The sequence below is a fragment of the Molossus molossus genome, unplaced genomic scaffold (genome assembly GCF_014108415.1).
Source record: "Molossus molossus isolate mMolMol1 unplaced genomic scaffold, mMolMol1.p scaffold_m16_p_2, whole genome shotgun sequence".
NCBI classification, from domain to species: domain Eukaryota; kingdom Metazoa; phylum Chordata; class Mammalia; order Chiroptera; family Molossidae; genus Molossus; species Molossus molossus.
The window spans coordinates 131,854,185-131,926,273 of NW_023425355.1; the positions used below are offsets into that span (position 1 = coordinate 131,854,185).

The window sequence follows — 72,089 nt, forward strand, 5'->3', positions numbered from 1 at the left end:
ATCAACTGTAATTAAAAAATACAAATTCATTACACAAATATAGTTTTGTTACTTTCAGGTAGTATAACTGTTCAGAAAGTAGAGGTGTTTTGAGATCTACTTAATGAATAGCTACCTGGAATTTACTTAATAACATATTAATTTTACTTAAATTAAGTAAACATTAAATTTACTTAATATGTTATTAAGAATTTACTTAATAACAACCGATACAGCCTGCATGGAATAAATGCTTTCCACATGTCCTTGTGAACCTTTTTGTCAGGGGCAGGGGTGAAAGTGTAATGGTATGTTTATCACATTAATGGTTGTTAGTGGACACGTAAAGCTTGAAAGCGGGATGTAAAGGAAGACATGTGGCAAGGTGACCTATTCATCTAAGAAAGAAGAATGTACTTAAATGTCAAAAGGAATTAGGGTTCTGGTCAAGTGGGCTGAGGTTTAGAGAAGTGCTCAGTACTTATGTGGTACTAAGGTAAAAACTCAATGCTATAAGATCAACAAACACAGTAACAGTGAGGGCAAGATATTGGGCACCCAGGACTCACCTCATGTATCCCTGCTATGGAGCCTACAACAGGACTAGGGTCCAGATGGTGGGACTGATGTTCCTTCCTTGTGAGAGGGAACGGTTTCCAGGAGAAAAACATGAATGAAGACAGGGGCCTAATTTCTGGCTAAGTTTTAGGCTCACTTCTATACTCTCATTAATGTTGCTGTTATCTAACTTTATTTACCCAAGCTCTTTCCTTGGACACTGAGACACTATGCTTAAATTGGATTTCTGGGACCCAAACCCTTGGTTTGATTTGACAATAATGGGTACTCTAATTCTTCATTTTCTTTTTCTTTTTTTTTTTTTTTTATTTATCCTCACCCAAGGACATTTTTCCATTTTTTTGTTCAGGTAGAGTGGGAGGGAGAGAGAGGAAGAGAGAGAGAGAGAGAAACATCAATGTGAAAGGAACACATCGAGTGGCTGCCACCCGCACATCCGACCAGGGCCGGGGACAAACTGCAACCGAGGTACGCGCCCTTAGCGGGATCCGAACCCGGGTCTCTCAGGACCGCAGGCCGATGCTCTAACCGCTGAGCCAAACCGGCCAGGGCTAATTCTTCATTTTCCATGCTTCATCTGAATTTTGTCTATTATACTGTGAGCTTCTCAAGAACAGGAAAACATCTTCCTGATCTTTGAATCGTGAACCTGTACTTTGTGCTGGATGTCATAGAGGTTCAGCAGATATCTTTGGGGTGAAGGAATAACCAAATCTTCTCCCAGGAGCTGGCTCAATAAATCTTGACCCTCTTTTTCCTTGTGTCTTAATATGGCTATCTATTTGGCCGCAGATGGCTATTTGAAGAGACAGTATGGGTAAAACAATGTTACAAACAAATATGAATCCAAAGTTACAGCACAAATAACGAAGCTTTACAAATCAGATCTTGGCAAGATTTTGAGAAGAGGTTTCAAGTAGCCTTTGTGATTTATTCAGTGGTGACTAATTTTAGCTTATTAGGAAGGTGAAATAAATTTAACTTTTCTTTTTCTTTTTCTTTTTTTTTACAAAGTCTTCCTGACTGTCCCTAAATCCATCGTGTACTAAATGTTTTTTCTTTCCCATTATGTAACTGCCTGAGGGGGGAAAAGCCAACATTAGTCAGTCCCAACACCTTCTGTGCTCCAGAGGCCACCTAAATTCTTACTCTGGTTTTCTCCTGGATGTTTCAAGCCTTCTTATTAAAAAAAAGAGATCACCAGGTGTATCTAGAATGCCTTTTGGAAACTCCAGGCAATACAGTAAATGCTTTTATTTTAAATCCTACAAATTCTTTTGTGAATTTCTCTCGTTACAGGAGCAGGTTCAAACAGTCATAGGAGTAGACCAATAGTACCAGGAGTTAATGCTTTTGGAATTGGTCCTCAACCAGTGATGCACAGGGAGTTGATTGATCCCTGTCCAAAGTGTTGCTTAGCAGTCCCCAGCAGTTCCTTCTTGAGCCCAGTTGCCCACAGTGCATGCTGTAGTTGCTTCTTTCCCTTCCCTGCCTTATGTCTCTACTCAACACCCAAATAAACTATTTATATTCAAATCCTTGGCTCAGGGTCTGCTTCTGGGGACCTCAAACGAAGACACTAACTAGAAACAGACATGGACAATCAATATAGTTTCCTACTGCATATTAATATGTGTCCATGGAGGTAGAACCAATATTCCCATATTTTAGTAATCAGGTAGAACCCATTTACATAGCAATTGGTTGATAAACTGGAGTAGGATATAATGAGCCAGTGGGTCATCTAAAGCAGTCTACACTGCTACAATTTAAATCAGTATCGTCTTCTTTGAGGTTATATCTTCCATAAAATTATAGTCACCATAGATGATAGGTGTCCCCCCCCCTTTTTTTTTCTTTTTTAAAAATAAAATTACTGACCCTGCCGGTGTGGCTCAGTGGTTGAGCATCGACCCATGCACCAAGAGGTCGATTCCATTCCCGGTCAGGGCACATGCCCAGGTTGTAGGCCCAACCCCCAGTGGGGGGCATGCAGGAGGCAGCCAATCGATGTTCTCTCTCATCAATGTTTCTATCTCTCTCTCCCTCTCCCTTCCTCTCTCTCTAAAAATCAATAAAGGAAAAACAAAAAAATAAATAAATAGAATTACTCCACGAATAACAGGTTGACAAATGTGTATATGCCCAGCAACCAACAGGGCTTTTGTTTGTTTTTAGAATTGAACCTGTCCGTAAAAATCCCAAAGTCTTGGAACACAGTTGTCGTGGAAGATGCAAGGACATAGAAAGTGTATGGGTATTCTCTTGATTACTGACTACATATTTGTGAGGAAATCCATCAAACCCTTTGGAGTAAAACATGAGTGTCAGTGAGCTCAGAGGCTTCTTCTAAGTTCTAACAATCATTGACTTCTCTGGCTACAGGGTCTCTCTGACTATAAAAGTGCAAATGGGGTAGGCAAAAGTAGGTTTACAGTGGTTCATGTGGGAAAAGACATGCAGACTGTGATTATTACAGTAGCTTCAGTAACTCAAAAGAATATCCAATGACACGGTAAACCTACTTTTCCCCACCCCTGTATTATCTTTGGTAATCTCTCATTTCTCCTCACCTCTTTCTGCTTTTCTAAGGCCTGCCAGAAATGCTGTATAGGTCTGTTTTCCCTAATAAATCCATTCTCAGGGCATGCAGCATCTCTCTTTTTTTTTTTTCTTTATTGATTTTAGAGAGAGAGGAAGGGAGAGAGAGGTAGAAACATCAATGAGAAAGAACATCAATTGGCCACCTCCTGCACGTCCCCCACTGGGGTTTGGGCCCACAACTTGGGCATGTGCCCTGACTAGGAATTGAACCGGCGACCTCTTGGTGCATGGGTTAATGCTCAACCACTGAGCCACACCAGCCGGGTGCAGCATCTCTTGATTATCATTTAATCTGTGATATTGGGAGGAGGGAGTATTTGTTTAATGTGGAATAATTATGGATTTTCAGATTGTGTATCGAGTCATTTGGTAGAGATTATCTGAGTTGGTGAAGAGCTGGGTTTGGCATGGGTCCCAAGGAGAACTAGTGCTCAGAAGTTGGTTTTAGAACAGAAGGAAACTTGAGACAGAGAAAATATGAGCAGAAGCCAATTGGTCTAACAGATAAGATGGAGGCAGATTATGTAGATTCAGCAAAGGCTCCAAACTAGAGGTGTTCTGAGGCCTGTCCACTTTTCCTTACATAGTAGATTGACCTTCAGAAACCTAAAGCAAAGAAACAAAAGAAGTATATCTATAGACTTGTAAACGAACAGGTAACACAGTGTCCTGGGAGTCTACCAGAGTTCTAAACCACTGCCTCCAATATGGGAGGAGGAGGAGGCAAGTGGTGACCTGCTTGCTCTCCTAGAATAGAAGAGAAAGGGATGCCCTGACGGAGACCTGGCCTCAGGCTATTGGCCCAAATAGGGGAGAAAAAGGGGAGCATGGGTCAGTGTCAGCAGAGAAGGGATTACAGGATGGTGGCTTGAGTTGGTGCGTGTATCGGACCCTTGACGTGTTTCACCTTTTATTCTTGTCCGTGGTTGGTGTTTCTATGGGTCTGACAAACTTATATCCTTTCATCTTTTAAAGACTATTTTAAAAAGTTATACATGTTAATTATTAAAATTTAGGTAAATATGGATAAGTGAGAACAAGTAAACAAATAGCCAATAATTCAATGATTTTTAGTTAATTATTTTTTATTTTTTCTCCTTTGATATTTGCATATCCTTTTTGTGGGTTTTATAACAGTAGAAAATAAAATTTATCTATCTATTTGTCTATCTATCTATCTATCTATCTATCTATCTATCTATCTATCTATCTATCATCTATCTATCTTATATATACCCTGATTTGTTTCACTTATTTTTATGTTGTGAGCATCTTCCTAAATCATTATGTTTGGAAAACATAATTTTTCAATTGACAAAATATATCACTCAGCCAATTTTTACGGGTCTGGCACTGTGTGAGGTGCTGAGGTTACAGATATAAACAGGACTGAGCCAAGTCCAGCTTTCCTGATGATTATGACATTAGGATGCAATCTCATAAAAATTATTGGAACCAGAGGTTGTTCCCAATGATGTCTCATTGACCATGCCTTCATGCTTGAAGTAAGCATTGTTTGTAATTTATATTTTTATATAAACACTGGGTACAAAGAGGTACATCAGAGATGCTCTCAGTTTTTTCCTGGTCTGTGCTTTTTAAACTCCTGTGTAAACTGGAATAATCCAAAGAGAGGACATGCTAACTTCCTGATGACAGCAACAGGCAGAAAAGATCCAGCATAGAGGAGTAACTGAGTTCCTTTCTAAAGTGATGTTAAAACTGTGATGGGAATACCACTCCTCCTTCTACAGTTATTGTTTATAAAGAAGGTCCTTTTGACCTCAGCCTTCCTTAGTTCCTAAGGCAGCATATGGGTTTGGAGTGGGGAGTCCTTACATGCGCCCTTCACATCACTGTGCCAGTAGGTATCTACATGAGGGCCCTGTGGCTGTGTGGATAAATTCATTAAAATTATTAGATTGATTATATTTTTTCTAAAGTAGCATAGGACTTCTCAGACAAGTCCCCAAACAGCATTACCAGCACCCCAGAAGCCCCATTGTAACCACTTCTAGTCACTAATTGCCCTACCCAGGTAACTAATATCTGACTTGTAACAGTATAGGTAGATTTTCTATCTTTTTCAAACTTTTCACGATTTATTTTCTTTTATGCCTGGATTGTTTATTCCAACAGTATGTCTGTGATATTCAACCATATACTTTGGTGCAGTTCTGTTTGTTTGTTTTTAATTGTCATTGCTGTGTACATTTCACCATAATAAATATACCACCATTTTTTTTCCACTGTTGAGGAACATTTAGTATTTTTTCTGGTTTTGAGATTCCCTTTTTGGTTATGGTGCAGTACAACTTTTATTTAAAAAAACAAAACAAAACAAAACAAGCAATGTCCTGATTGGCCTGTAGGCCATTGACCACTACCCCCTGACCTATGTGCTCTCTGGAGCAGGCCTAGAACACATCCATGGACACCACCAACATTAAAAGGGAAAGCCCACCCAAGAGATGGAACAAGAATAACCAAAAATGTGGGAGAAAAATTATTCCTACTGCTGAGTCAAATTGTCCCTTAAAAATACAAATTCAGACCTGACAGGATTTTCTCAGTGGTTAGAGCATTGGTCCACAGACCAAAGGGTCATGGGTTCGATTTCAGGTCAAGGGCATGTACCTGGGTTGCAGGTTCGATCCCCAGCCCTGGTCAGGGTTGTGTGAGAGGCAACCAATCAATGTGTCTCTCTCATATCAATGCTTCTCTCTCTCTCCCCTCATCCCTTCTTCCCTCCCTTCCACTCTCTCTAAAAATCAATAGAAAAAATATCCTCTGGTGAGGATTAACCAAAAGTTACAAATTAAAATTTATTTATTTTTATTAAAAATTTTTTAGTGTTGTCATTATTGCAGGAGTCCCCCTCCCCCAACCAGCCCACCTCTACCCTCAACCGCCTACCCCTTCCTTGGTCTTTACCAAATTATTGTTGGTGTCCATGGGGTATGCATATATATTCTTTAGCTAATATCTTCACCTTCTTTATTCAGTCACCCCCAACCCCCTTCACTTGGGCACCAGACAGTCTGTTCCATGTATCCATACTTGTAGTTCCATTTTGTTTGTCAGTTTATTTTGTTCATTAAATTCCATATATTAGTGAGATCATGTGGTATTTGTCTTTCTCTGGCTTATTTCTCTTAGAAAAATACTCTCCAAGTCCTTCTATGCCATCTCAAAGGGTAAAATATCTTCCTCTTTTACAGCTGCATGGTATTCCATTGTGTAAATGTACCACAGCTTTTTTATCCACTCATCTTCTCATGGGCACTTGGGCTGTTTCCAGATCTTAGCTATTGTAAATAGTGCTGCTATGAAAATAGAGGTACATATATTCTTTCTGATTGGTGTTTCGGGATCCTTAGGATATATTCCCAGAATTGGAATTTCTTGGTCATAAGGCAGTTCCATTTTTTATCATTTTTAAAATCCTCACCTGAGGATATTTTTCTATTTGTCTTCAGATAGAGTGGGAAGGAGAGAAAGGGAGAGAGAAAGAACATCAACATGAGAGGGACACATCAACTGGTTGCCTCCCTCATGACCCTGACCAGGGCTGAGGACGAACCACAACCAAGGTACATGCCCTGACCAGAATCAAACCCGAGACTCATTGGTCTGAGGGCCAACACTCTACTGCTGAGCCAAACCGGCCAGGACCATTTTTAATGTTTTGAGTAAACTCTATACTGCTTTCCCCAGTGGCTGCACTAGTCTGCTTTGCCACCAACAGTGCACTAGAGTTCCCTTTTCTCCACATCCTCGCCAGCACTTGTTTGTTGATACTGATGGTAGCCATTCTGACAGGTGTGAGATAATACCTCATTGTAGTTTTTATTTGCATCTCTCTGATAATTAGTGACCTTGAGCATTTTTTCATATGTCTCTTGATCATCTATATGTCCTCTTTATAGAAGTGTCTATTCAGGTCCTTCGTCCATTTTTAATTGGATTGTTTGTCTTCTGATGTTGAGTTGTATAGGTTCTTAATATATTTTGTAAATTAACCCATTATCAGATGTATCATTGGCAAATATATTCTCCGATACAGTGAGTTCTCTTTTCATTTTGCTATGTTTAAATGTAGCCCAGATTTCTCCAGGTGATAGCAACCTGGGATTTTTTTTTTCATTTTCTATTTCTATTTTTTAATTAAATGTATTGGGGTGACATTGGTTAATAAAATTATACAGGTCTCAAGTGCACAATTCTATAATACATCATCTGTATATTATATTGTGTGTTTACCACCCAAAGTCAAATCTTCCATCACCATATATTTGACTCCCTTTTAACCTTTACTATGGCTCCACCCCTTTTCCTCTGGTAACTATCATACTCTTGTCTGTTTCTATGAGTTTTTGTTTGCTGAGTTTGTTAAGAATAATGCTGCAATAAAAATGCTTTTAAAAGTTTTTTTAATAGACAATATGCATGTATTTCTGTTGAGTATATACTAGAAGCAGAATTATTGAGTCATAAGGAACCACACATATTCAGCTTTGGTAGATACTAGCTAACTGTTTTTCAAAGTGGTTATGCCAACTTACATACCCACCAGCAGTGCATGAGGATTCTAGTTGCTCCACTTTATATTGAGCATATAGCTTTTGTTTTTGTTTTTTAATCAGAGTGTTGACAGTAAATAATCAAGCTTCAAAATTTGGGCAGTATGTTCTGAGAGCTTTTAATCATCTTTTTGTTAATAAAGATTAATGAGAGGACGTAAAACTAGATAATTAATATTCCATTCTTATGAAAGATGCAAAAAGTTATTTCAAAAATTAATAGTGTTTGTATAAGTTTGTCTTTTTTCATTTTCTCTGAACAAAATTCAGCCACAAATATTAGTTTTCCCCATGTTCACTTTACAAATAGCTAATAGTGACAAATAAACAGCTGCAATCCCTATTGACTCTTTGGAAAATGGTTCACCTTAGCTCTGCTAAGAAAGCATGATGACAAAAGTCAATTGAGCAGTGAAATTTACATATCTGTCACTTATCTTCCCCACAATGATAACCTGTGACAGAAAATCATCAATTGCATTAAGCTCGGTTCTGAAGCGACATTTTTCTGCTGTGATATATTTTTCCTCTTTGACTCAAGTTCTTGAAGTGATTTAAAGGACCCAGTCTCCAGACCTAGCTAGAAATCCCTACCTGGGAGGTGTTAGAAACACAGAATCTGTATTCTAGCCAAAGCTACATCTGAATCTGCATTTTAACAAGATCCCTAGGGGATTTGTGTGCATCAGAAAGTCTGAGAAGCAGGGTTAGCACTCCATGTACTACATTACCTTTCTTTCTTTCTTTCTTTCTTTCTTTCTTTCTTTCTTTCTTTCTTTCTTTCTTTCTTTCTTTCTTTCTTTCTTTCTTTCTTTCTTTCTTTCATTTCTTTCTCTCTCTCTCTCTCTCTCTCTCTCTCTCTCTCTCTCTCTCTCTCTCTCTCTCTCTCTCTCTCTCTGCCAAAGACTCAGGCCTCAAAGGTCTTTCATTAAAATAGATGGAGGGGTCATCAAACCTTTCCTGTAAAGCGTCAGATCCCAAATATTTGACGCTTTGCAGGCCACATGATCTGTGTCCCAGCTACTCAACTCTGTAAAGTAAAAACAGCCATGGGCAATATGTAAACAAATTGGTGTGGCTGTGTTCCAATAAAAATGGATTTTTGGGCACAATTTGAATTCCATATATTTTCTAAGTTTCATGAAATATTCTTCTCCTTTTTACCTTTTTTTCAGGGATTTAACCACTAAAAAATTAGTCTGAGTTCATGGGATATACAAAAAGAGTGTGCTGGATTTGGCTTGCCTGCCATAGCTTTCTGATTCCTGTTGTAGGGTTTGAATTGCTGATAAACCCTGTGAAGGCAGAGACCTCGGCTTTGTTTCACTGTTGCTTCTCTAACCCTGGTGCAGAGCCTATGCTCAGAAATATTTGTGGAATGAAATACTATTGCCATTTTTAAATGATGAAACATGGCTGAAATCCCAAGTTGAAGTTTAGAGGGCTTTATTTCTGTATTATTTTGTTTATAGGTATCGCATGCCTACTATGTGTTCTGCTTTGTGCAAAAATAGATAATGTTTACTGGACCTGATGCCAGCTACTCGGGAGAAAAACCTCATTAACTTGTTATCTTACACCACAAATGTCCTACATTCAGTACACTGGGTATTAGTATAGTAAATGCATGGATCTATGAATAGCTACAATTATTATCTGTCAGGCATTCTGATGAGAAAATCAGGAGCATAACTTAATGAAGTGGGAAATATATTTTTCTCTTTCCCATGGGAAACAATAGAAAAACTAACATATCTTTAGGTAATGCAGAATAAATTATGCATAAGTGCAGAATTATAAACAAGTCAAATCTCAGTCTGAAACATGAGTTGATATAATACATGCTGGTAACATCTGAGTGTTCTTTTATCATTCTCATTCCTAAAGCAGTCAACAAATAGAAATTTTAGACATTCACAAAAGAATAAAGAAGAAAACAAATAATCAATAAGATTATCTCCAAGCTTACCAGCCTTGACATTATTTAATTGCATTTTCTCTCTCTCTCCTCAGCATTGCTCTCTGTAGTCAGGAGACAAAGCTGCAAACTGGATCACAATCTAATAATATTATATCCTTTTTGTGACTTTAGGCAATTACTTAATAACTCCATGCCACAGTATTCTCATCAGCAAAAGTAATGATATTTCATTGTGTACACACACACTTCCTTTATTCATACATCAACAGACATTTAGATTGTTTGCATATCTTGGCTATGATAAATAATGGTGCAATGAACATGGGGGTGTAAATATCCTTCGAGATAGTGATTTTATTTCCTTTGGATATATACTTAGAAGAGAAATTGCTGTATCATATGGTACTTTAATTTTTTGAGGAACCGCATTACTCTTTTTCATAGTGGCTGTACCAATTTACATTCCTACCAACAGTGCATAGTGTTCCCCTTTCTCCACATCCTCATCAGCACTTACCTCTTTTGTTTTGATAAAAACCATTCTAATAGATGGGGGTGATATCTCATTATGGTTTTGGTGTACATTTCTCTGATAATTAGTGATGTTGAGCACCTTTTCCTATACCTGTTGACCATTGGTGTATTTTTGGAAAAATGTTTGTTTAGCTCCTTTGCCCATTTTAAAATTAGATGATTATTATTATTTTTTGCTATTGAGTTGTATAAGTTATATATTTTAGATAGTAACCCCATATCAGATATATGGTTTACAAATATTTTCTACCATTCTCTAGGTTGCATTTTCATTTTCTTGATTGTATCTTTTGCTGTGCAGATGCTTTTAAGCTTGATGCAGTTCCTCTTGTAGATTTTTGCTTTTGATACTGTGCTTTTGTTGTCATATCCAAAAATTCATGATCGATATTAGTGTCAAGGAGCTTTTTTCCTATATTTTTTCAAGGATTTTTATGGTTTTAGGTCTTACAGTTAAGTCTTTAAGCCATTTCAAGGTAATTTTTGCAAGAATTTTAAGACAGAGGCCCAGTTTCATTCTTTTGCATGTGAACATCCAGTTTTCACAATACAATTTGTTGAGGAGAATAACTTTCCCATTAACTATTCTTGACTTTCTTATCAAAAATTACTTGATCATATAGTTATGGCTTTATTTCTAGGCTCTTGATTCTGTTCTATTGATCTTTATGTCTGTTTTTATGCCAATACCACACTGTTTTGATTAGTATAGCTTTGTAGTATAATTCAAAATCAGGAAGTGTGATGCCTTCAACTTTGTTATTTCCCAGGATTGCTTAAGCTATTTGGGGTCTTTTGTAGTGTCATATGAACTTGATGATGCTTCTTCTATTTCTGTAAAAGAATGCTATTAGAATTTTGATGGAGATTGCATTGGATCTATACATGGCTTTGGGTAGTGTGGGACATTTTAACAATATTAATTATCTTGATGCATAAACATGGAACATGTATGTGTTTTCTTCATTTTCTTTCATCAATGTCTTTTATTTTTCATTATACTGATAGTTCTCTTCTTTGGTTAAAGTATTTCTAAATATTGTTTTTTCTTATGTTATTTCTTTTTCAGAGTTCATTGTTAGTGTATAGAAGTATAACTGATTTGGTATATTGATTTTGTACCCTGCAACTTTACTAAATTTCTTTATTGATTCTAACAGTTTTTTTGTCAAGTTGTTAGGATTTCCTATATACAAAATAGGTCATCTGCCAACACAGACAATTTAACTTCTTCCTTTCTAATTTAGATACTTTTTATTGCTTTTTCTTGCCTGATTGCTCTGGCTCTGACTTCCAGTTTGATACTGAATAGGAGTTGTGAGAGTGGACACCTAAGTCTTGTCTCTACACTTAGAGGAAATTTATTATATGATTTTTCTTTCATTCTATTAATATTATATATCACATTTATTTGTTTGCATATGTTGACCCATACTTGCATCCCAGGGATGAATCCCATTTGATCTTTGTGTATCATCTTTTTGTTGCACTGTTGAATTAGGTTTACTAATACTCTGTTGAGAATTATTATATCTATATTTATTAGGGATATTGGCCTGCAGTTATATTTTCTTTGTAGTGTCTTCATTTGGCTTTGGTATCAGGCTAATGCTGACCTTGTAAAATGAGTCCTCAGTTTTTTAAAGGAGTTTGAGAAGAATTGGTGTTAATTTTTCTTTAAATATTTGGTGGAATTCACCTATAAAACCATTTGGTTCTGTGCTTTTCTTTGTTGGGAGGTTTTGATCACTGGTTCAGTCTCCTTATTCATTATTGGTCTGTTCAGATTATTTATTTATGATTCAGTCTTAATAGGTTGTATATTTCTAGGAATTTATGCATTTCTTCTAGGTTCAGTTTGTTGGCATAAAATTATCCATAGTAGTGTCTGTTGATCCTTTTCCTGTGCTATCAGTTATAATGTCTCCTCTTTCATTTGTAATTTTATTCATTTGACTCCTCTCTATCTCTCTCTCTTTATTTTCTTGGCTAGTCTAGCAAAAGGTTTGTCAATTTTATCTTTTCAAAAAACGAATTCTTCGTTAATTTTTCTATTGTTTACCTATTCTCTATTTAATTTATTTCTACTCTAATCTGTTATTTCCTTTTCTGCTATCTTTGAACTTAGTTCTTTTTTTCCTAGTTCCTTTCATTCTGTTAATATTTTAGGTTCTTTATTTGAGATCTTTGTTATTTCTTAACATATGTATTTAAAGCTATAAATTATGTTGCTTTTATTGCATCCCATAAATTTTGGTATATTGTGCTTTTATTTTTGTTTGTTTAAAGATAAACACACACACACACACACACACACACACACACACACACATACATACATATGTGTATATATACTCACCTGAGGATATTTTTCTGTTTATCTTCAGATACAGTGGGAGGGAGGGAGGGAGGGAGAGAGAGAGAAAGAGAGAGAGACATTAATGTGAGAGAGACACATTTACTGGTTGCCTCTTGCATGACCCTGGCCAGGGCCAGGGATGAACCACAATGTAAGTACATGCCCTTGACTGGAATTGAACAGTGGCTCATTGGTTGGTGGGCTGATGCTCTAACTGCTGAGCCAAACTGGCCAGGGTTAAAGATATTTTTTTTTATTAATTAATTTTTGTTACAGATGTTTCTCCTTTTTCCCCCACTGATACCCCCTTTTACTTCCCTCCCGGCCCTGTCCCCAGCTTTGTCATCCATGTCCATTGTTCATGCATACATGCATATAAATTCTGTGGTTTATCTCTCCCCCACACCCTCTTCTGGGGATTGTCAGTCTGTACCCCACTTCCACGTCTCTGGGACTACCCCATTTCTCAGACTGTTATGTTCATTATATTCCACAAATCAGTGAGATCATATGATACTTGTCTTTCCCTGTTTGGCATGTTTCGCTTAGGATAATACTCTCCAGGTCCCTCCATGTTGTCTCAAAGGATAAGAGATCTTTCTTTCTTATAGCTGCATCGTACTCCATTGTGTATATGTACCACAGCTTTTTTATCCATTTGTCTACTGATGGACCTTTGGGCTGTTTTCAGATCTTAGCTATTGTAAATAGTGCTGCTACAAACATGGGAGTACATATACTCTTTCTGATTGGTGTTTTAGGCTTCTTAGGGTATATTCCTAGAAGTGGGATCACTGGGTCAAATGGCAGTTAGATCAATTTTTAACTTTTTGAGGTAACACCATATTGTTTTCCATAGTGGCTGCACCAGTCTGCATTCCCAGCAGTGTACTAGAGTCCCCTTTTCTCCACACCCTCGCCAACACTTGTTGTTTGATGATTTGTTGATGGTGGCCATTCTGACAGGTATGAGGTGATACCTGATAGTTGTTTCAATTTGCATATCTCTGATGATTAGTGATGTTGAGCATTTCTTCATATGTCTCTTAGCCATTTGTATGTCTCATTTGGAGAGGTGTCTATTTAGTTCCTCTGCCCATTTTTTAATTGGGTTCTTTGTTTTACTTTTGTTGAGTTGTATGAGCACTCTATATATATTGGAAATTAACCCCTTAGCTGATGTATCATTGCCAATTATGCTCTCCCATAGAGTGGGTTGCCTTTCCATTTTGACGGTTGTTCCTTTTGCTGTGAAGAAGCTTTTGAGTTTGATGTAGTGCCATGTGTTCATTTTCCCCTTTGTTTCTGTTGCCTTAAGTGATGTATCAGTGAAAATTCTGCTGTGTATGATGTCTGAAATTTTGTTGCCTACATTTTCTTCTAGGATTTTTATGGATTCATGAGTCACATTTAAGTCTTTTATCCATTTTGAGTTTATTCTTGTGCAGGGTGTCAGTTGATGGTCTAGTTTCATTTTTGCATGTAGCTGTCCACTTTTCCCAACACCATTTATTAAAGAGGCTGTCTTTATTCCACTGTATGCTCTTGCCACCTTTGTCAAATATTAATTGAGCATATTGCCTTGGGTCCATTTCTGGGTTCTCTGTTCTGTTCCACTGGTCTATATACCTGTTCTTGTGCCAGTACCAGGCTGTTTTGATTATGGTGGCTTTGTAGTATAACTTTAAATCTGGTATTGTGATCCCTCCAACTTTGTTCTTTCTATTCAAGATTGCTGTGGCTATTCGAGGCCTTTTTTGGTGCCATATGAACTTTGGAAGTAATTGTTCTTATTCTGTGAAGTATGCAGTTGGTATTTTGATGGGGATTGCATTGAATCTATAGATTGCTTTGGGTAATATGGACATTTTAATGATGTTAATTCTCCCAATCCATGAACAGGGTATGTGGTTCCACTTTTTTATATTTTCCTCTATTTCTTTTTTCAATGACCTGTAATTTTCTGCGAATAGGTCCTTTATTTCTTTGGTTAAGTTTATTCCTAGGTATCTTAATTTTTTTGCCGCAATTGTAAATGGGATTGTTTTCTTAGTTTCTCTTTCTGTGAGTTCATCACTGGTGTATAAGAATGCCATCGATTTCTTGACGTTAATTTTGTATCCTGCTACTTTGCCAAATTCATTTATTAAGTTTAGTAAACTTTTGATGGAGTCTTTGGGGTTTTCTATGTATAGTACCATGTCTTCTGCAAATAATGACAATTTTACTTCCTCCTTTCCAATTTGGATCCCTTTTATTTTTTCTTCCTGTCTGATTGCTGTGGCTAATTCTTCCAGTACTATGTTAAATAGGAGTGGCGAAAGTGGCCATCCTTGCCTTGTTCCTGTTCTTAAGGGAAATGCGTTTAGTTTCTGCCCATTGAGTATGATGTTGGATGTAAGTCTCTCATATATGGCCTTTATTATGTCAAGATATGATCCCTCTATTCCCACACTGCTGAGCGTTTTTATCAGAAATGGATCCTGGATTTTGTCGAAGGCTTTTTCAGCATCAATTGATATTATCATGTGGTTTTTATTCTTCATTTTATTTATGTGGTGTATCACATTTATGGATTTGCGAAAATTGTACCAGCCTTGCATCCCTGGGATGAATCCCACTTGGTCATGGTGGATAATTTTTTTGGTGTATTGCTGGATCCGATTTGCTAGTATTTTGTTCAGGATTTTGGCATCTATGTTCATCAGGGATATTGGCCTGTGGTTTTCTTTCTTTGTTGTGTCTTTTTCTGGTTTTGGAATTAGAGTTATGCTGGCTTCATAAAACGAGTTTGGAAGTCTTCCTTCTTCTTGAATTTTTTGAAGTAGTTTGAGGAGAATGGGTATTAGTTCTTCTTTGAATGTTCGGTAAAACTCCCCCGTGAAGCCATCCGGGCCTGGGCTTTTGTTTGCTGGGAGAGTCTTGATTACATCTTCAATTTCTTCTGTTATTATTGGTCTGTTCAAGTTTTCTATCTGTTCCCGGTCCAGTTTTGGGAAGCTGTGTGTTTCTAGAAATTTGTCCATTTCGCTTAGATTGTCGAATTTCTTGCCATATAATTGTTCATAGTAGTTGTTAACGATCTTTTGTATTTCTGTGGTGTCAGTTGTTATCTCTCCTCTTTCATTTCTGATTTTGTGTATTTGGGTTCTCTCTCTTTGTTTCTTGGTGAGTCTAGCTAAGGGTCCATCAATCTTGTTTATCTTTTCAAAAAACCTGCTCTTTGTTTTATTGATCCTTTGAATTGTTTTTTTGGACTGTATGTCATTTATTTCTGCTCTGATCCTTACTATTTCCTTCCTTCTACTTGCTCTGGGGTTTTCTTTTTGTTTAAAGATATTTTTGATTTCCCTTTTGATTTCTGCTTTGACCAACTAGTTGTTCAGGTTGAGTTGTTTTATTTTTACATATCTGTGAAATTTCCAGTTTTCTTCTGTTACTGATTTCTAGTTTCATACTATCATGATAGGAAAAGATACTTTATATAACTTCTCTTTTCTTGAATTTGTTGTAACTTAATTTATGGACTAACCTATTATCTATCCTAGAAAATGTTCTACATACACTTGAGAATATGTATACTTTTTCTGTTGGATGGACTGTTTTGTATATGTTTGTTAGGTCTCCTTGTTATGTAGTATTGTTCAAATCTACTGTTTTCTTATTAATTCACTGTCTTAATAATTCTTATTAATGCATGGTTGAGAGTGGGGTATTAAAGTCCAACAACTATTTTTGTATTGCTGTTTATTTTTCATTTTAGTTCTGTTAGCAATTGCCTTATATATTTAGTATATATATTTGTATAGTTCCATAGACCTTTGAACACACATCTATTGTAAACTGCTTGATAAGTTTTCCTTTTATTAAAAATATCCCACATATATTTTATGGTTCATTTCAATACAAATTCATCCTTTATATTGATCCACATATTGATTTGTGTTGTATTTATTAAAATATTTATGGAATGCATATTATGAGCCAAATACATTGTGTTAATTGTTGCAGTTTTATGATGTGTTTAACATATGGGAAGTTCTCTCTCTCTCATTCTTTTCATTTTTGTTTATCAAGAAATATCTCAGAAATAGATACCAAATTTTATTAAAAGTTTCTTTGACACATTTAGCTTTTCTTCTTTGACTTTTCAATGTGACACACACACATATACACATACAAACATAAATAATTTTATTTTATTTTTTAAAATTTATTTTGTTGAAATTACAGATGTCCCTCCTTTTTTCATATTTGTGTTGTCATAGTACATTCTAGTAAAAAACTCTACTTGTCATTTTGTATAAGATTTGAAATTGTTGAAATTTTTGCTAGTACTTAATGTAGAATTTTTGTGTGTGATCATCTTCATAAGTAGGAGTGGGCTGTAATTTTCTTTTTTGTGTATATCCTAGAATTATCCATTTTTTGAATATTTTTAAGAATAGATAAAATGGTAAAAAGACTGATGCATCTTACAATCAGGGTAATGTTAGAATTGAGGAAAGAACATATTATTTGTTCTCATTTACGAATGAGAAACCCGAGGCAGAGAGATTTTAAATAACTTGCCACTAGTAGTTAGTAGAATAAAGCTTTGAAACTGCCGGGCTCCAGAGTTTGGCCCCACCCAGTGCCCCACACTTTTGTAAGTTTTCCACAAGCTTCTTTACTGCATCCCATACTCTTGGCATCTTATGCTGACTGGATTCTGGCACACCTGGCTGCTCTAAGCTTTATTACTTACAGAGATTAGCATGCCTTCTTGGACTTTCTGAACCTAATATCATTGATACTTGCTGTGCTTGTTTTCTGTTCAAGGCTCTTGAAGTCCAGAGTCAAGCCTCAGGCCTGTCCTGCTCCCTCCCACTCCCTGCAACTAACTTCACATCTGCTTATCCCTCAGTCTTAGCTGGGCCTCCTGTGTGTGACTTCTGCTTTCCCTGTGTAATTCACCTGCTGCCTCATTGTTCTTGCTACCAAAAGTGATACCAAGAAGGAGCTGTAATAATGGGGGTTCCCAGAAAAATGCCTTCAAAGGGATTCTGACTAGCACACCAATCTGTTAATGACATACGAGTATAGAATACAGAGATAGAATCAAGTGTCCCCACATTTGTCCACTTACATACAAGCATGAGAGTGGTATGATTCTATAACTAGTCATTGATGTAGATTCTTCAAATCCTTGAATATCATCAAAATACTAAACTAATGATTTCCCTAGGTATGGGGCCAGGGTGCAGGAACCTTGTCTTATATTCTGTAGCTTCTCTTGCACTTAACAGAGATTCATCCATCTAGTGGGTGCTCAGTGCATTTTTAACTGGATGTATTACCTCGTAGGGCATTTGGGTTCAAAAAAAATATATTATATCCCCCTTGCATTTATTTTCCAGCATTTCTGAAGTGTCATTTTCTGTCTAGGTAGGAAACTTTCCTATAAACAGATTATTTTGCTTTCTGATTGGAGCCTGTTCTATATAATAAGAGGGAGAAAGTTTTCTCAGTGTGGCCTCAAGGGCAACTCTCTGGATAAGGACGATGACTCATCCTCCCAGGGTCTTCCTGCTGAAATGCTGCAAATAAATATATTCTGCAGAGGACACAGAGTACCCTGGTGCAGATAAGGGAAAGCCCAGCCTTGTTGGACAAGGAGGCTCTGCTCTGCAGACATAAAACTGTGAGCAGCAGATGAGAAACCCCTTCAAAAGGGAGAATAAAAAAAAAAAAGGTGTGGGGGAGAATCAGAGGATTAAGTAGTGGTGCCCTGGGGTGTTTTGCCACTTTAAAACAGTGCAAGCTTATTTGCTTAAAATCCTAAGTATTTGCTTAATTGTAGAGCCTGGAAGGTAATACTGAAATGCAGAGATAATAATAAAACATTCGTGCTAGAAAGCTAAGGATCTTGGTGAAACCTATCAACAGTGCTGAACCAAAATTAGTATCTGGCTATATTTATGCAAATAGCTTAGTTTCTGATATTGCTTGTAATTATACAACAATTATTTGGAAATATAAGAAAACAGTTTTTGTCTCTCAACCTAGATGGTAAATTTCTTATTGAATATTTTCTCCAAGGGTGAGAACATAAGGGATAATAGGTCAAGAAAGCTATGTCCTTTATTGACTTGCTAGCATCATGTCAGGGGTGTAGGTGGCACAGGGGATGGGTCTGTGGATGGAGAAGGGCCTGAAGGACACCGCAATCAATGGGAGACAAGGTTTGTAAGTACAGGCTGACATAAGAACATATGAGAGACTGTTATTTCGGGGAGGGGACAACACTGATCAAGGAAGAGATGGATACTGTGCTGTGTTTGGAAGGACAGGCTAGAGTTTACTGGGTGAAGAAAGGTGGAATTAAAATTGATTATTCCAGATGAGGTGAGCAGCATCTGCAAAGGAACCAAGTGTGAGACACCATGTTACCTTTGGAGAACTCTGTAAAATTGGTCAGTATAGCTGTAGCTTAAAAGAGAGGACTGGGCCTACCTTGTGTGGCTCAATGGTTGAGCATCGACCCATGCACCAAGAGGTCGCCGGTTCTATTCCCGGTCAGGGCACATGCCCAGGTTGTGGCCCAATCCCCAGTGGGGTGCATGCAGGAGATGGCCAATCAGTGTTCTTTCTCATCAATCTCTCTCTCTCTCTCTCTCTCTCTCTCTCTCTCTCTCTCTCCCCCCCTCTCTCTAAAATCAATAAAGAAAAAAAAGACAGAGGAATGGCCAGGTTGAAGTGGAGAAGAGGTAGATTGTGAAAGGCCATGTATTATGTTGGGTTCCACCCAGAAGTAGACCCTGAGATAAGGACTTGAAGGCCAATGGTTCATTTGGGACGTGATCCCAGGAAACACCGGCCGAGGAAGGGGAAATGAAAGCAGTTTACTGCTGTGGGTGACTTGGGCTCAGTCTTGAGGAAACACTGCAAAATAGTTTTCCAATAGATAGTAAAATGAGTTTCTCCCTGAGGCTGAAACCTTTATCAAGTTCATGGTTCATCCAAATACCTGGAGTGGGCCCCCTTCAGGAACTTTTTGAGTGCTGGCTCCTGTTTTTGTCCTCTGTAGGGCCAATTCACTAGTGCTTGTTTTCTGAATGTTAGACCAATGGCTTTCCTTGACATTCAGAGTCCTCACAATTGTCCCTACTTGCCGGGCTGCTTGGAAACTACTCCATGCGACTATTCCGACCTTCACTATTTTTTCTAAACTCCAAGTGCCTAAATGGTCTTAATCTTGGACAGGCCAAGGTATTTCTATCCTGGCATATTTCTTTCATTTTTGATACATATTTTATTTTAGATTTATAGAAAAATTGTGACATATTACAGAGTTCCCATATACTTCACACCCAATTTCCCCTACTAGTAACATCTTATATTTGTATGGAATATTTGTCACAATTAATAAACCAACATTGGTGCATTGTTAATAACTAAAGTCTGTATATTTTCAGATTTCCTCAGTTTTTCATTAATACTCTTTTCTGTTCTGTTATCCTTCCAGGATACTATATTACATTTAGTCATCGTGATTCCTTAGGTCCCTTTTAGTTCTGACAGTTTCTCAAACTTTCCTTGTTTTTGATAACCTTTAAGGAGTACTACTCAGAAATATTGTGGAATTTCCCTCAATTGGAGTTTTTCCAGTGTATTTCTTATGATTGGATTGTGGTTATGGAAGATCACGGAGATAAAGTGCCGTTCTTATCACATCACATCAAGCATGCATAATATCACCTGGCCAGTGTGGGTTAGTGATTTGAGCGTCATCCCATGGACTGAGAGGTCCCGGTTCAATTCTAGTCAGTGCACATGCCTGGGTTGCAGGCTCGATCCCCAGTAGGGGGCGTGCAAGAGGCAACTAATCAATGTTTCTCTCTCACATTGATGTTTCTATCTCCTTCTCCTTTCCTCTCTCTCTATAAAAATCAATAAAAAATATTTTAAAAAAGGAATGCATGCTGTTAACATGATTTACCCCTGATGATCTTGACCTTAATCACCTAGCTGAGGTAGTGCTTGCCTGGTTTCTTCCACTATAAAATTACTCTTTCCCCATTTTTTAATACTGTGCTCTTTGGAAGGAAGTCATTGTTGGTGATTTCTTTCTTTGCTTTGCTTTGCTTTGCTTTTCTTATATTCTTTTATTTTAATATTTGGAAGTTTTCTAACATAAAAAAGAAATATAGAATAACATAGTGAATCCCTGCACGTTCAGCACAAAATTTCAACAGTTATCACATCATGCTCATTTTTGTTTTATTTATGTGGGTGGTCTCAAATTTTAGCATGTGCCAGAATCACTTGGAGGCCTTGTTAAGACACAGACTTCTGGACTTCACCCACCCTTAGGGTTTCTGGTTTACTAAGTCTGGAGTGACGCCCAGAGAATTTGCATCCCTAACAAGTTCTCAGATGACACTGATACTGCTGGTCCAAGGACTACACTTTGAGAACCACTGACCTATTACCTCACCCTGTAGTAGCTCTCCCATCTCCATTTCATTATTTTGAAATAAATCTCAGGCATCAGATTATTTTATCTTTAAATACTTAATGTGTATCTCTAAATCTAAGGACTTTTATTTTATTAAAAATTTTTTTTTTAATATTTAATGATTTTAGAGAGAGAGGAAGGGAGAGGGAGAGAGAGATAGAGACATCGATGAGAGAGAACATCGATTGGCTGCCTCCTGCATGCCCCCCCCCACTGGGGATCAGGCCCACAACCTGGGCATATACCCTGACCAGGAATTGAACCAGAGACCTCCTGGTGCATGGGTCGATGCTCAAGAACTGAGCCATGCTGGCCAGGCAAAATCTAAGGACTTTTAAAAACATAATTGCCGTAATATTTTCTAATAAAAATAGGAATAATTCTAACATCATCAAATATCCACTTAGTGCTCAAATTTGCCTGATTATTTCTTAAATAATTTTACAGTTGGCATTCCAACCCAAATATGCGCTACATGTTGTATTTGCTTATTATGCCTCTAATTAAAAAAAAAAAAAATCTATTGTAGCGGTTGACAACTATGATCCATAGCCAGTTTTTAAAAAATAAACTTTTATTGGCATACAATCATGCTCATTCATTTACAATGAAATATGGCTCCTTTCTAACTATGACAATGGAGTTGAGTGGCTGTGTCAGAGGTTATATGGCCTGCAAAGTACAAAATATTTACAATTTGTTCCTTTACAGAAAAATTTTGCTGATTCCCTTTCTCTATGCTCTTCCTCCTCCTCCTCCTTCCTTTCATTTATTTATTTATTTATTTTAATTTATTTATTTTTTATCCTCACCTGAGGACACTTTTGTATTTATCTTCAGATAGAGCGGGAGGGAGAGAGGAAGGAAGAGAGAGAGAGAAACATCGATGTGAGAGAGACATATTGAATGGTTGCCATCCACCCAACCCCAACCGGTGCTGGGACAAACTGCAACTGAGTTACGTGCCTACATGCCCCTAGCAGGAACTGAACCCAGGTCTCTCTGGTCTGTGGGATGATGTTCTAACCACTGAACAAAACTGGCCAGGGTGAAACACTGTTTTTATTTTCTTTTTAGTGACTTGGGTACATGAGATTTTTGTTAATGAGGATATATTTTCTATTGATTTTAATTTTTTTAGAGTGGAAGGGAGGAAGGGATAGGGGAGAGAGAGAGAGAAAGATCGACATGAGAGAGACACATCAATTGGTTGCCTCCTGGGTGTGCCCCAATTGGGACCCAGGGTCAAACCTGCAACCTCAAGTAGGTGCCTTTGAGTGGGAATTGAACCTATGACCCTTGAATTCATGGACCGGTGCTCTAAACACTGAGCAGCACTGGCCAGGACAAGAAACTACTACATTTAAAGCTCCTGAGTGTAGTAACCATGTCTCATTCATTTCTGCATCCATCCAGCACTTTACTTTCCAGATGTTAAAATTTTTTTTTTAAAAAAAGTAGTTTCACGTAATAATATTTGCATCATAGGAGTCCCCAAAGAGGAAGAAAATGAGCAAGGGTTAGAGAATATATTCGAAGAAATAGTGACAGAAAACTTACCTAATTCGGTGAAGGAAGAAGGCATTCAGGTTCAAGAAGCACAGAGAGCCCCAAGTAAGAACTCAAACAGGCCCACAAAATGCCAAAAATTAAAGACAAAGAGAGAATCCTAAAAGCAACAAGAGATAAGCAACAGGTTACCTACAAAGGAAACCCCATAAGATTATCAGCTGATTTCTCACAAGAAACACTACAGGCCAGAAGGGAATGGCATGAAGTAATCAAGGTAATGAAAAACAAAGATGTGAATCCAAGAGTAGCTTACCCACAAGGCTGTCATTCAAAATAGAAGGTCAAATAAAGAGCTTCCCAGACAAAAAAAGGCTAAGGGAATACATTAGCACCAAACCAGCACTGCAAGAAATGTTAAAAGGACTGCTGTAATTAGTAGAAGAAATAGGAAGAAAAATATAACGAAACTAAACAAAAATGGCAATAAATAAGTATATATTAATTATCACCTTAAATGTAAATGGACTGAATGCTCCTATAAAAAGAAAAAGAGTAGCTGATTGGATAAGAAAGTATGACTCATCTATATGTTGTTTACAAGAGACTCACCTCACAACAAAAGACTCTCATAGGTTGAAAGTGAAGGGATGGAAAAAAATTTTTTCAAGCAAATGGAAAGGAAAAGAAAAAAGCTGGGGTACCAATAGTCATATATGATAAAATAGATTTCAAAATGAAGGCCATAACTAGAGACAAAGAAGGCCACTACATAATATTGAAAGGATCTATCCAACAGGAAGATATAACCTTGATAAACATATATGCACCCAATAAAGGAGCACAAAAATGTGTTAAAAATCTTCGGGAGGACTTCAAAGGAGAAATCAACAGCAATACAATCATAGCAGTGGACTTCAACACCCCGTTGACACCACTGGATAGATCCTCTAGACAAAAAATTAGCAAGGAAACAGACACTCTAAATGAAGCACTAGACCAAATGGATTTAACAGATATCTACAGAGAATTACACCCCCAAATTACGGTATTCACACTCTTCTCAAGTGCACATGGGATATTCTCAAACATAGTCCACATGTTAGGACACAAACTAAATCTCTACAAGGTCAAGAAGATAGAAATCATATCAAGCATCTTCTCAGATCACAATGGCATGAAACTAGATATCAATCGCAACAAAAATATGCAAAGACATTTCAACACATGGAGGCTAAATGGCATGTTATTAAACAACGAATGGGTTGCAGAGGAGATCAAGGAAGAAATTAAAAAACTTTCTGGAAACCAATGAATATGATGAACACACAACAATACAAAATCTATGGTATGCAGCAAAAGCAATTCTGAGAGGAAAGTTCATAGCACTACAGGCCTACCTCAAGAAACAAGAAAAATTTCTAATTCACTGTCTAACCTCACAACTTAAAGAATTAGAAAGCAAACAAAAAGAAAACCCCAGAGCAAGTAGAAGAAAGGAAATAGTAAAGATCAGAGCAGAAATAAATGACATAGAGTCCAAAAAAACAATTCAAAGGACCAATGAAACAAAGAGCTGGTTTTTTGAAAAGATAAACAAGATTGATGGACCCTTAGTTAGACTCTCCAAGAAACAAAGAGAGAGAACCCAAATACACAACATCAGAAATGAAAGAGGAGAAGTAACAACTGATACCACCGAAATACAAAAGATCATTAAAAACTACTATGAACAATTATATGGCAAGAAATTCGACAATCTAAGCAAAATGGACAAATTTCTAGAAACACACAGCTTCCCAAAACTGGACCGGGAAGAGATAGAAAACTTGAACAGACCAATAACAACTAAGGAAATTGAAGAGGTAATCAAGACTCTCCTAGCAAACAAAAGCCCAGGCCCGGATGGCTTCATGGGGGAATTTTACCGAACATTCAAAGAAGAACTAATACCCATTCTCCTCAAACTATTTCAAAAAACTCAAGAAGGAAGACTCATTCTATAAGGCCAGCATAATTCTAATTCCAAAACCAGAAAAAGACACAACAAAGAAAGAAAACTACAGGCCAATATCCCTGATGAACACACACGCCAAAATCCCGAACAAAATACTAGCAAATCGGATCCAGCGATACATGAAAAAAATTATTCACCATGACCAAGTGGGATTCATCCCAGGGATGCAAGTCTGGTACAGTATTCACAAATCAATAAATGTGATACATCACATAAACAAAATGAAGAATAAAAACCACATGATCATATCAATAGATGCTGAGAAAGCATTTAAAAAAATCCAGCATCCATTTCTGAATAAAACCACTTAGCAATGTGAGAATAGATGGATCAAATCTCGACATAATAAAGACCATATATGAAAGACCTACAGCCAACATCATACTCAATGGGCAGAAACTAAAAACATTTCCCTTAAGAACAGGAACAAGACAGGGATGTCCACTTTCGCCACTCTTATTTAACATAGTACTGAAAGTCTTAGCCCTAGCAATTAGACATGAAGAAAAAATAAAAGGGATCTAAATTGGAAAGTAGGAAGTGAAACTGTCATTATTTGCAGGTGACATGATATTATACATAGAAAACCCTAAAGACTCCATCAAAAATCTACTAGACTTAAATGAATTTGGAAAAGTAGCAGGATACAAAATTAACATCAAGAAATTGATGGCATTCTTATACACCGATGATGAACTCACAGAAAGAGAAACTGAAAAAACAATCCCATTTACCATGGCAGTAAAAAAAATTAAGTTACCTAGAAATAAACTTAACCAAAGAAGTAAAGGATCTATTTGAAGAAAACTACAGGACATTGAAAAAAAGAAATAGAGGAAGATATAAAAAAGTGGAAGCACATACCTTATTCATGGATTGGAGGAATTAACATCATAAAAATGTCTATATTACCTGGAGCAATCTATAGATTCAATGCGATCCCCATCAAAATACCAATGACATACTTCACAGAACTAGAACAATTACTTCAAAAGTTCATATGGAACCAAAAAAGACATCGAATAGCAACAGCAATCTTGAAAAAGAAGGACAAAGCAGGTGGGATCACAATACCAGATATCAGGTTATACTACAAAGCGACTGTAATCAAAACAGCCTGGTACTGGCACAAGAACAGGCATATAGACCAGTGGATCAGAATAGAGAACCCAGAAATGGACCCAAGGCAATATGCTCAATTAATATTTGACAAAGGTGGTAAGAGCATACAGTGGAGTAAAGACAGCCTCTTTAATAAATGGTGTTGGGCCCTGGCCAGTTTGGCTCAGCGGTTAGAGCGTCGGCCTGCGGTCCGGAGAGACCCGGGTTCGGTTCCCGCTAAGGGCACGTACTTCGGTTGCAGTGTGTCCCCGGCCCTGGTTGGTCGTGCGGGTGGCAGCCACTCGATGTGTCCCTTCACGTCGATGTTTCTCTCTCTCTCTCCCTTCCTCTCTCTCCCTCCCACTCTATCTGTACAAAAAATGGAAAAATATCCTCGGGTGCTCAGACAACTCAACAAAAGTAAGACAAAGAACCCAATTTCAAAATGGGCAAAGGAACTAAATAGACACCTCTCCAAATAGGACATACAAATGGCTAAGAGACATATGAATAAATGTTGAACACTACTAATCATCAGAGAGATGCAAATTAAAACAACTATCAGGTATCACCTCACACCTGTTAGAATGGCTGCCATCAACAAATCATCAAACAACAAGTGTTGGCGAGGGTGTAAAGAAAAGGGGACTCTAGTACACTGCTGGTGGGAACGCAGACTGGTGCAGCCACTATGGAAAACAATATGGTGTTACCTCAAAATATTAAAAATTGAACTGGCATTTGACCATGCTCCAGTGCAGAGGCAGCAGTTTGAAAAGTACCTGAGCATACATGAAGGAATTACATCGACTACTTTTAGGACAAGTGTTAGAGGGAGCGGGAATCAGGGGGGACTTTCTCCAGTGTACAGAAGCGCTGGCAGGGCCCCATTATTATTATTATTATTATTATTATTATTATTATTATTTTTTTTTTATTTCTCACCCAAGGATATTTTCCTGTTTATCCACAGATAGAGTGGGAGGGAGAGAGAGGGAGGGAGGGAGGGAGGGAGGGAGGGGAGGGGAGGGGGGAGAGAGAGAGAGAGAGAGAGAGAGAGAGAGAGAAACATTGATGTGAGAGAGACATTGACTGGTTGCCTCCTGCATGTCCTGGACCAGGACCAGGGACTAACTGCAATGGAGGTACATGCCCTTGACCAGAATTGAACCCATGACTCAATGGTCTGCGGGCTGAAACTTTAACTGCTGAGTCAAACCAGTCAGGGATCTTTATTTCTTTTATTGTGCTCTTCTTCCCCCTGGCTGGCCCAGTGCCCACAGGGGAAATTCTGATGCTCTCCATTAACCTGGCTAAAAGCAATTGCCCCATCCAACACTCCCCTGAGGTCCTACCCTCCCCAACCTGTCCCCCTCATCCAGAGCCCATCTCAAGTGACTCAAACTTTAGTAACTTGGCAGCTGGCTTTGGTCAGCACCAGAGCCTCACCCAAGTGGCTCCACAACTGACACACCCCATAGGTCAATTGATTTGATATCAACCCACTTTTTTATTGACTTTATTTTTTTAGAGCAAAATTTAAGGAAGGTACAGAGTTTTCCCATGTACCTCTGACTGCCATACATGCATAATGTGTCCCATTATTAACCCCACCCCCCAACAGAGTGGTACATTTGCTACAATTGATGAACCTAAATTGATATGTCACCCCAAATTTATTGTTTACATTATGGTTCACTCTTGGTGTTGTACATTCTAGGGGTTTAGACAGATGTATATCCAGTTACTAGCAAATTGAGGCAGAACAAATCACCCCTAAATTCAGTCGCTTAGCCCAACAGTAGATAATTATATTATTTCTCATGCAGGTCAGGAATGTAGGAAGAGATTGGTTGAGTGGTTCTGGCTCTAGTCTCTCATGTATTGGCAGGCAGATGGAACTGGAACAGCGGGGGCTACAGAGATTTGCGGCTTCCCAGGAATCTCTTTCAACATGTAGTTTCAGGTTTCTCTATGCAGTCTTTAGTCAAGGCCTGTCTGTGTTTCCTTATAGCATGACAGCCTCCTGAGGGTTAAAGTTCAAGAGATAATACTGCTTCATTGCCTTCTGTGACCTATACTCAGTGTCACTTCCATCTCATTCTACTTGGTTTCCAGCAAGTCACAAGCCTACCCAGATTCCAGGAGATGAGAGATAGGTGACCCATCTCTCAAATGGATTAGCATCAAGATCCCATTGCAAAAAGGCGGGAGGGATGGAAGATATTGTTGTGGCCATTTTTGGAATATATACACTGCTAGACTTTGTCTTCATAGTTAGGAAATTTAAACTCTTCCAGGCTCAAAGTGCTATATTTTACTATTAAAAACTCCTTTGGGGAGGGTGCTTTTAAAAATGAAATCAGTATTCTGCTGTCATAGAGGAAATATAGCTTTCTATGTGATTTAAAAAAATCTACTCAGATGTGAGCTCTAAATTTCCCTTGACAGTGCCTAGAAAAGAGATTGTATGGTTAAAAAAAAAAAAAGAAGAAGAACACTAGAATGATATTCATAAGCTCTGTGTTTGTAACCTATCCTTGCCACTATCTTTGGTTACTGAATCTCAGTTTAATGCTCTATAAAATATAAATACCCTTTCTCCTATGTACCCCATAGCTTTATGTTGAGGAGCAAATGAAATCGTTAGTATGAAAACACTGTGACAAAATGTCTCATAAAAGAAGATATTTCTGTTGTTTTTCTGAAGAATTTTAATGTTTTACAGCCCACAGGGCTAGAAGCTCTTCCCAATAGCTGACTTAAATATATTCATTTGCCATATCTTGCTGCAACCAACCAATTTTGAAATTGGTTGTGCTTCTTTCCACTGGTGAAATAGTGACAGAGTTACAGGCAGAGGTTTAGGTGTGTTACCAGTGTTGTTGTCACAGTATTGCTGCTATATAATTTGATTTGTATTCTGTACGTCATATAAGCCTTTTGCTCAGCTAGCAAGCATTTCTGAGCTTCTAGCTTCTAGCATTATTATGCAAGAATCCCTAAATCATTCTCCTGATCATTGCATTGCATTGCTATCACTTAATATGGATTCTCTGTTTTGGTTCATTGTCTCTAGACATTATATTACATTTGTCTGCATTACATCACATTCTCAGTTTATTGGTCCAGTCATCATGAGGTACCAATGAATCTGAATTATGCCATTGTATTTTTTTCCTGTGTACTGTATATATACCATATACAACTAATAAAAATCCAGGTACCTTAGAGAAGGTTATTAATATGTTATTGGTTATACTTCAGGGTCAGACTAACAAGACAAAACAGGTCAAGCTGGTGCTCAAGATACAAGGACACTGTACAGAGTTTCCAAGGAAGGAAGGAAGTCAATATTTTCCATGGGAAAGCTTTGATAAAATCTAGTTTACTCTATAAACTTTGACCATATTTACTGGTGGCCTAAGGCTCAACATTTTACAACTCTCATATTATTTTTGTTTAAATACCCATGTTATTGTTCCCTTAAAAATACTTTCCTGAAGAGGAATATGATCCATTTAGAAGTAGACTGCCTATGACAGAAAACCATTTAGCTTGGGCCTCTGTTAAGAAATTTGCTTTAAAATGAGATAAATACATTTAAATTGATAATAACAAATACTACACTTGATCTTAGCCAAAAGGCCGAGAAGCAATTAGATAAATACATTTAATGGAAATTAAGTTTTAATGACCTCTGATCTCAATCATGAAAAATGAGTTTGAGGCCTACTATGTGTCAGGAAGTTAGCTAGAGTAAAAAGGTAAGGTACAGAGACCTTCTCTGAAGAAGTTATAGATCAGTGAAGGAAAAACTCAGTGACAAATCATTATAGTTAAGTTTATCATGTATAGCACAGGAAATGAATAGTTTCTCCTGAGAAGTTTAGGAAAGGTTGAAAAGAACAAGACTGGGTTTAAGGGTCAGCGTAGTATTGAGCCATTGTTTGGAGTATGGAGAAATCATGTATGCACAGAGAAGATAGTCTGTTACCTCCCTGGTCCTTCTTTATCTGCCACGACTTCTGGAAATGACAGGACCACCTACAAGACTCCAGGAGAATTACAGAGATGATCAGGGACGCTATCTAATACTCACTAGATAGTGAGACGTTCCTATTGAGGATTGGGTAGAAGAAATCTGCAGGAGAACTTGAGGTGATGGTTCTGAAGAGCAGTGTTTTAGTTAAGTAGACAAAGGCAGTCAGTCACTGTGTAAAGACGTATAGACTTCAAGAGGGGTCTGTGTGTATATGTGGCTGTGTGGCTGTGTCAAAGGAATCAGAAATAAATCATCTCTGTGGTGGTGCTTTGAAAAAGGATTAAGAAAGTGTGAATATAATATTGATGCTACATTTTGTTCATTTATTTTGATAAAAATCTTAACATCATTGAATGGAAGAGAATACTGTGATTTGTTAAGCAAATTCAAGGGACAACATAAGTCAATTTTCTTCAACTGATAATTAATTATCCATGGCAAAGGAAGTATTAAAGCAACAAAAATATCCCTTTCCAAGAGCTGGCCATGACATAGGAGATGGTCATAAACACAAGTATAAGTGATCAATCTGAGCTGATTTAGTAATTTGTCTCTTCCTTCACTTTGAATAGCTATAGCATTTATCGTATGTTATGCCTAATTTAGTACTTAATAACATACTTTCTCATTGTCCTCTAGTTGTTTGATAAATGTTAGTCTTGTTTCCCCAACTAGACTATATTCTCCCCAAGGGCAGGGACTTGGTTGTTATTTGTCTCTCTCACCTCATTTACCAGTGCCCAGCAGAATGATTAGTACAGTTATTAGGTGTCCTGTGAATACACGCTGTTGATGGTCTAAGGGACCATGTAATCAAGCTCAGTTATTTGATTGCTGCAGTACCAGTTTCCTTTTCTGGAAAATAACTAAGTTAAACTCGGTGCTTTGTAAGGCCTTTTCCAGCCCTGAGGATCTTTAATTAAGATTTTTTGGGGAGTAATCCCAATTGAATTTTAAAAGCAAATGGATGCAAAGAAAAAACAGGTATGCCAAATTATGTATTTCTGAGTAGTTACATAATTTTTACTTTCTTCTTTGTGTTTTTCTATATTCACTAGAGAAGCTATTTTCAACCAGCGTGCCACAAAAATTTTAAAACATGCAGTACCTGACTATTTAGTCAGAGGGACTGACCTCTTTTCCTTTAGATTGTCAAATTAAAAAATGACAACAGCTAACACAACAGTAGCCTTCCAGTGTGAATGCCCTGTCTTGAACCATAAATTTATAGGTCATATAGTAGAGTTGTATCTTATTGGTCACGTTGCATAATAAGATTGCATCTGATTGGTTAATTCTTAGTACCAGAAATCCTTATATACAAGTATAGGCACCTGATTTTTAAAAAGGTCACTGTGGAATAAAAAGGGTAAGTAATTACTATTATTATTTTTATGTAAATCAATCAAAATCATACCTACTTTTCTATCAGATAGCAGTTTGTATTTTAGAAACAAATATTTAAATAGCCTTTTCATGTTTGATTTACATTTAAGGGTAATATTTGCATTTCAGAAACAAATATGTAAATAGTCTGGTATTTACTGGTATTTACTGAATGCTTCAAATATGCCTGGCTCTGTTAAGCCCTTTGTTTGCATTAGCTCATTTACTCCATACATCAATCCTAGAAGATGACTATTATGATTCCCATTTTGTATATGAGTAAACTCAGCTACTGAGAGGTGAAGACCAAAGACACTCAGCTAATAAGTACATGGTAGCTGGAATTGTAACCCAGGTACTTAGGTTCCAGAGCCCATACTTATTACCTTTATACTCTACTGCCTCTGTATGTGATACTAGATGTCATGTGCAGCTCAACATGCCAGATACTATCTCCCAAGTGTTCTGTACACCAGCAAAACAAAGAGGAGCATATATCAACCATGACCTCTAAGAACCATGATCTAATTGACAAACCCACTGACTAGTAATTACGGTACTACCTAATAATTACTAAGATAGTGTTTATTTCCCCAGGTCCCGAGAGTGAGAGGTGGGGGATAGTCAGGGTCAAAGATATGAACAAAGCAAAGTACTCAAGTAACATACTCTATTATTATCTAAGGCAGAATTTGCAAAATGGCAGCCCCTGTTTTGTTTGACCTTCAGGTTTTGTTTAGTTTTTAATCCTCCCATGACAATGTTTTTTCTATTTTTTTTTTTTTTTTTTTAGAGAGAGAGAGTGGAAAGGATGAAGGGCGGGAGAGAGAGAGAGGGAGGGAGGCAGAGAGAGAGAAACTTCAGTGTGAGAGAGACACATAGTTTGATTGCTTCCCACTTACGTCCCAACCAGGGTCAGGTTTTGAACCTGCAACCCAGGTATGTGCCCTTGACTGGGAATCGAACCTGTAACTCTTCCATGCACAGACCAACACTCTAACCACTGAGCCGCAATGGCCAGGGCAAGTTGTGTGTGTTTTAAATTAGTTAATTTATTTTTGTTACAGATGTTTCTCCTTTTTTCCCCCAGACACCCTCCTCCCTATCCCCCCCACTCCCACTCCGAAAGCATTGTTGTCTATGTCCATTGGTTACCCATACATGCATATACGTTTTTTGGTTTATCTCATCCCTCCCCCACCTCCCGCCTCTGAAGTTTGTCAGTCTGAACCATACTCCTTTCTGTGTCTCTGGGTCTATTTTGTTCTTCAGCTTTTTTTGTTCATTATATTCCACAAATAAGTGAGTTCATGCGGTTCTTGTATTTCTCTGATTGGCTTATTTCACTTAGCATAATACTCTCCAGGTCCCACCATGTCATCTCAAAGGATAAGAGATCTTTCTTTCCTACAGCTGCATAGTATTCCATTGTGTATATGTACCACAGTTTTTTTTATCCACTCATCTATTTATGGACACTTGGGCTGTTTCCAGATCTTAGCAATTATAAATAGTACTGCTATGAACATAGGGGTACATATATTTTTAAAATTGAATTAGTTGCTAGCATTGAAATATCAGATTTCACATAAATTCCAGATTTATGATTTATTCAAAAAAACTAGGATTTCTGGTAATACTGGGCCCATAATATATCATGACAAAATTCACCCTGAGTTGAGCAGCAGGTATCTACTTTAAACAGGGTGTGTACCCTCTGTTAGCTATAGGACCCAGCAGACACGCTTCACTTATTCATGTGACCTGTTGATTCCTCTAGGTACATCAGTTTGTGACCTACTTTTTCAAAGTATTTGTCAGAGCATGTGGTACCTTCACTGATACATAATCAAAATAGCTCCATCATGATCCCTCAGAATCACAGAATCACAGACAGACTTGCTATTGAGTGGATGAAGCTCAAGTTTCAGGGCTTATCTCTTATGTGACTCCCAAGGCACTGGGGGAGATTCTACCAATGTGTTCACATGATTACATGTTTTTGAAAATTTTGCAAAAGTCAGATATTTTAAGTGCAATTAGTTAATGCTGTCTCTTTACACTCTGAGTTCCTTTCCTACACACTCCCTCATGTCAGAGTTGTCAGAGTGGCTGTGGGCATTCAAAATGAATATTCTCTTTTAAATCAATATTTTTTTGTGTGTTCATTTAAGCATTCTTTTTTTCTTGAAGAGGGACCTACATTATATAAGCTTCTGTCTCTCTCTGTCCAGAATGCTTTATTTTTACTTCCAAAGGCAGTGGTGTGCTGGAGTCAGCTTGTATGCTGTGAGAACCAATGTTACATTATCAGGAATTTTGTGAGCAGGTTGTAAACACAGCTATTAAGGATACTACACAGCCATAGTAATCAAAATAGCATAGTACTGGCATAAAAACAGACATATAGATCAATGGAACAGAATAGAGAGCCCAGAAATAAACCCACAGCTTAATAGTCAATTAATATTTGACAAAGGAGGAAAAAAAACATACAATGGGGTAAAGACAGTCTATTCAGTAAATGGTGTTGGGAAAATTGTACAGATAGGTGCAAAAAATGAAACTAGACCTCCTTCTTAAACCACACAAGAATAAACTCAAAATGGATTCAAGACTTAAATGTTAAACTTGAAACCATAAAATTCCTAAAAGAAAACATAGGCAGTAAAATCTCACACATTTGTTGTAGCAATATTTTTTCTGATCTATTGCCTCAGGCAGGGGAAACAAAAGAAAAAGTAAACAAATGGGACTACATCAAACTAAAAAGCTTCTGTACAGCAAAAGAAACCATCAACAAAATGAAAAGGGAACCCAATTAATGGAAAAACTTATTTGCCAATGATACAGCTGATAAGGGCTTTAATTTCCAAAGTTTATAAAGAACTCATTTAACTCAAAGTTGAACAAACAAGCAATACAATTTTTTTAAAATGGGCAAAGGACCTGAATAGACACTTCTCCAAAGAAGATATACAGATGGCCAATAGACATATGAAAAAATGCTCAATATTACTAATCATCAGAGAAATGCAAATTAAAACCACAGTGAGATATCACGTCACACGTGTCAAGTGGCTATTATCAATAAATCAACAGATAACAAGTGCTGGCGAGGATGTGCAGAAAAGGGAACCCTTGCGCACTGTTGGGAATGCAGATTGTTGCAGCCACATAAGAAAGCATTGTGGCCCTGGCCAGTTTGGCTCAGCGGTTAGAGCGTCGGCCTGCGGTCCTGAGAGCCCCGGGTTCGGTTCCCGCTAAGGGCGCGTGCCTCGGTTGCAGTTTGTCCCCGGCCCTGGTCGGTTGTGCGGGTGGCAGCCACTCGATGTCTTCCTTTCACATCGATGTTTCTCTCTCTCTCTCTCTCTGTTCCTCTCTCTCCCTCCCACTCTACTTGAACAAAAAATGAAAAAAATGTCCTCGGGTGAGGATAAAAAAAAAAAGAAAGCATTGTGGAGTTACCTAAAAAAAAATAAAAATGGAACTACTTTATGACCCAGCAATTCCACTTCTGGGAATATATCCAAAGAAACCCAAAACAGGAATTTGAAAGAATATATGCACCCGTATGTTAATTGCAGCATTATTTACAATAGCCAAGATTTGGAAACAGCCCAAGTGCCCATCAGAAGGTAAATGGATAAAAAACTGTGGTACATTTACACGTGGAATACTACTCAGCTGTAGAAAAGGAGGAACTCTTACCCTTTGTGACAGCATGGATAGACCTGGAGATTATTATGCTAAATGAAACAAACCAGTCAGAGAAAGACAAGTAACATATGATTTTACTCATATATGGAATCTAATGAACAAAATAAACTAACAAACAAAATAGAAACAGACTCATAGGTAGAGAACAGAGAGAAAGCTTTTTGAGGGGAGGGGGATTATGGGGCTGGGTGAAAAAGGTGGAGTAATTAAGAAAAAATAAAAAAAATCCTCATAGACATAGACAACAGCATGGTGATTACCAGAAGGAAAGGAGGGTACAGGGAAGTATAAGTGAATATAGGGGGTATATGTAGTGTAGGAAGGAGACTTGACTTGGGGTGGTGAACACAAAATACAGTACAGAGATGACGTATTATAGAATTGTACACCTGAAACCTCTATAATTTTATTAACCAATATCACCTCAATAAATTCAATTAAAAAAAAGAGTTGTTACAGCTAAGGACAAAAAGTGATTATTGATAGGTTAAAAAAAATAAAGGTACATAAACTTACAATTAATTATCTTATAAGAAAGATAAATACCCCAAATCATTGATTTTTAATTCTTTGACTATATTTTGCTATTATTTATGCTCTCGAGGTCAAATCTATCTTATCTGCATGGTAGAAATGCTATGTAATGGGGGTGACTGTACATCTCTTCCCAACTCTGTGTTTAGTGACGTCATGCTGATATGTAACTTGAAATTGGCCATAGTAAGAATATTTACATCACAGAAATTGGAAAACTGCAAATCAAGGCTTTTTCCCCCCGGTGACTCCATTTTTACAGGTGTACCAGCACACTACTTTGCAATAGTTGGCAGCATATTGGTATGGAGACTACAGTGTTGCTGGCATTGTCTTCCCTAGAGAAAACAGACTGAGTTCCAATGGCACAGATCAATCTATTGAAATGGCTCATGGATGCCTAATTATGCATTTAGGTGCTTTTAAAAAATGTGTTCTCTTTTTTCCTTGTCATACATAAAGGGAGAATCCAAGGATCTGCTCCTGTTCAGTAATTTTTTGTTTCTGAATAAAGTTGAGAGCATAGGAGAAGGTAAACCTAACTCAGCCTAAGAGGGAGGTAGTATTGTTCAGAGAAATACTCTGAAAAATAGAGTAAACTGCCAGAATTTTGGAATAAGATAAAACAAAACAAAGGAAAAAAAAAAAAAACGTGTAAAATGCAAAACAGAAATTGATAAATAAGGTTGACAACCAGTGGTGGATGACAGCTTTTATTGAGCTTTGAATGCAGTAGGTATTTTGGTAAGCATGTTACACATATTTGATCTCATTTGATTCTCAGAGTGAATAACCTTCTGAGGTTGATATTAATATACTCATTTTACAAAAGGACCCCAAGGCTTAGAGAGGGTAAGCAAATGGCCAAGGTTACTAGCCAGTATAATGTTAAAACTGGGATTGGACCTTGGTTAGTCTGACAGTAGCACTCCAGCCAGCTCTTAAATATGATGTTATTCAGTCTGTACAGTAAGTGTAGTGGAGATGACACAAAAGCATGTTTCAAACAAATAGAATAAGTTGTGACTTGCAGAATATAAGCTCTGGTGCAATTAATGATCACATATTCAAACTCAGAAATGTGTGCGATACCAAGTTGAACTAGGCATACTTTAACACTTAATATTCTGTGATCTTGAGCAAAATGATTACTTTGTCTCATATTTCTGATCTTTAAAATAATGCCTCTTAACACTGTGGTGAGGGGTAAATTATAAAGCATGTTGTATGAGGTCTGTCATATTTAAGGGTATAATAGCATAGCTAACAGGTATTGAAAGTTTTTTAGATGTTGGGCACTATTTTTATCACTTTTCATATATTACTTAATTAAATCATATCCAGCAGATACTATTATTAACTTCATTTTATTTTGCAATTTTTATTAATTTATTTTTGTTATAGGTGTATCTCCTTCTCTTCCAGACACCCTCCTCCCAATCCCACCCCCCATTAACCAGCATTGTTGTCTGTGTCCACTGGTTATGTATATATGCATGTAAGTTCTTTGGTTTATCTCATCACTCTCCCCCATCCCCCTCCTCTGAGGTTTGTCAGTCTGTACCGCATTTCCATATCTCTGGGTCTATTTTGTTCATCAGCTTATTTTGTTCATTATATTCCACAGATAAGTGAGATCATGTGGTATTTGTCTTTTTCTGACTGGCTTATTATGCTTAGCATAATACTCTCCAGGTTCCTTCATGCCGTCTCCAAGGTCAAGAGATCTTTCATTCTTACAGCTGCATAGTATTCCATTGTGTACATGTACCACAACTTTTTATCCACTCATCTACTAATGGACACTTGGGCTGTTTCCAGATCTTAGTGATTGTAAATAGTGCTGCTATGAACATAGGGGTACATATATTCTTTCTGATTGGTGTTTCAGGCTTGTGACCCAGTGACCCCACTTCTAGGAATATATTAACTTCCTTTTAGAGATGAGAAAACTGAGGAACAGAGAGAGTAAATAAGATACTCAAGGTATAATAACTAGTAAGGGGTAAATCTGGGACTTAGTCTCTGGCTGTCTGACTTTTAACCACTGTGGTATAGTAAACATTTATTATTTTATTATTACTATAAGTAGTAATACTAAATTTGGGGTTAGAAAACTTTTAATCTAGCAATCAGTTATAAAGAACTTACTAAATATCATTATATGGGGGTTCATAATTATGAAAGGAATATGGTACTACCCTCAGGCTGATAGGCTAGTGGGGAAATTAGACGTACACACAAGCAATTATAATACTGTGACATGCATTATAAGAGATGAGAAGACACCTAACATAGTTTGGAGACTTTCAATAAGATCTTATCAGGAGATGACATGAGATAATAGTAGGAAACCGAAGGCTCCTATCTGATGGAAGAGTGAGAAAAAAGGCATTAAAAGAAAAATATATAACAAGAGAAATTACAGAAATGTTAATTTCTTTTCATTTTATTTATTATTTATTTATTTATTTTTGTTACACATATTTCTCCTTTTTCGCCCACTGATTTCCCCCTCCCCCTCCCTCCCCGCCCTGACCCCAGCTTTGTTGTCTATGTCCATTGTTCATGCACACATGCACATAAGTTCTGTGGTTTATCTCTCCCCCACCACCCCCTCTTCTGGGGATTGTCAGTCTGTACCCCACTTCCACGTCTCTGGGAATACCCCATTCCTCAGACTGTTATGTCCATTATATTCCACAAATATGTGAGATCATATGATACTTGTCTTTCTCTGTTTGGCTTCTTTCACTTAAGATAATACTTTCCAGGTTCCTCCATGTCGTGTCAAAGAATAACGGATCTTTCTTACAGTGGTATAGTATTCCATTATGTATATGTACCACTGCTTTTTTATCCATTCATCTATTGATGGACATTTGGACTGTTTCCAGATATTAGCTATTGTAAATAGTGCTTCTATGAACATGGGGGGACATATATTCTTTCTGATTGGTGTTTCAGGCTTCTTAGGGTATACTCCTAGAAGTGGGATCACTGGGTCAAATGGAAGTTCAATTTGTAATTTTTTGAGGTAACACCATAGTGTTTTCCATAGTGGCTGCACCAGTCTGCATTCCCACCAGCAGTGCACTAGAGTCCCCTTTTCTCCACACCCTCACCAACACTTGTTGTTTGATGATTTGTTGATGGTGGCCATTCTGACAGGTATGAGGTGATACCTGATAGTTGTTTTAATTTGCATCTCTCTAATGATTAGTGATGTTGAGCATTTCTTCATATGTCTCTTAGCCATTTGTATGTCTCATTTGGAGAGGTGTCTATTTAGTTCCTCTGCCCATTTTTTAATTGGGTTCTTTGTTTTTCTTTTGTTGAGTTGTATGAGCACTCTATATATATTGGAAATTAACCCCTTAGTTGATGTATCTATCATTGGCAATTATGCTCTCCCATAGAGTGGGTTGCCTTTCCATTTTGACGGTTGTTCCTTTTGCTGTGCAGAAGCTTTGTAGTTTGATGTAGTCCCATGTGTTCATTTTCTCCTTTGTTTCTGTTGCCTTAGGTGATGTATCAGTGAAAATTCTGCTGCGTATGATGTCTGAAATTTTGTTGCCTACATTTTCTTCTAAGATTTTTATGGATTCATGAGTCACATTTAAGTCTTTTATCCATTTTGAGTTTATTCTTGTGTAGGGTGTCAGTTGATGGTCTAGTTTCATTTTTGCATGTAGCAGTCCACTTTTCCCAACACCATTTATTAAAGAGGCTGTCCTTACTCCACTGTATGCTCTTGCCACCTTTGTCAAATATTAATTGAGCATATTGCCTTGGGTCCATTTCTGGGTTCTCTGTTCTGTTCCACTGGTCTATATACCTGTTCTTGTGATCGTACCAGGCTGTTTTGATTACAGTCTCTTTGTAGTGAAACCTGAAATCTGGTAATGTGATCCCTCCAACTTTGTTCTGCTTTTTCAAAATTTCTGTGACTATTAGAGGTATTTTTTGGTTCCATATGAACTTTTGAAGTATTTGTTCTAGTTCTGTGAAGTATGTCGTTGGTATTTTGATGGGGATTGCATTGAATGTATAGATTGCTTTGGGTAATATGGACATTTTAATGAAGTTAATTCTTTCAATCCATGAATAAGGTATGTGCTTCCACTTTTTTATATCTTCCTCTATTTCTTTTTTCAATGAACTGTAGTGTTCTGCAAATAAGTCCTTTATTTCTTTGGTTAAGTGTATTCCTAGGTATCTTAATTTTTTTTTTGCCTTGATGGTAAATGGGATTGTATTTTCAGTTTCTCTCTTTGTGAGTTCATCATTGGTGTATAAGAATGTCGTCGATTTCTTTTTAATTTTTTAATTTTTTATTTTTTTTATCCTCACCCGAGGACATTTCTTCCATTTTATGTTTAGATAGAGTGGGAGGAAGGGAGAGAGAGAGAAATATCGACGTGAAAGGGACACATCGAGTGGTTGCCACCCACACGACCCAACCAGGGCCGGGGACAAACTGCAACCGAGATACATGCCCTTAGCGGGAACCGAACCCGGGTCTCTCAGGACCGCAGGCCGACGCTCTAACCGCTGAGCCAAACCGGCCAGGGCAGTCGTCGATTTCTTAACGTTAATTTTGTATCCTGCTACTTTGCCAAATTCATTTATTAAGTCTAGTAACTTTTTGATGGAGTCTTTGCGGTTTTCTGTGTATAGTACCATGTCATCTGCGAATAATGAGTTTTTCTTCCTCCTTTCCAATTTGGATCCCTTTTATTTTTTCTTCCTGTCTGATTGCTGTGGCTAAGCCTTCCAGTACTATGTTAAATAAGAGTGGCGAAAGTAGGCATCCTTGTCTTGTTCCTGTTCTTAAGGGAAATGCTTTTAATTTTTGCCCATTGAGTAGATGTTGGCTGTAGGTCTTTCATATATGGCCTTTATTATGTTGAGATATAATCCCTCTATTCGCAGATTGCTGAGCGTTTTTATAAAAAATGCATGCTGGATTTTGTCGTATGCTTTGTCAGCATTTGTTGATATGATCATATGATTTTTCTTCTTCATTTTGTTTATGTGGTGTATCACATTTATTGATTTGCGAATATTTTAGCAGTCTTGCATCCCTAGGATGAATCCCACTTGGTCATGGTGAATAATTTTGTTGATGTATTGCTGGATTCGATTTGCTACTATTTAGTTCAGGATTTTGGCATCTATGTTCATCAGGGATATTGGTCTTTAGCTTTCTTTCTTTGTAGTGTCTTTTCCTGGTTTTGGAATTAGAATTATGCTGCCCTCATAAAACAGGTTTGGAAGTCTACCTTCCTCTTGAATTTTTTGAAATAGTTTGAGGCAAATGGGTGTTAGGTATTCATTGAATGTTTGGTAAAATTCCCCCATGAAATCGTCTGGGCCTGGGTTTTTGTTTGCTGGGAGAGCCTTGATTACATCTTTAATTTCTTTTTTGTTATCGGTCTGTTCGAGTTTTCTATCTCTTCCCGGTGTAGTTTTGGGAGACTCCGTGTTTCTAGAAATTTGTTCATTTTGCTTAGATTGTTGAATTTGTTGCCGTATAATTGTTCATAATATTTGTTTATGATCGTTTGTATTTGTGTGATGTCAGTTATTATTTCTCCTCTTTCATTTCTGATTTTGTGTATTTGGGTTCTCTGTCTTTGTTTCTTAGTGTGTCTAGCTAAGGGTCCATCAATCTTGTTTATATTTTCAAAGAACCAGCTCTTTGTTTCATTGGTCCTTTGAATTGTTTTTTTTGGTCTCCATGTCATTTATTTCTGCTCTGATCTTTACTATTCCCTTCCTTCTACTTGCTCTGGGGTTTTCTTTTTGTTTGCTTTCTAGTTCTTTAAGTTGTGGGGTTAGACAGTCAATTAGAAATTTTTCTTGTTTCTTGAGGTAGTCCTGTAGTGCTATGAACTTCCCTCTCAGAACTGCTTTCACTGCATCTCATAGATTTTGTTTTGTTGTGTGTTCATTTTCATTCGTTTCCAGGAAGTTTTTTGTTTCTTCCTTGATCTCCATGGTAACCCATTATTTGTTCAATAACATGCTATTTAGCCTTCATGTTATTAACTGTCTTTGCATGTTCTTGTTGCAAGTGATTTGTAGTTGCATGCTATTGTAATCTGAGAAGATGCTTGATATGATTTCAGTGTTTGTGAACTTGTAGAGACTTAGTTTGTGCACTAACATGGGGTGTATGTTTGTGAATGTCCCATGTGCACTTGAGAAGAATGTGAATTCTACGGAGTTGTAGTGTAATTCTCTGTAGATATCTATTGAATCCATTTGATCTAGCGCTTCATTTAGAGTCTGTGTTTCCTTGTTAATTTTTTGTCTAGAAGATCTATCCAGTGATGTCAGCAGGGTGTTAAAGTTCCCTGCTATGATTGTATTGCTGTTGATTTCTCCTTTGAAGTCCTCCAAAAGATTTTTAATATATGTTTGTGTTCCTATATTGGGTGCATATATGTTTACCAAGTTTATATCTTCCTGTTGGATGGATCCTTTCAATATTTTGTACTGGCCTTCTTTGTCTCTAGTTATGGTCTTCATTTTGAAATGTACTTTATCAGATATGAGTATTGCTACCCCAGCTTCTTTTCCTTTCCGTTTGCTTGAAAGATTTTTTTCCATCTCTTCACTTTCAACCTATGTGAGTCTTTTGTTGTGAGCTGTGTCTTGTAAACAACATATATGTGATTCATGCTTTCTTATCCAGCCAGCTACTCTGTGTCTTTTTATCGAAGCATTCGGACCATTCACATTTAAGATAATAAGTGATATGTACTTATTTATTGCCATTTTTGTTTAGCATGGTTCTATTTTTCTTCCTATTTCTTCTACTAATTACAGCAGTCCTTTTAGCATATCTTGCAGTGCTGGTTTGCTGTTAGAGAGCTCTTTATTTGACCTTCTATTTTGAATGATAGCCTTGCTGGATAAAGTAGTCTTAGATTCAGATCCTTGTTTTTCATGACCTTGATTACTTCATGCCACTCCCTTCTGGCCTGTAGTGTTTCTGTTGAGAAGTCAGCTGAGAGCCTTATGGGGTTTCCTTTGTAGGTAACCTGCTTGCCTATCTCTTGCTGCCTTTAGGATTCTCTCTTTGTCTTTAATTTTTGTCATTTTAATTACTATGCGTCTTGGTGTGGGCCTGTTTGGGTTCTTCTCACTTGGGAACTCTGTGCGTCTTGAACTTGAATGCCTTCTTCCTTCACGAAGTGAGGAAAGTTTTCAGTCACTATTTCTTCAAATAGATTCTCTAACCCTTGCCCTATTGTTTCCTCTTCGGGGACTCCTATGATGTGAATGTTATTACGTTTTCAGTTGTCCCACAGTTCTCTTAAGCTGTCTTCCTGTTTGTTTGTTTTTTTTATTGTTTTTTCCTTTTGGTTTTCTGATTGGTTTGTTTTGTGTACCCTGTATTCTAATTCACTGATCCGGTCCTCAGTTTTCTCTACTCTGCTGGTTAGTCCTTCTAATGTGTTATTTATGTCTGCTATGTCAAACTTGGTTTCTTTTAAATGTTTCTGTATCTTTACTCATGGTGCTGATGTCCTTACTCATGCTGTTGAGCTTCCTCAAGATCATGGCTCTGAACTCTACCTCTGATAATGTGCTTAACTGTGTTTTATTGATCTCATCTTTGACAGATTTCTCTTGTTCTTTCATTTGGGATTTGTTTCTTTGTTTCACCATTTTGGCTATCTCAGTGGGTATTGGAGGCTGCCATTTTTTTCTGTGGGTGTTGGTGTTCTGCTGTTTGTGGCTCCTTCTACTGAGTTTGGATGAGCCTGGGTGGGCCCATGTTAAACACCACTGTCAAGTCTTACTTTCCTGGGTCGATTTGCAAGCCCAGGAAAGGTTCAGTTATCCTCTAGCTTTTTCCTGGTGGCTAGTAGTCTCAGTTACTCAGTGCCTTAGAATGTAGCCCTGGTGTTCTGCATAAGAGGATTTCCAGAGGGTGGGATAGATGCTGGTTGTTAATGAGCCTCAATTTGTATTTCTTTGCCTCATCTGGGAAAGGCTGAATCTCCAAGGTGGGGGGTCTATTGCTTTTCCCCATAGCTGTGGGAAGGGGCACACTGGCCACTGTCCTTTGTGGCTGCAAGTCAGCAAAAACTCTGAGTGCCCGCCAAATCCCGGTGTCCCCACAGACTTCCAGCCCAGTCTGCCCTCATTCTGCAGTACCCCCCAGGTGAGTGGCTGTGGCTATTTTAGTGCTGTGTCCCTCTTCTTTGCCCTCTTGAGCATTCTTGTTCTTTATTCCCCATGGGCACTGCTCACAGCTAAGACTGCTGCTGTCCTTGGGCTACCAGCCCGCCACCCTCTCGTGCTTCCGCAGATCCTACCAGTGTTCCTGGTTATATGGTCCTGTCCTGCTGCTTTTCTGTTGCTTTTTCCCAGGATTTTTCTTTATTTTAGTTGTAATTCCTGTTTGGTCCTGGGAGATCGTCTGTGAGCTTCTATTCACTCTGCCTCTCTTTTCACCTCTTCTAAGCCTATCTTGTGCACAGCTGGGTCGCACAGGCCTTCCTTTTGTCCCCTCACCCTGCAGGTCCTGCAGGTATCTGGATCACACAGTCCCTTTTGGGACCCGGCTCTATGCCTATATTATGGGCTGCTGGTTCGCCCAGGCTTCTCTGGGGCTTCAGCACCCCGCAGGTCCTGTGTGTAACTGGATTGCAGTCCCTGCTGGGTAGCACAGGCCTCTCTGGTGCCCCCTTACCCTGCATTTCCCGTGGGAAGGCAGTTTGATTGCACCAGTCTCTCTGTGGCTCTGGCTTCCCAATGCTCCTGTAAGCTACTGGAGTGCACCTGCCTCTATGGAGCCCCAGGTCCCTCCACTGGCAGCTGGGGAGTGCTGCTGCCCTGTGGAGCTCAACTCCTGCTCAGCTTTTGCTGTAGTTTTTGGAGATGGGTCTCAGCTTCTGGTCTGTGCTTCTGTTGCCTGCAGATGGATGTCTGCTCCCCAGCCTCTGTTGCTGGGAGTATATCTCGAACCTGAACGGGCTGCTACTATGGGGGATGGTGCTGGGCTCCCAGCTGTCCATGGCTTCTGCAACCTGCACCTTGGGAGCTTCACTACTGTGCATTGGTCTGTGTTGACACAGAGTATCCACTGGTCCTATGGTGCCAGGTGCGCTGGTGGGCTCAGGTTGCTGGGCCCTAGCCGCTCCCACTGCCTCCTCCCAGGGAAGACCTGGGATCTTCCAAAATGGTGGGACCTCCCTGTGGAGCAGGGAGACGCACATTGAAGGGCCGCTTACCTTGGTAGCTGGCTGCTCCCATTGACAGCACAGGAACCTTCTGCTCCATGGGTCTGCATTGCTGGGATTTGGTCATCCACCTTCATGTCCACTCACACTTCCTCACATACTCGCTCACTCTATCACACACTCACCCTCCCTCAGGTTCTGCCAGCTGCCATCTTTTTTCTCTTTATTGATTTTAGTGAGAGAGGTAGAGAGAGAGAGAAAGATAGAAACCTCGATGAGAGAGAATATCGATTGTCTGCCTCCTGCATGCCCCCCACTGGGGATCGGGCCCACATCCTGGGCATATGCCCTAACCAGGAATAAAACCAGTGCCCTCTTGGTACATGGGTTGATGTTCAACACTGAGCCATACCACTGGACTCATTTATTTCTTTAACAAATATTTATGGAGCTACTACTATATACCAGGAGTGCTAGGGTTATAGTGGTAAACAAGAAAGCAGTTTTCCCTAAGCCGATCTATCAGGGAATAGGATATTCAAAGAAGGACATGTAATTCAAGCTATTTGAGCTATGGGGCATTTGAGGGGAAGTGGTGGTAGAAGATGATGCTGGAAAGTTAGACAAGATGCAGGCCAGGAAGGTGACAGTTGTGTTAACAATGATAATTTATTGATAGTGTTACTTTATTATTATTATACATCCCTTTTATTTAAAAGTAAAAGGTAGTGAGGACAATGGGGCAAATAGAGATTTTGTTTCAGTAAGCACAGAATCACTGGAAGAAGACTGCAAGGTGAAGGACTATGGACATTTCCAACTTGTCATTCCAGCTATATATATAAGATAGAAATTTGACTAGCACCCAAGTGGAAAGATTATATGGTTAAAGAAAAGCCACAAATCATCCAGATGGTAAAGTCTAAATGAAAGGGAAACTAAAATAGGTGGGATTTATGGAAAAGACACCTCCAAAATGAATAAAAGACAATATCCTCCTGAACACATACAGCAAGATCTAACCTCTGAACAGAATTTATTACAGAAATGAGGAAATTGTGAACTATATCTGAAGGCCTTTAAACTATTCATTTTCAAACTGTTCTATGGAATTTTAGGATTTTTTAGATGTTCTTTGGTGTTTCAGCAAAGATAACATAAACAAGAAGATAAAAATACATGTATAGCATCATTCAAAGAAAGATGGTATGGAATATAAGAGAAATTCAGATTATTGGTGAAAGGCTCATTAACACCTGTGATATTGCTCTTGTCATTGAGGAAAATATGGAGCAGAGTGATACAAAAATAGAAATAGAACCAAACATCTGGTAATAAGGTCCAGAGAAAAATATTCACAGAATGTGCCTGAATTAGCAGTTTGAAGGCTGATATTATATAAATAGTAAAAATTTAACTGAGTATGATTGTTATAGATCACTCCAGTTTGCTTGTTTTTTTTTGTAAGCTATAGTCTCTAGACAAAATGCTATTATTTTATAAAACATTCGATATATATATAACAAAACATTTGAACAATATAACAAAAATTCAGGTGTTTCAGTTTTTTCTTTTTTAAATCACCACCAAATATGGTGGAATATATTTAGTGATATCTCTACTGCTAATGGGAAAACAATGGTAAGAAAAATAGTAGGGGTGCTCGCTTCAGCAGTGCATGTACTAAAATTGGAATGATGCAGAGAAGATTAGCATGACCTCTGTGCAAGGATTGCACGCAAATAAATGAAGTGTTCCACATTTTTGTGAACCAAAATAGTAATAATAGCATTTAAACTTTAAAACTCATAATTGAAAAAATAATAAAACTTGAATTTTTGTAGCTATATAAAAGAAGAAAATAATAGGAAGGGTGGTTCTTATAAAAGGAGTTTTAAAAACATCAAATATATAAGGTATGTTGTGAATATAATACTAAGATGCCAGCATCTTTCAAAATCGTATTGGTTACTGCTATAAATATCATAATTTCATTCAGTTCTCTCTATTCCACCCCCTTTAAACTACAAATAGGTTTATTCTCTGGGTACATGAATAACACATGCTTATTTTTCTGTTTTTAATTTATCTTTATTGCTAAAGTATTACAGATGTCTCCCCATTTTCCCCCCATTGACCCCCTACACAGGGTTCCTACTGTGCCCCAGGTCTTCACCACCCTATTGTCTGTGTCCATTGGTTGTGCATATATGCATATAAGTTCTTTGGTTTATCTCTTCCCACCTCCCTGCCCGCTTTCCTCTGAGGTTTGTCAGTCTGTTCCCTGTTTCCAGGTCTCTGGATCTATTTTGTTCTCTGTGTATTTTGTTCATTGGGTTCCACATACAAGTGAGATCATGTGATGCTTGCCTTTTTCTGACTGGCTTATTTTGCTTAGCATAATAATCTCCAGGTCCCTCATGCTTATTTTAAGAAAAGAAGAGAAAATAGAGAAAAATAAGGAAGAAAACCAAAATATCACCCAGATGGTACCTCTGCTAAGTTTTGGTATTTATCATTTCAAATGTTTCTAAGCATATATCCCCAAACACTGAAAAACACTGTATATTATAATAGGCCTTTCCACATGTTGATGCTAATATATAATTTTCAATAACTGCATAATATTTTCTTCATTGGCTGTATCATGTTTTAATCAATCATTGTTGATGACTTTTTAGTTTTTTTTTTTCTATTTTTTTTGTACCATAAAAAATAATTGCCACAAATATGCTTATACACACAGGCTTTAGCAGTTATTTTACTAATCTTCAGGATAAACCACTAAGTAAAATTGCAAGCTGAGAGGGTATGTAGAGGATTTCATGTTTTAATAATAATGATTTCAATATTTAATTGACTGTATGCACATTCAATTTAAGAGAAGAAAAATAAAACAACAAGTTAAAAATCCCTATACCCAGGGGGAAATTTAACAATTGGAGAGCTTAATCTGTAATCTCTAATATCTTTCTATTTAAGTAGACTAGATAGATAAATGGAAATACATAGAGAGGTAGAAACAAGGGAGATGGGGAGGAAGGATGGATGGATATATATCTAGGAATATATATGATTCAGAAAGTAGATGTGAGTAAGTCAAAAGGCAAAATAAGCATAGATGATAACATGCTATAAGGTGATTCAGAGAATTGGCAGACAAGCCCTGGACTTGGCATCAACAGAGAGGGGGCAGAAGTGGAAAGTGGGTATGATATTAGGGATTTTATTGAAGAACTACTGAAGCTTCTTTACCTACCCATTCTCTCTAACACAGACACATATACACACATGCACACACATACACAAATGCATACACATACCCACATACAAGCACCATGAAGGATAAATTGGGATACATTTAAGTTACTTAAGTATTGCTTATTTAGGGGATTGAGAGTTGACATTCTTTCGGGCTAGTGTTTGATATAATGAAAGGGGGGTTGCTGGAAGAGGGAGTTAGAAGTCAAGCCATGTCCTTCTCAATTCTAGCACATGGAGGTTCTAAACACTGATATTGACTTCTCTTTCTAATACCTTAAAGTGGGCAGTTTAAATACCCTATCCATACACATACAGGGCTCTAAGTCAGAATTTCTACTAAAACGTTCATGACATTCATAATAATGTTACAAATGTACACTTCATTATAAAATATATTTTTCTTATTTATGTTTTGCTTTGATACTGTCTGTATAAAAATAAAGTTGCAAATTATTTTTAGTTGCAGTCTTTCTAGTAGTTAATTTTAATAATTTCAAAGTCAGTCTAACCAATTTCTATTTATCAGTTATTGTGAACTGAACTCTTTTGTCTTTTCCTCTTCTGTCTTTGAGACAAGATTTTTAACATGCTTCACTTTCCCTACCTTGTTTACCTCTTGGTCATTGTTAAAAGCATTTTCAGTGATGGATTATTGTTATAATATACTTTTACTTTAAATATATTATATTTGAAGAGTTACGGTGTATTTTTAAGTTCCAATTTATAACTCTATTATATAGAATTATTTATACATTTCTATATTAACTGGCTTTAATGTTCAATTTTGAATGCTGTATTCCATGTTCTCCTCATTTTTGAAATTTTTTTTTGTCCCCACCTGAGGATATTTTCTCATTTATCTTCAGATAAATGGAAGAGAGGGAGAGAGAGAGAGAGAGAGAGAGAAACATTGATGTGAGAGAGCCACATCAACTGGTTGCCTCCCGCATGACCCTGACCAGCACCAGGGATGAACTGCAACCAAGGTACGAGCCCTTGACTGCAATCGAACCCGTGACTTTTTGGTCCAAGGGCTGATGCTCTAACCACTGAGAAAAACCAGCCAGGGCTGAACTTTTATTTTTTATTTAATTTTCAATAAGTTGGAAAAATATTTTCTGCATAAATTGCATGAAATACTTTATGTTGTCTGCTCTTGAATACCTGCAAACATCTTTCTGATGCTTTTTCCCATAGTTCAACACATAGTTGGCTTTAAAATTTGAAATCACATTTTTCCATAAAATTTACTAAACATTGCTTCTTTGTCTTTTACCATTCAGTGTGTCAGATATGGCTGAGGCTAGCCTGATTGTTTTTCATTATTATCTAACCATTTTAAGCATATTTGTAAGATATTTTAAAATTTAACATTATGTACAATAATAAATATACTAAAATAATGCAATTGAAAATAAGTAATAACAGTCAAGCTGATGGCCCTCCTGGATGACAAAACTGGACTTTTCTGCTATTTCACCACATTTTGGAGGGCGCATGCTTCCTGATAGTTGCCTTCCAGAATAGCACATATTGTTTTCACCCACTAATAATAACTTTAAAATAGACTTTATCAAGTCTGTTTCTTTGTTTCTATGTAGCATCTATGGTATGACAGTGCTATCTTTGGAACAGTTCATGAAGTTATTATAACACCTTAACTTGCTGAAGAGCAAAACATTTTTCTTTAGCTCAGACTCTATTTGAATTTCCTCTGTATCTGACTAAACAACGCTTAGGAAGGAAATCCCTGTAGAATGTATTTTATCAGCCTAAAGATTTTTAATGGAAAGTTCTGTGGAGTCTTTGCAGTATCTTTTATGACAGAATATCTTAAAAGGTTAATTAAAAATGACAACCTTCATTACTACTCTTAGCCCCTTTAAAATGATGGGATTGACTTTGTTGTAATAAGAGAGAATGCATGTGAATTGGCAGGGGTGGAGGGATTGAGCAAAAAAAAAAAATGAGAAAAATTCATGGACACAGTTAACAGTGTGGTACTTCTGTGGGGAGGAGAGAAGGGAGAGGTGGAGGAGGGTATACGGGGATAAATGGTCATGGATGGAGACTTGACTTGGGGTGGTGAACACACAATACAGTGTACAGATGATGTGTTGTAGAATTGTGCACCTGAAACTTATATGATTCAGTTAACCAGTGTCACCCCAATAAATGTAATAAAAAGGAAAAAGAAGAGAAAGTGCTTTGTAAACAGAGGCAGAGGATGAGGTAGTGGGACCCAGACAGGTTTTGATGTCTGAGGGTTTACATTCCTAACCAAGGGTTGGATTTTAGCTGCTTGCAAACTGATAACTTTGTTTCTTTTTAAAACAGGACAATGAAAGTATCTACTTGCCATAATAGTATTATGATAATTAGACTAGAATGTATATGAAGTCCCTCACATAGTATCTAGCACAAAGTAGCTTTTTGTTAAAAATTCCATCTCTTAAAGGGCCAGACGTCTTATTAGCTGTTATTGTGTTAGGAAGATGAGTAAATAGATGGAGAAGAATAGTATTTCCTATTGAAACTGATACCCATCCAGGCATTCATACTATAAAAGTCATGATTACTAGTGGAGGAAATCAGTTTGTCCTACCCTGGAAGGCAGTTATCAAAATACCTGCTCTCTAAGAAAGTTAGTGAAATAGCAGAAAAGGCTAGTAATGTCAGCCAGGAGTCCTGTCAGCTTAACTAGACACTTCCATCTGAGTAGTGACAGTGTTCTGAACTCCAGATCCTTGTTGATGTCCACTCTAACTCCATAAGAGCCAAACTGGACTCATTGAAACTCCAAAGCCTGATAGAAATTGGCCACAAGATTTCTGGATGTCAGGCGGTAGCCAGTTTGGAAAGAGAGCACCTTTGACCCATAGGATGTGGGAGTGGAGAGATTGATTGTTTGACAATGCCAGAGTCTAGCAGACTTCTAAATACAAAGGGGGTTGGACAGATAAATTGAGGTTTTTCTCTTCATCCCTTTTTAGTAGCTTAGATTGGAAAGAAGAATACTTGTCAACAGTTAGTTAGATAAACATATGAATTCATACTCTCAGCCAAAGTTGCGAATTGTTTATTGAGGGTCTCATGTCTCATACCAAGTACAGTTTCTCAAGGGCTTATGGAATTGTCTGAGATATGAAATAAAAAATTATTATCTCTAAAACAAGAAAAGAAAAACTCATTTTGCTAGAGTTCTCAAGTATGCAGCATGATTGCTGAGATGTCATGCCTGATTATAAATTAAATAAATTATGTAAAGACAATTTTAAAACCTAAATTGTAAAAATCCTTTAAATATAATATCATATTAACTGTAGGATATGAGTACATTATAATATACTTGGTATGATGTGGGATGAAAACTCTAAATTGTGGTGGTTTAAAATTGGTTGCCAAGTGATTTCTACAACCTTTGTAATTGAAGACTGTAAAAGCTTAAAATGGTTTTGTGTGTGTGTGTGTGCAAAAATCTCTACAGTCCAGAAGCCTGAATATTATAGAATTCACATTTTTTCTATTAAGGAAAAATTGAGCATATTCCCTAAGCTCTCGGGGCCCATGTTCAGCAACATTTGCAACATCTAAAAATAGTTCACATTTCCTGAAATCTGAAAGGCGACAATTAAATTCTTGAAATGAAATAATCACAAGGGAGTCATCAGTTCACATGGCCACCAGAGTCTTTTATTATAGGAATAAGCCTAACTTTTGGCAGTGACTTGAGCTCTTAAACTTGACATTTGCCCAATTTATCATCTTGTTTGTGATCACATTAATTTGATGGGGTCTGACATCTTGTTCTGGTTTTTAGAATATTTATGATCCATTTTTTATAAGTTGAAAAATTCCCCTAATTATATTGCAGAAGCTGTCTATTTGTGCTTGTTTTGTCTTGGCATCAAAGAAGATGTTCAGCAGAGTTTGCACAGCTGTTCCATTGCTGAGCTCATGTTTCTGAACCTCAATATTTAATCCAGTTGTTAAAATTTATCCCTGACTATAAATCATTGCTGTCAGGACTCCCTTTACATGCTCTTTGTGGATACTGTTACTCATCTTTACTTCCTGTCCTTGACTATGTTTCTTAGATCCCTGGCTAAATCTTGGTCAGGAAAACAGCGACTACTATAGGTATTTACAGCAGGAAGAGGTTTTATATTGGGAATTAGAGGCTCACACGACCATTAAAGCCTAGGGGAACAAAAGTTAGAAGGGTGGATTTTAGGAAATCTACCATCTGCTGATGCCCATGTTCCCAGATGCCATTGCCAGAGAAAAATAATGCTCTTCTTATTCCATCCAGATCTCTTGCAGGTGCCTTTACTTGGCATGATCTAGATGAAACTCTGCTGGCAATGAAGTCTCAGAAATATAGTTTCCAGACTTTATGCCCCCATCCTGTAGGGGAGCATTATAAAGATGTGGGAATGGTTTCTAATATCAACAAACAATATCTGGTTTCCAGGTGTATTAATAATGTTTTTGCCCAATCATTCAAAATATGTTTGGGAAATAACTAAATAAGCCTATGTTTATAAAACTGGACAGCATCATTAATGTTGATGATTTTTATATTTCTTCTATTGTTAATTGTTCAGTTCTATAAATACATTAAGCAGGGGGGTTTGTGAGGCTGGATGAAAATGTAACAGGATTAAGTAAAACAAACAAACAAACAAAACTCATCGAAACAGACAACAACATGATAATTACCAGAGGGAAGGGGTTGGGTGAAGGGAGGTAGAAGAGGGTAGAGGGGGGATAAATGGTGATGGAAGGAGACTTGAGTTGGGTGGTGAAGACAATACAGTATACAGATAATATATTATATAATTGTATACCTATATAATTTTATTAATTGATGTCACCCCAATACATTCAATACATTAAAAATAAAATACATTAAGCAAATTTATATTCTGTTCTATATCTGATAAAAATTAAAATCTCCCATTTTAGTGGGTCTAATTTTGTATGTTGTTGTTTCTCTTAAATCTTCTTTGTAGTTTATCTGTCTTAACCATGTAGTTAGATATTTCCTTTTTTTAAAAAAAAAAAAATATGTTTTATTGATTTTTTAGAGAGTGAGGAAGGGAGAGATAGAAACATCCATGTGAGAGACAAACATCAATCGGCTACCTCCTGCACACCCCCTACTGGGGATCAAGCCCACAATAGAGGCATGATGACCGGAAATGGAACTGGGACCTCTCAGTCCATGGGCTGATGCTCAATCCACTAAGCCACACTGGCTGTATTAGGGATATTCTTTTTATTGTGAGCTCATGTTTCTTGGAATTTTGTTGCCTGTATTTATAGTGCACTATTTCAATGAGAATTTGTATTTGCTTCTGCTAGGAACCCAGGAACATGATCATCCCAGGAGCATATAATCTATTTTTCCATCTTGAATTTTTTTCGGCTATACAGTGTGAACTTAGACCCAAACCCACTTGAATACAGATGAGTGGTTAAGCATTTTTTTAAAATGTGTTTCCTTTATTGATTTGAGAGAGAGAGGAAGTGAAAGGGAGAGAGAGATAGAAACATCAATGAGAGAGAACATCGATTGACCGCCTCCTGCATGCTCCCCATTGGGGATCTGGCCCACGACCTGGGTATGTGTCCTGACTGGGAATCGAACCAGTGACCTCTTGGTGCTTGGGTCGACACTCAACCACTGAGCCACACTGGCTGGATAGCATTTGGGGGTTTTGTTTGTCCTTCCCATTTTATGCGGAAGAATGATGAAGACAGACACACATCACTCCCATTTTTTACTAGTTTACCCACTGAAAGTGTGCCCCTTAAGGAACTGTACATATACATGGGAGCTTTGATGTGAATTCCACCCTTCTTAGATCCCAGGCATTATTTATTTCCTGTTTCCACATGTGGCCATTAAAACTCATGTTTTAAGTCACTGTCTGAGAGAACCTGCTATGTTGGACTTGGAGTCTATGTTGTCTGTGGTTCTTTTATTTTTCTTTTATGCTTTTAATATATTTTATTCCACTATATTTCCCCCTTCTTATTACAGTATTTCCTTGTTATCTTATTCTATTTACATTTCATTAATACTCAAACTACATGTATCTGAACAAATATCCCTTTGTCTGACTCCAGATATCAGAAAATATCTCCTTTTCTGACTCCATAATATAAAATAAGATACCCTCTCCCCATTCTCTCTCTTTTTTAAATTAATTAATTTATTTTTGTTACAGATATTTCTCCTTTTTCCCCCACTGATTCCCCTCCCTCCCTGCCCTGTCCCCAGCTTTGTTGTCCATGTCCATTGTTCATGCACACATGCATATAAGTTCTGTGGTTTATCTCTCCCCCACTACCCCCTCTTCTGAAGATTGTCAGTCTGTACCCCACTTACATGTCTCTGGAACTACCCCATTCCCCAGACTGTTATGTTTATTATATTCCACAAATAAGTGAGATCATATGATACTTGTTTTTCTCTGTTTGGCTTCTTTCACTTAGGATAATACTTTCCAGGTCCCTCCAATACTTATTCGTCTCAAAGGATAAGAGATCCCATTCTCTCTTTTACATGTTGATCCACTTTATTATATCTATCTAAACCATCATTATCCTGTTTATGTTTTTTTATTTCTTTGGTTATAGTCTACATTTCCCTATCTAGCATACAGGTTCTATTATTGCAGGCACACTTTCTGCATTGTTCACCCTGTAGTCATAAGTGCCCATCCCAATGGTGACGGCCATAGGTGCTTAGATCCCCTGGTATCTCTTCTTCCATTTCTGTGTGCCTATGCCTCAGCTACTCTGTGCTTTGTTCCTAACACCTGCATGGTGTCTAAACCCTTTGGCTACTGGAACTTCTTTGCTTAGGCACACAGAGAGCTGGATTAGCTTGGGAGTTTACATAGCAACTCTGGGTGAGCTTTAGCCAAAGACTTGGTGAGAATACTGGAAGTGCAACTGAGAGTTCAGGCTGAAATTTAGAGTTTGCTTGAATTCTCCCCTTTCTATCTCTGGCTTCCACCACTCCCCTCACTAGTCTTTTCTGGGAGCTCTGACTTAAATCATTCGCATAGGAACAAATCCTCTATTCAGGGTCTGCCTTTTAGGTCTGCCAACCTAAGAATCAAATATTTGTCAAATGAATCAGTATCTTTCTGCCACTAAATTCTTGTCAAGGTGTTCTAGCTCATATTTTATCTCTTGTTGTAAAGACTATTTTTCTTGGATTTTATTAAAGTCACAAACGAATTCATTATATAATACAGTTGTCCCTCATTTATCGTGGCTAATCCGTTCCAGACTCTAGCGGTTGCACCTGGTATTGAAGGATTCCTGGGGTGCTCGAATACATAGGCCTACAGTCCATACATACAGTAATTTTAATTTTAATTGTAATACAGAGGTGTATAATTTACTCAGACAACTGAGTGTGTGCTGTATCATTTTCACTTCTTGATCAACTTTTTTTTTTTTTTTATCCTCACCTGAGGATATTTTTCCATTTTTTGTACAGATAGAGTGGGAGGGAGAGAGAGGAAGGGAGAGAGAGAGAGAAACATCGACGTGAAGGGACACATCGAGTGGCTGCCACCCGCACGACCAACCAGGGCCCGGGACAAACTGCAACCGAAGTACGTGCCCTTAGCGGGAACCGAACCCAGTCTCTCCGGACCGCAGGCCAACGCTCTAACTGCTGAGCCAAACCGGCCAGGGCTTGATCAACTTTTTAATGAATATATTTGAAAAAACAGCAATAGAGTGAAGCCATGAAAGTTGAAGCACGAAGTGGTGAGGGCTGACTGTATACTTAATAGTAAATACTTCTCTACTTCTCAAGTGTTAAGCTCTAGTATAGAATAGTCTTATGTCCTATGCCATGGGGTTTTGTTAGCTTGTTTACCTGCCATTGAATGAGAAACATTAGACTCATGCCATTAGTTGTCACTTAGTAGAGTTGACTGATTATCATTGGTTGCCCTCCATGTTCACCTGTTGCCACTCAAATCTACCTTTCTGGTCTAAATTAGAAGGCATTTGTATATTTAAAACTTCTATCTGAATTCCTCAATGTTAAAATTTATTATTTCATGTTGGTACTAAAATTAGAAAGTACCTCTATTCTGGGCAGTGTTGTATCAGGTGTATGTAGGTAGGAGGGGGTAAATTGGTACTTGATAATTTTATAGAAACTATGCTTCATTATTTACTTTGTCACACTCTTTTCTCTCCTCGAAAACTATTTTGACTCATTATCACAGTTTAGTGTTCAAGTTATTATAAATGCCTTGTCCTGCCCTAATTTTCCTTCTATTCCAATCACCCATCCTCAATGCTTGCAGAATTATCTTCTTTAAATAAAATCCTATTACTTCTTCCCTTTAAAATGCTTGCTATATCTATATTTCTTTTTTTAATTTTTTTCTTTATTGATTCTAGAGAGAGGAAGGAGAAGAGGGGGAGAGAGAGAGAGAGAGAGACATTGATGAGAGAGAACATTGATTGGCTGCCTCCCGCATGCCCCCCACTGGGGATCGGGCCCACAATATGGGCATGTGCCCTGACTGGGAATCGAACCAGCGACCTCTTCATGCACGGGGTCGATGCTCAACCACTGAGCGACACTGGCCGGGCTCTAGATTTCTTAATAGGAGAAATACTCTACTTCTTTTTCTAGTTTACAGGCCCTTTTAAAATCACTTCCCTGCCCTGGCCGGTTTGGCTCAGCGGTTAGAGCGTCGGCCTACGGTACAGAGAGACCCGGGTTCGGTTCCCGCTAAGGGCACGTACCTCGGTTGCAGTTTGTCCCCGGCCCTGGTTGGTCGTGCGGGTGGCAACCACTCGATGTGTCCCTTCACATCGATGTTTCTCTCTCTCTTTCTTCCTCTCTCTCCCTCCCGCTCTGTCTGAACAAAAAATGCAAAAATGTCCTCGGGTGAGGATTAAAAAAAAAAAAAAAAATCACTTCCCATCTCTTTCTTTAGCCCCACCTAACATTTATCCTAAGATCCCCATTGAATAAACTGTGATATTTCTTGGATTATTCCTTGCTTTTTTGAGTCAGCTACTTTATATGTGCTCTTCCCTCTGCCTGGAAAATAATTCCCTAGCTTTGTTACTTGGAATAATCCTCATCATAGTCCATGTTTTAGTCCAAATACCTCTTCAACAGCATTATACCCAACCTGTATTTTGTACTCACATCATAGTTTATTCCCTTCAACTAAGCCCTGTAGCTCTCTCAGTTGGTACCATGTGTGTATGCTGTCAACTCTCCTTGAATATTTGCCTTGTCTGCAAAGAGCTGCCTCATTCAAGCTCTTGTTCCCTTCTCAGGGGCAGACTGCATCCAATGGCTTGTTGGTAATAGAGGTATAAAGACTGGACCTCTTTTCTCAACTTAGGACAACTGTGAAGGGCCATCTCATCTTCAGAACTCACCATAGGGTCAGCTGAGGACATTGTTGAGACTATATGGCATACCAGCCTTTCCCTGGATCAAACTTCTCTTCTTCCTCATCCACCATAGGTGTTGATCCATGGTACATTGGCTAATAAAATTCCTGCATAATTAAGCTTCCAAGAGTCTGCATTCTATAGAAACTAACGTGTAATACCACTGTTATATTTATCAAATTTAATTTTAACTTTTTCTCATTGCCTTTTCCACTTAACTGTTCACTTCTTTATGATTGCTCCATGATGCCTGTTTTCATTTCCTAAACATTCAGCATAGGCCCTGACATACAGTAGATGATCAATAAATATTTCCTAAATGAAGGGATGGAAGCATATTCTGTTATTCTGACTAGGTGGATAAGTAAATAAATTGTGTCTATTTTTCTTCTTATCATTTATAGGAGCTTACATGCTATCATTAACTTGCAAAATTATCTTATGCCCAATATTGGTTTTATAGCAGCACCTATAATATATCATAATAATTCTGCTTTCGCCTCAAATATAATTAACTGAACAACATTGACGTTATTCATTAAAGTTTCAAATAAATGGTCAACATAGGAAAAAATTTCAAAATCTATTTGAACAAAGAAGTCAAATTTTTCCTGCAGAATAAATTCTGCAAGTGATTAACTGATTTCTTTTTGAAGTTAGGTTTATTATTTCTTTTGAGGTCAGGTTTATATTTATACAAAAGCTATTTGTTTGTATAAAGTAATGACACAGATTATTACTTGACCTGAATTACTTAGAAAAGCTTACTCTTTCTATGAGTTACAAAATTCCATTAAACTTTTGAAGGGCTACCCTGAGGTTTATTCTTCACTTGAAAAGTCTTCTACTTCTACAAACATTCAGTATACATGAGAGCATAAGAGAGGGGTTAGCAAGTGGGTATTAAATTAGTACTGAAATGACATAAATTCGATGATTTCTTTTAGTTTCCATTTCCTTTTTTGAACACTAAGTATGGTCACACAGGCTTACTCACTCTATGCCGGGGTTTCTCCCCTCAGCACTATTGATATGTTGGATGGGACAACTCTGTTGTGGTGGGGGAGGGGACTGTCCTGCATGTTGTAGGATGTTCAGCTGCGTGCCTGAGCTCTGTCCACCAGAAGCCAGTAGCTTTATCAGAGTTGTGACAGGCAAACTTGTCTCCAGACATTGCCAAGCATCCCCTGGGGGACACATTGCCCCAGCTGAGAGCCAGCTCTCCTTGATCAAGGTGGTCTGTCTTTCCCCCTCAACTCAACTGGAGGTATTCTCTCCAAAGTCATCAGTAAAATTTCCGTTGCCACATTAACGGAATTTTCTTGGGCCTTTTTCATCTTAATGCTTCTGATTTATCCCAGAGGGCATCTCTAACAAAGTTTCATTTGTGATAATCACCTAGGGGACTGCAATGCTAAAAGATAAGTTTGGGTTAGCCCGTGAATTGGGAACTTTCTTGTAGAATAATGCTGTTTTTCTGCACTTGCGGGAGGTAGCAAGGGTCACATTATATTCAGGTTTTAATTTGGGATGTAAAATGCACACTACATCAGAGATAACATTCTACTGATAATGTTCTGTCTGTGTAAGGAGGCCAAATGCGTCTTCCTTACCAAGATGACATGGGTGATCCAAAACTGATTAGAAGCCTGTATTAGGTTTCTATCACTGCTGTAACAAATTACCACAGAATTATTGACTTAAAACGGCACAAATTTATTATCCGGACATTAGAAATCTAAAACCATTCTCATGGGGCTGAATGCAAGGTGTCAGCGGGTCTGCAGGTACCCATGGAGTATTGCCCTTTGCAGGTGGTCAAGAGTGCCTGCCCTTAGCTCGTGCCTCCTTACTCTCAATGGCATCACTCCAACTTGCGTTCCTATGACCCCATCTCCTCTATCACCCCAACTCTACTGTCGCCCTGTTTTCAGGACCCTTGTGGTTACACTGGACTCACCTGGAAAATCTTGTTCACTCTCCCCATCTCAAGATCCTTAATTTAGTCACATCTGGAAAGTTCCTTTTTTCCAGGAAAGTAACGTATTCATAATATCCAGGGATTAGGGTATGGACACGTTTGAGGGACCACTATTCAGTTTACCACAATGCTCCACTCTTCCGCCTGGTCCTCATACACCAGGGGAGAGACGCTCGCTTCTGATACATGACCTTTGGGAGTTATGAACTGCTTATACACAAATTTGTTTCTGAGGGACACAAATGGCCATGAAAAGGATGGAGTGAAGAACAAGGTGCTGCAGCCAGAGTGTGGAGCTATCACAGTACATATTTTTCTTCGAGTGATGTTTTGAGCCTCAACTTACACCCCAGAAATTTCCCTTGAAAACAAGGGAAGGAACAAATATACTAGGGCCTTGGTACAGAAAATGCATGATTCAAAATGAGTCAATAATATAATATTTGACTATTCCCATGTGTCACACTTTGAAACCGGAGGAAGGAGAATAGGAGAGAGATCACTGGGACCTCTCCTGTGATTTTGCGGTTTTCCTTTCCGTCACCAGTAGGTTCTCCACATACTGTGTTCACTCGCAGAGGACTTGGTAATTGCCTTGGTCGCTGGTTCACACTATGAGATCGTGTGTATGTCCCTACGTTTCCAAGTGTGGATTATGTGTATATATGTGTGAGAGAGAGTGTGTGTGCACTTGTGTATTCCATGAGCTCCTGTCATTCATGGGTCCTTAGCATTCATCCTCTGTCAAACTAACGCTAAACTTACCCGTCACTGTCCCAGGCAGCACCTTTCACCCAGTGTGAAAACTACTTTGAACTCATTTTATAACCAAGAAATCTCTCAGAACTGTTTGTCTTAAGTATAATTTCTTAATCATCTGTTCAAGCCTTCCCAGTGTTCTATTCCCTTTGGCCTGACTCAGCACAGTCATCTAGAGGACCTTTCACCTGACATCTCATCTCTTTCCTGTTGTCCTACATGCTGTTTTACTGCGTTGAAGCACATCACCCTCTTTCATCCACCAGTATCATTCCCTGATTATGGAATGAAATCCCAATCCCCAAACCGCACATTTAAAACTCTCCAAAAATCCATTGTGTCTCCCTTTTCTGACAACTGCCTTTCATCACATCAACTAGAAGTCCTTGCCTCACTGGATGTGCTCCACCCCGTCTCTGCTACATGAACCATTTATGCTACTGAGGTAACTTACAAGGTCAGATTGTTAAATCCGACTCTTTAGAACTACAGATTTCACCATGCACCAAACTTGACTAGTAACTGTAAGCACCCAGGAAACGGATGGACTCAGATGAAGCATGGAGAAGTCCGAGACTGCCCGTACAACTCTCGGGTTCCTCCTTTCGTTACTAGTATGTGACTCACATCAGAATGTACATATAAGTTGTCTACGTAATGCACGTGAGCCATCAGTTACACAAAGGCAGCTCTTTCAGTCATAAACATCTGCATTATAGATAACATGGACATTTTCCAGGATGCTATGCCTCCTACGTTAGAAATCATCAGGTTCGGCCTGGCCTGTGTGGCTCAGTGGTTGAGCATTGACCCATGCACCAAGAGGACACCAGTTCAATTCCTGGACAGGGCACATGCCCAGGTTGTGGGCCCGATCCCCAGTGGGGGGCATGCAGGAGGCAGCCAGTTGATGTTCTCTCTCATCGATGTGTCCATTTCTCTCTCCCTCTTCCTTCCTCTCTCTCTAAAATCAATGAATACAAAAAGATTAAAAAACTAAACATCAGGTATATTTTCTATTAGCAGCTTAGAGAGACCATGTATACCCTGACAAAAGCATTCTACAGAAAAGAACTTCCTGTCATTTCTCCACTTGTAAATACTATCTTGAGGTTTGACTAGACTAGCATGTTATACGATTTTTCATGGTCCCTGTCTTTTATTTACTTATTTTGTTTTTGTTAATCCTCACCCGAGGATACTTTTCCACTGATTTTTTTTTTTGACAGAGTGGGAGGGAGGGAGAGAGGGAGACAAACATGGATGTGAGAGAGACAAATAGATAGTTTTTCTCCCACACAACACCAACCGGGGCTAGGAGTAGAACTCGCAGCCAAGGTATGTGCCCTTGATCATGAATCGAACCGGTGGCCCTTCAGTCCATGGGCCAATGCTCAAACCACTGAAACAAAGTAGCCAGGGCATACATGATCCCTGTCTTTTATCTCTTGAGTGTCCCTAGACTAGCTCCTTCTCACCATTTCCTTCCCATCTGTCATCTCTAAAACTTACTTCCTCTGTCTACAGTTTCTCTGCCAATTCCACTACCTATAAATCCCCACTTCAGTCCCAGTTACTCTATGACAGCTCAAATTCATTCTAGGTTATGGTAATATTTTTCCATAAACATAAGCTGTCTTGTTTTTCCCCTTGAATATTTTATTTTATTTTTTATTTTAATTAATTATTTCATTTTTGCTACAGATGTTTCTCCTTGTCCCCCCACTGATTCCACCCTCCCTGTCCTCATCTTTGTTGTCCATGTCCACTGTTCGTACATGCATGCATATAAGTTCTGTATCTCTCCGCAACCACCCCCTCTTCTGGGGATTGTCAGTCTCTACCCCACTTCCATAAGCTATAATTTATTAATATTCATAGACTCTAAGGTGCCACCTATGAAAGGAAGCATCCTGATCAAAATGTGAAAGATAACACGTCTTAGAACCAATGACATGCAGTAGTGCATTCAAACCCACTGGAATGGTCCCCACCACTAAATCAGGCCTCAGGGTGTTTGGCGGAGCCCTAGAATAAATGAAACCAGGACAACAGGGGGGTTATTACGGCCTTTGGCCATTTAATGCAGAAGGGGAAGAGGCAGGGGGCACAAGGGGCACAGGGAGCCCTGAGACCAGTCCTATGCCCTGCCCTCTATGCTGGTCACAGTCAGTGAAGCAGCAGCATGCCCAGCAGCAGGCTGGTGGTGGCCCAGACAATCAGGCTGCCTGAAGGGGTTGGGGCCCTGATACACATTTGGCCATAGCAGCAGGTGAAGATCAGCCTGTAGGTGACACCCTTGTAGGTGACAGACACCTCACGGCCACACAAATTGGATTGCGTGCAGCCTTTGTTGATGACCGGGCGGAAGCCAGGGGCGGTACCTTGGCCCACAAAGCACTCCTTGTGGTCACCACTGGTCTTGGGGAAGCCAGGGCAGTTTGAAGAGTCAGTCGGCTTACAGAAGATGCAGATCTTGTTGCTTGTCGTGCCCTGGGGTGGAGCAATCACAGGAAGTAGTAGCCAGCCAAGGATCATGGTGGTCTGGTAGAGGTGACAGTTTCTGAGCCAGGCCATGGGCTTCTTGGGCCTCCTGGAACTGCTGAATGACACTCCGCTCGCCCCCAAGGCTTTTGCCCCTGGTTCTGGCCTCCCCGGGTCAGCACGTAGAGTGTCCTTGGTCCTCAACGCTCCGTGTCCCTCTCAGGACCTTTGTCTGACCACGGCTCTCGAGTCGCAGGGACTTAGAAGCTTCTTTGGGACAGAGACAAGCCAGTAGCTCCTGCCCCACAAGAGTCTCGGTGGAGCGGAATGCGGTGACCTCACAGACCCCTCAAGGTTCCTACTGGCCGCTCGGAGGGGGAGGTCATAGGTGGGGGAGGGGTGCCACAATCTGAGGGGTTGGTTGGTCGGATGACCCTCCAGGGAGTGAGGACATTGCCACCAAGCCGAGCTAAGAATGCTCGCCCCAACACTTTTGCACCTCGCCTCTAAGTCCTCGGCTCTGCTGGGTGCTTGTTGCTGCATCTGCTGAGTGCCCACGGTGAGCCCATTTTTCAGATGGGCAAACCAAGGCTTAGGTGGAGAAAGTGTGTCCAAGGCCCTAGAGCCAGGGTTAGAGCCCAGCTTTGTTTAATTCCAAAGAGGGCTGTGTGCAAGACCAGTGCTAGATGCTTTAAACAGCAACCGCTGTGATGACAGGACATGGGCGGGCACAGGTCACCACAGCTCACAGGCTTCTAGCGTTGGGCACGTGCCAGGTACCATGCAGGGAGCTGGGCCCATGTGCTCTCATTCCAGTCTTTCTACATATGAGCTCTGTCTCTCAGATGAGCAAACGGGCACACAGACCAGGCACAGCCAGAGCCTGGCACACAGCAAGTGCTTAATAAATGTGTCATTAGAGGAAGCAGCTGAGTCTCAAAACAGCCCCCGCACGTGGCAGATAATGAACCCCATCTCGTTCCAGAGGGTGATACTGAGGCATCCCTCAGTGGGAACAGTCACAGCTCAGGTTTAAACCCAAGTCTGAGTCCAGATGATAATTTAAGAATCTTAACGTGTTTTCCTCATGGGGTAGGTACCTTGGTGGTCCCCATTCTACAGAGGGGTATGTAGAGGCCAGAGTGTGGCAGGATTTTCTTTTCTAAAAAATTATTGTTGACAGTGTTACATATATCCCCCAATTTCTCCCCCCTAATCCTCCTCCTGCCAGCCCCTGCCCCACCCTGGTCTTCCCCACACTATTATCTGTGTCCATTTGTTATGCATGTATGTATATAAATTCTTTGGTTAATCTCTTCCCACCCCCATCCTTCCCTCTGAGATCTGTCAGTCTGTTCCATGCCTCTGCCTCTGGACCTATTTAGTTTCTCAGTTTATAATGTTCATTAGATTCCACTTCTAAGTGAGATCATGTGATATTTGTCTTGCTCTGACTGGTTTATTTTACTCTGCATAATATTGTCCAGGTCCATTTATGCTGTCACAAAGAGTAAGAAATCCTTCTTTTTTTTACAGCCACAGAGTATTCCATTTTGTACATGTACCACAGCTTTTTTATCCACTCATCTACTGATGGACACTGGTTTGTTCCCAGATCTTGGCTATTGTTGATAACACTACTATGAACATTGGGATGCATGGGTGTGGGTGCATGTGTGTGTATATGTATGTGTGTGTGTGTGTGTGTGTGTGTGTATATATATATATATATATATATATATATATATATATATATACACACAATTGGTGTTCAGGCTTTTTAGGATATATTCCTAGAAGTGGGATCACTGGGTCAAATGGTAATTTCATTTTTAATTTTTGAGTAAATTCTGTACTGTTTTCCACAGTGTCTGCACCAGTTTGCATTCCCACCAACAGTGCAGTAGTGTTCTCTTTTCTCCAAACCCTCGCCAGCACTTGTTGATTAATTGATAGTAGCCTTTCTGACAGGTGTGAGGTGATACCTTATTGTCGTTTTAATTTGCATCTCTCTAATGAGTAATGATGTTGAGCATTTTTTCATATGTCTATTGGCCATCTCTATGTCCGCTTTGGAGAAGGGCCTATTCGGTCTTGTGCCCATTTCTTAATTGGGTTATTTGTCTTCCTTGTTTTGAGCTGTAATTTTTTTATATATTTTGGAGATTATTCCCTTATCAGATGGTCATTGGCAAATATGTTCTCCCATACATTGACATATCTTTCATTTTGCTGATGGTTTCTTTTGCTGTACAGAAACTTTTTAATTTGATGTAGTCCCATTTGTCTATTTTTTCTTTTGTTTCTCTGACCCTAGGAGATGTATTGGTTACATGAGATGTCTGAGATTTTGCTTTTTATGGTTTCTTCTAGGATTTTTTTTTTATTTAGTTTTCACGACTGACATTTAAGTATTTTATCCATTTCAAGTTTATTCTTGCGTATGGTGTAAGTTGATAGTCTAGTTTCAAATTTTGACTTCATTCACCTGTACAATTTTCCCCAAACCATTTATCAAAGAGACTGTCTTTACACCATTGTATTTTCTTGCCTCCTTTGTCAAATATTAATTGATCATAATGATGTGTGTTGATTTCTGGGCTCTGTGTTCTGTTCCATTTATCTATATGCCTGTTATTGTACCCATACCAGGCTGTTTTCATTACTGTGGATTTTAGTATAGTTTGATATCCAGTATTGGCATACCTCCAACTTTGTTCTTCTTTCTCAAGATTGCTGTGAGTATTCAGGTCTTCTTTGGTTCCATATAAATTTTTGGAATATTTATTCTAGATGTCTGAAATATGCCATCTGTATTTTCATAGGAATTCTGTTGAATCTATAGATTGCTTTGGGTAATATGGACATTTTTTTCTTTATTTATTTTTAGAGAGAGAGGAAGGGATAGGGAGAGAGAGATAGAAATATAGATGAGAGAGAACATCGATTGGCCACCTCCTGCATGCCCCCACTGGGGATTTGGCCAACAACCTGGGCATGTGCCCTGACTGGGAATCAAACTGGCGATCTCTTGGTGCATGGGTCAACATTCAAGCACTGAGCCACACTGGTTGGGCTAATATGGACATTTTAATTATGTTAATTCTTGTAATCCATGAACATGGTATATGCTTCCACTTGTTTGTATCTTCCTCTATTTCTTTTTTCATTGTCCTGTAGTTTTCCTGAGTACAGGTATTTTTGTCTCCTTGGTTAAGTTTATTCTTAGGTATCTTACTGTTTTTGTTGCAATGGTAAATGGGATTTTGTTTTGTTTTGTTTCTCTTTCTGAGAGTTCATTATTGTTGTATAAAATGCCATTGATTTCTGGATGTTGATTTTGTATCCTGCTACTTTTCCGAATTAATTCATTAACTCTAGTAGTTTTTTGGTGGAGTCTTTAGGTTTATCTGTGCACCGTATCATATCATCTGCAAATAATGACAGTTCTACTTTCTCCTTTCTAATTTGGAAAACTTTGATTTTTTTTCTTCTTGTCTCAGTGCTATATCTAGGACTTCCAGTATTATGTTGAATAAGAGTGGTGAAAGTGGACATCCCTGTCTTCTTCCTGTTCTTAACGGAAACCCTTTTAGTGTTTGCACATTGAGTATGATGTTGGCTGTAGGTTTGTCATATCTAGCCTTTATTATGTGGAGTGTGACCCCTCAGTTTCTACTTTGCTAAGAGTTTTTATCACAAATGGGTGCTGGCTTTTGTAGAATGCTTTTTTATGTTTCTATTGATATAATCATGTTGATTATATTTCTATTGATTTTAATCATTCATTTTGTTTCTGTGGTGTATCACTTTTATTGATTTGTGAATATTATACCAGCCTTGCATCTCCGGAATAAATTCCACTTCATTATGGTGTATTATCTTTTTAATGTATTGCTGGATCAGGTTTGCTAATATGTTGTTGAGGATTTTAGCATCTATGTTCATCGGGGATATTGGTCTGTAGTTTTCTTTCTTTGCAGTGTCTTTATCTGGTTTTGGAAGTAGGATAATGCTGGCCTCCTAAAAAGAGCTTGGAAGTGTTCCTTTCTCTTGGGTTTTTTGGAATAGTTTGAGGAGAGTAGGTGTTAGTTCTTCTTTGAGTGTTTGGAAAAACTTGCCTGTGAAGCCATCAGGTCCAGGACTTTTGTTTGTGGGCAGTTTTTTTTTTACTGCTTCAATTTTATCTGTTATTATCGGTCTGTTCAGGTTTTCTGATTCTTCCTGATTAAATTTTGGAATATTGTGCTTTTTAGGGATTTGTCTATTTCATCCTGATTGTCTAGTTTGTTAGCATATAGTTGTTCATATGATTTTCTAACAATTCTTTGAATTTTTATAGTGTCAGTTATTACTTCACCTCTTTCTTTTCTGATTTTATTCATTGGGGTCCTCTCTTTTTGTTTCTTGGTGAGTCTGGCTAAAGGTTCATCAAATCTTGTTTATCTTTTCAAAGAACCAGTACTTGGTTTCATTGATCTTTTGTATTGATGTTTTTTTAGTCTTTATGTCATTTATTTCCACTCTGATCTTTATTGTTTTCTTCTTTCTACTTTCTCTAGTGTTTTCTTGTTGTTCTCTTAAAACTAACACTTTAGTTTTAGGGTTAGATTTTTTACTAGAAATTTTTGTTGTTTCTTGATGTAGGCCTGTAATGCAATGAACTTTCCCCTCGGAACTGCTTTTGCTGTGTTCCATAGATTTTGTGTTGTTGTGTGTTCATTTTCATTTGCTTCTAGGAAATTTTTCATTTCTTCCTTGATCTCATTGGTAACCCATTCATTGTTCAATAACATGCTGTTTAACCTCTGTGTGTTAGAATGTTTTTGAGTTGTTTTTTTTTAATTATTATTATTGTGTTGATTTCTAGTTTCATGCCATTGTGATTTGAGAGATGCTTAATATAATTTCAATGTTCTTGAATTTGCTTAGGATTATTTTGTGTCCTAACCTATGGTCTATCTTTGAGAATGATCCATCTGCACTTGAAAGAAATGTATATTCTGTCACTTTTGATGAAATATTCTATAAATATCAATTAGATCCAACTGATATAGCATGTCATTTAAGGCCACTGTTTCCTTGTTGATTTTTTTGTCTGAAATATCTATCCAGTGATGTCAGTGGGGTGTTAAAATCTGCTACTATGACTGTATTGCTGTCTGTATTTTCCATAAAGTCCATCAAGGTTTTTTTTGTTGTTTTGTTGTTGTTTTTTAATATTTAGGTGGTCCTGTATTGGATGCATATATGTTACCAAGAGTTGTTCTTCTTGTTGCATTGATGCTTTTAGTATTACATGATGACCTTCTTTGTTTCTTGTTATTGCCTTAATTTTGAAGACTGTTTTGTCAGATATGAGTATTGCTACCCCAGCTTTTTATGCATTTCCATTTACATGGGATATTTTTTTTTCTATCTCATCACTTTCAGTCTGTGTGAATCTTTTGTTCTAAGGTGGGTCTCTTGTAGACAGCATATATACAGGTCATGTTTTCTTATCCATTCAGCTACCCCATGTCTTTTGATTGGAGCATTTAGTCCATTTACATTTAAAGTTATTATTGATAGGTACTTATTTGTTGCTGTTTTTTCTTTATACCTTTGTTCCTCTCTCTCATTTTTTTCTTCTTAATGCAGTCCCTTTAGCATTTCTTGCAATGCTGATTTGGTGGTAAGGTTTTCCTTTAGCTTTTTTTTTTTTTTTTTTTTTGTCTGGGAAGCTCTTTATTTCGCCTTCAATTTTAAAGAATAGCCTTGCTGAATAGAGTAGTCTTGAATTCAGTCCCTTGCTTTTCATTACTTTGTATACTTCATACCACTCCCTTCTCGCCTCAAGTGTTACTACTGAGAAATCACCTGACAGTCCAATGGGAGCTCCCTTGTAGTTAATTTTCTGTCTGTCTTTTTCTGCTTTTAAGATTATATTTTTGCCTTTAATGTTTGCCATTTTAATTATGATGTATCTAGGTGTGGGTCTTTTGAGGTATATCTTGATTGAGGCTCTCTGTGTTTCCTGAAATTTTGTGACTTTTTTCTTCACTAGGTTAGGGAAGTTTTCTGTCATGGTTTCCTTAAACAGGTTCTCTATTCCTGGCTCAGATTTTTCTCCTTTTTTTTTTTTTTTTTTATTTATTTTTTTTTTATCCTCACTCGAGGACATTTTTCCATTTTTTGTACAGATAGAGTGGGAGGGAGAGAGAGGAAGGGAGAGAGAGAGAGAAACATCGACGTGAAGGGACACATCGAGTGGCTGCCACCCGCACGACCAACCAGGGCCGGGGACATACTGCAACCGAGGTACATGCCCTTAGCGGGAACCGAACCCGGGTCTCTCCGGACCGCAGGCGGACGCTCTAACCGCTGAGCCAAACCGGCCAGGGCAGATTTTTCTCCTTTTGGTACCCATATTATGTGGATGTTGTTACATTTTATATGGTCCCAAAGTTCTCTTAAACTATCCTCATGCTTTTTAATTCCTGTTTTCTAAGTGCTGCTCTTATTGGGTATTTTTTCTACCTTGTCTTCTAATTCTCTGATTCAGTCCTCAGCTTCTTCTAATCTACTATTGATACCTTCCAGTGTATTCTTTATTTCAGCTATGTCATTATTCATTTTCAATTGGTTCTTGTTCATGGTTTTTATATCATTTTCATGTTGATATAGTTGCCACCAAGTTCCTTGTAGTTCTCATTAAGTTGCTTGTAGTTCTCACTAAGTAGTTTGATTATCCTTATAACTATTACTTTGAAATTTATATCTGATAAATTGCTTGCCTCCATTTCATTTAGATTATTTTCCAGCAATCACCCCTTTTCTTTCATTTGGAGTTTCTTTGTCTCCCCATTTTATCTGTCTCTTTGTGTTTGTTCCTATGTATTAGTTAGAATTTCTGTGCCTCCCAGTCTTCATGGGGTGGCCTTATGTAGAAAGTGTCTCGTGGGACCTAGTGGTGGAGCCTTTGATCTTCTGAGCTGGGTGTTTTAGGAATGTCCCTTGTGTTGGTTATTTGGGCTTTTCTGTTGTAATTGGGTCTTGATTTCTGTGCTTTGTTTGAGGGTGGTGTCTCCCCTCAGGTTTGGTGATGGTAAGGCTTAACCTTAATCATGCTGTGCCACCTATACAGATGCTGACAGAACAAAACCAAACCAAACCAGTAACAACACGATAAAAACAAACAAACAAACAAACAAACAAACAAAAATAGCAACACCAAAGCAAAACAAGAGAGACTAAAGAAAATAAGGAGTACTAAATGGCAGGAGACCAAAAGAATTAGAATGGGTGTGAAGAAGCAAAAAGGAGAATATGGAAGCAAAACGGAAGAGAATTTAACTTTGGACCTGCTATTTGTGGAGCTCCCTGTGTTTTGCTTTGATGTTGATTCTGGCCACATGGTGTATCAGTTCCAGGCCTCCTGGGTGGTTCTCTAGTACAGGCAAATGTGAGTCACTATCCTTGCCTGTCTATGAGCAATGTGGCTGAATCCCGGCAGGGCGGAGCCCCACATACTTTGGCATGCAGGACTTTTGTAGCTCAGAGGCTGTATCTGCCTCTGGTCTCACACATTGAATGTCCCTGTTCTGAGCTCTTCTCTCTGCCTCCACAGATCTGGGCTCTGCAAGGGTTTCTGGGTCCTGGTCCCGATGGTTTCAACAGACTCATGTTGGGAGTGGTGTCTGTAGCTTGTAGGATAGGGGTGGAGACTTCCTCTCCTTCCAATGTCTTACCTCTGCCTGGCTTGCTGGCACCCCATCACTGCCACCTCAAGCAGGAGAGGCTTAAAATATTAATAAAAAGGAAAAAATCATCTCAGCGCAGCACTCCATTCTTTCTGTACCACCTGGCCCCTCTGTGCATGGCTTCTGCCCAGGCTCCATCCATGCAGGCCCAATGTCTGATTCCCCTGCACCACCAGTCCCAGCTGAAGGTGTGCAGATTTCCGGTCCAGCATCATTCCTCCTTGCCTCAGGTCACTGAAGGGCAGGGCAGAAGAGGGTTGTTCTGTAGGTGGCATAAAGCCACCTCCCCTGTTGGGCAGGACTGATCTTCCATTCTGAGCCCCACTGTCCAGTCCATGTTCTGTTCTCCACTAAGAGTTCCCACAGGTCTACAGCTTTTTCAGTTTCTGTCAGGCCCTCAGTTCTGGTGACACCCTGGGCTTGGGGAGGTGACAGTCCCCTCCAGGACAAACACCACAATTCCCTACCCTAACTTCTGGTGGTGGGCTATGTGGCCAGCCAGGTAAGAGGTTGGTGGTGAGGCCGGGCAGTAGCAATGAGGAGGGTGCTTTGGGTTGAGGCAGCAAGATGGGCTGGTGGTGGTGGCAGGGATGGGTGTACTTGGCTGTGGCCACAAGGCCAGGGGTGCTGGATTGCAGCCACTCCCCATGACCTCCTTCTTATTCTTTAAAATGGCATTTCCTCTAATTCTGAGCAGCGAAAAGCACCTGTCTGAGCAGTGTGCATTGGCGGCTGGTGATTCCTCTACCAGGAGAGCCCAAATCGCCCACCCTGAGTCCCTGCGCCTACAGACAGACACATACCCACGTTCACACACACATACTCTCCCTCACACACTCATACTGTCACTCTCACTCCAGTCCTGCCAGCTGCCATGTTGGTCTCCCAGGACACAGTTTAGGTTCTCATAATTTCTTGAAACTTTGAACTATTATTGTATTTGTTATTGGCACCCTGTCATTTATCATTCATACTGTAAATATTACAAAATTGGTTAATTTAATTGAGAAAATGCTATAAGTATGCTATTTGCATCCTTATCATAGAAAATTAATAAGACATTGGAAGTCTAAGCAATTTGCTTAAGATCACAAGAGTAGAGGGTCTGGTATTTAAACCTAGGTCTGAATTACACTTGGTATTAAATTAACTTTAGGGCAAGAATATGAAATGGATGGAATTTGTTTCTGAATCCCATCCCTGTACCCTGCCGTCAATCCTGCTAATAACTTTATTTTACTATTATTAATTTTTTAATCCTCACTTGAAGATATGTTTCCATTTTTTTTTAGAGAGGGTCAAAGGGAGGGAAGGAGGAGGAGGAAGAGAGAGATGGAGAGAGCGAGAGAGAGGGAGAGAGAGAGAGATAGAGAGAGAGAGAGAGAGAGAGAGAGAAAGAAGAAGAAGAAGAAGAAGAAGAAGAAGAAGAAGAAGAAGAAGAAGAAGAAGAAGAAGAAGAAGAGAGACACATCATTTTGTTGTCTCCCACATGCATCCTGACCTGGACCAGGAATTGAATCTGCAACCCAAGTATATTCCCTTGATGGGGAATGGAACCTATGACCTTTTGGTGCATGGGCTGATGCTGTAACCACTGCACCACACCAGCCAGGGCAATCCTGCTAATAACTTTAAAAGTATTAACTGATAGGTGCTTAAAACATGGCTTCATCCAGGGATGTTAACATTGTTAACATTTTATAATTGAGTAATTACACAAAAACATCCTCTAGTTTCTGTCTCTTCTCCATGCTACACAGCTGGACAACGGGAATAAAATACACAGGATAAACTCAGACTATATTTTCCTTATTCACTTGCCT

The 72,089-nt window shown here is 38.5% G+C and overlaps 1 non-coding gene and 1 pseudogene across 1 annotated transcript; one reads left to right on the forward strand and one right to left on the reverse strand.

The window, feature by feature from the left end:
* Positions 1–29,176: 29,176 nt before the first annotated feature.
* On the reverse strand, positions 29,177–29,346 carry LOC118636888 (annotated as a pseudogene).
* Positions 29,347–46,233: 16,887 nt separating this feature from the next.
* Positions 46,234–46,340, forward strand: LOC118636766. Its single transcript, XR_004960751.1, has one exon. It is a non-coding gene; the product is annotated as a U6 spliceosomal RNA (small nuclear RNA).
* Positions 46,341–72,089: the final 25,749 nt, after the last annotated feature.